A 72,089-nucleotide genomic window follows, 5' to 3' on the forward strand; every position below is an offset into this window, starting at 1 on the left:
CCCACTGAATCAAACAGAAAGCTATGAGTCCTTTCCAATATAAATAAATGAATAAGTGAAGTGAAAGTTCAACGGGGAATACACAGTATGTCACGCATTGTGATGGTTGATGCCTCTTCTGGTCATTGGTGCTTGTTCTGATGGCTGATGCCTTGTTCTGACAGTTGGCACCTATTCTGATGGTTGGTGCCTATTGTGATATTGGGTGCCTATTCTGATGACTTGTGCCCCTTTTAATGGGTTTTTTTTAATAACCTGTTCACCAGACCAAAACTATGGAAAACATGGTCCTTTAAAATTTAATTCTGAATATAAAATATTTGGGGAATATAATATTCTTGCACCTGTGTAGATGCATATGCTATTGAGGGAATACAACAATCAGAAATGATATTTTTGTAGATAACCATTACAAGTTTTAACTGTTTTCAACACCAGTATATATCTGACCAAAGAGAACGGTTTCATAAATAATGGATTTTTTAAATTAAAATTTAAAAAAATAAAACAAAATGTAAATAAATAAAGTAAACCTTATGCTGGAAGCAGACACTCTCAAAAAACGCCAACAGGCCTCCTTTGGCTTGTGTGTTCCTCCACCTGACAGCTGGCTCCGTTTCTGGATGTGGAATAATCCTCTTTGATTACTGTAGCTGTCTAGTTTATCTGTTGTTGCAGAAAGGATCAGACGTAAGGCACAGTATACGCCTCCAGCGCTCATTTGTCTGAATTCAACTTTTAATAAGTTTGGAACAGGAAAGCCACATTTCCTTTCTAAAGTGCTTCAGAGCATGTGGCAGTGGTTACCCCTTACATAAGACAGCCTGTTTATATTTATTTTTAAACATTGGTGCTCCCCAAGCATTTCTTTATCTTCTACTTATTTGTGAAGTGGATGTATTCCAGAAGACATTATGGGATGAAAAAAAAGCCTCATGGTCCATTCATTTATTCATGCACTTATTTACTAAAAAATAATTACCAGGCTCCTACCATAGGCCAGGCGCTCTTGTAGACCTTGAGGATGCAGAGGTGAGCGATATCCTCACTGTTTTTTGTGGCAGTTGAACATCCATCCAAGAAGTTTCCTGGAATGCGTGCGAAAAGAAGCATCACTCCTACCCGCTTCCAGATATCCCCGCTTTACCGCAATGTGGAGAGGAGACGTGTCCCCAGGAGCTGGAGGTGAGCGATGGGGCCTAGCCAGGAGCCAGGGCTGCTGCCAGGGCGGGCCTTCCCCAGTCCGGACACACGGCGGGGCGGGGCGGGGCACGGAGGGGCCAGGTGGTGCACTCCGCTCCCGGCCCGCCCTCCTCCCGGCCCCCAGGGGGAGCTCGCGCCAAGGCATAGGAGCAGGCAGCGCGTGGGCGACGCGTGCGCTGCGTGGCCCGCGGATCTTCAGAAGGTGGAAAGTCTTTGCGGAGGCTTGGTGCCTCGCCGCCCGCTCGGGCCCCGCTTCCTCCCTCCAGCTCCCCATACTCTCCGCCGCCCCCGCCCCCCTCCCCTAGAGACTTAGGGCCGAGCGGACCCACCCCCGACGCCTGGAGTGGAGCCGGGTCCCCGCGGAGCCCGAACTCCCGGCTTGGCGTCTCTTCTCTCTGCCGCCGCTGCGCTGCCCCGGAGCCCGAGGGGAGGGCGGCGCGACCCTCGACCTCGCCCACGGCCGCACCGCCGCCGCACTCGGGCTGGACCCCGCCAGCCGAAGCCCAGTCCGCCCTCGGGGCCCCGCGCCTGGTAAGTAGGGGCGGACCCAGTACCGCGTCCCCGGGCTGCTGCTGGAGACCAACTTTTGAGTCCCACGTGTTCGCGTTCGCTCGGAGCCGCCCCTGCTGCTTAGGAAGAGCTAGCTGCGGGCAGCGTCTTGGTCCAGGGGAACTTTGGTGCGCCGTCTAGCTCCTGCCTTCCACCCGGTTCACCGGGGCCGGCGGGAGCGGGGAGAGGTCCAAGCTGCGCCTCCTGAGGGGAATGGGGAGGGGGAGGCGCAGAGTCTCAGCGTCCCAGCTGCAGTCGCAGCGCCCCACCTCCTGAGCGAGGGGATGTGCGGTGTCCCAGGGCTGGAGCCGCTGCAGTGGGACTCAGCCTCCTAACCATCCCCCCACTCTTACAGTAGGTTCCAGTATTTAATGGAGTCTTGGGCTCTCGGGTTTACAACTCATCCACGGGCTCGAAACTCATCCATTGGCTGGTAGGTCCCTTGAAGAGCTCAAAGATCTTGGTTTGTATTTTCCTTGAGGAGGAACCTGGACCCTGCCCCAAGGCTGCACATTGTTTCTGGATTGCCTCTCCCTTGTTTGCGCATCCCCCCGCCTCCCTTCCCTGATTTGCAAAGGTTTGAACCTGCTGTTTGGAACTCAGGGAAGGTCTTGGAGGCTGAATGACGCCTATTTCCTACAAACCAGAAACGGGGGACACAGAAAGGCTTTTGTGTCCAGGAGGGCCCCACAGAGTCCTTGTTTTCAGGCTCATCCCTGAGAGAAGTACTGTTAGGAAGATGTGTTCCTCCCTCCCCTTGAAGGACGCGGGTGGACCTTAAGGCTCTAGTTCCCCCCACCCCTTGCTCCCGCCTTCCAGGTCCTTGGGGGTGCATGGAGGAGGGGGTGCAGGAGGGGCGAGGGCTGCAGGGGGGTCGGTGGTTGGCAGTGAGGGAGGCATTGCATGCGCGCCAGTGCGTGTCCCGCCCCGACCCCTCGGAGCCCAGGATCCCTGATTCCCTAATGGGCTGCCCAGGAAGCCAGTGGGCTGCGTCATGTGCTGCCTTGTCACAAGTAAGAGGTGATGGCCTCCCGCTGCACCAGGAGTGCCCAGGCTTTTGCCCAGACGTCCCCCAGAGCTCCAAGCCCTGGGTCATGAGGCGTAGCTTTGTGGGAGCCGGCGTCCCTGGACCAGGGGCACTCAAAGGAGATGGTGGGTGCTGACCAGTGAAGCAAACTGGCCTTGGAGGTGGTTCACGCACATCTTTCTGTAGGTGAATCAGGCAGCCTGGAACTAGGTGCTGGGTGCCCTGTAAGTGAAGCTGAATCCGGCCTCTGTACCCCGACACCGAATTAAATGTTGGAGACAAAGTTTTGGGTGAAGTACAAAAGAATAGCTTTATTGCTTTGCCAGGCAAAGGGGCCCAGAGCTGCCTAATGCCCTCAAAAACTGTGCGTCCCAACAGGGAGGGGGTAGTGAAGAGTTTTATAGTAATGGTTCGAAGAGGACGTGATCAGCTTGTGGACATTTTTCTGATTGGGTTGGTGGTGAGGTAAGTGGGAGTCAGCATCATCAACCTTCTGGTTGCACCTGGTGGCCTGAGGTCTACGTGCTTGTGGGCAGCTTACAGTTAACTTCTCCCACGTGGTTGGGGTTTCAGTATCTGCAAAACAGCTCATAGGTTTTGTTTTGCGTGCCCCTTGAGGGGGAACCAGGACCCTCCCCCAAGGCTGCACTATTGTTTCTTTTGGCAGTTCCTCCCTAGTCTCCGCATCCCCCTCCCTTCCCTAATTAGCAACTGTTTGAACCTGCTGGTTGGAACTCGGGGAAAGTAATGGAGGCTGAATGAAGCCTATTATCTGTAATCAAGAAATGGCGGTGTTGACTTAAAAAAAAACAAACAACAAAGCACAACATAAGCGTTGCGAGTTAAGTTTTATTTGGGGCAAAATGAGTACTGCAGCCCAGTAGACAGCGTTTCGGTGAACTCTGAGAAACTGCTCCGAGGAGGCGAGGAGCGGAGCCAGGTTATGTAGAAGTTTTATAACAAAGGGCAGGTAGTCAGAACGTCAGAAGATTATTGTTTTTTGTTGTTTTTTTTTTAAAGAATTTTGGTAGGAACTTTAAAAATTTATTTATTTATTTATGCTGTGTTGGGTCTTCGTTTCTGTGTGAGGGCTTTCTATAGTTGCAGCGAGCGGGGGCCACTCTTCATCGCGGTGCGCGAGCCTCTCACGGTCGCGGCCTCTGTTGTTGCGGAGAACAGGCTCCAGACGCGCAGGCTCAGCATTTGTAGCTCACGGCCCCAATTGCTCCGCGGCATGTGGGATCTTCCCAGACCAGGGCTCGAACCCATGTCCCCTGCATTGGCAGGCAGATTCTCAACCACTGCGCCACCAGGGAAGCCCCAAAAGATTATTGTTAATTAAAGAAAACCAGGTATCACAAGTTAAGGAATTTAGGGCTTTTCTATGTATGGGAAGGTGCAAGAGTCTGGGCTCACTGAAATCATTCCTTTGATATGCACCTCAGCCATCTGGCTCTAGTATCCTGTGTTTTCAGATCCTGAGTTTCCTCAGGGTTCACCATAGGGAGTGGCTGCAGTCTGTTAGCTGCTAGAGGGCAGGTATTCTTTTCAGCCCTGAGTTCCCTCAGGGCTCACTGGCTCACGTTGGAGGGCTGCAATCGTTGATGACTATGACAGCCTTTGTTTACTGATAAGGCAGGAAATATTCCATTTATAAATATTCCATTACATTTATAAATATTCCATTTATCAGTCCCTCCTCTTGGTCGGAAATTAGACCAATGTTTGGGAGACATTTCATGACCAAATTTTGTCCCACAGCGCTGGGAGGTTCAGCCCAGATCAGGTGAAAATTCTTGTTGACATGCCACTCCAGGTGTTAATTTTCAGATTAGGCCCTGTTTAATCATCAGATTAAAGATTTTCTGGATCCTTTGTCTTATTTATCTATTATGATCCTGGAAATGTTTTCCCTTGTTGAATCTTCCCATATCTAGAGTTGCACTATTACAATTACAATCACTGATCGCATACAGAACTATATATTTGATCAACTCTTTCAAGCCGCCTAGTCACCATTATTTTTGTTGGAGGCTCAGTCACACATTTGGTAATATAGAAAACAATAATCTTGTAAAACAGGCAAAATACAAATAATATAGCTAATAATGTTAATAGAGTTATGAGTAAATATTTAAGCCAAGAGCATCCCACGCCAAACCAGTTTTCTAAGAGGTCGTCAGGGTTTGGGAATGGGTCACGTAAGGCAGAAATCTGATTTTTCATGTGGTTCATTAAACATGTTGTATTAGAGGATTCATCAGGTATGAAAACACAGCATTCAGTTTGAATGATGGCACAGGTGCCTCCCTGAGACGCTGTAAGGATGTCAGGAGCCGTGCAGTTTTGTAACACTGCTTTTCTCATCGTAGAGACCTCAGAATTCAGTAGGCTAATAGCCTGGTTACTATCACTGAGTACTGTAAGAGACAAGGATCATATAAAATAGGATATAAGTAATGCAGCTAGTAATATTGACAAAGTCATAGTGCAGCAGGGAGACACAATTATAAACAATTTGGAAACAAAGAACAAATTAAAACAATGCTTAGTATAACTAGTTGTAATCCAGTTGCAATAAACCATCAAGTCCATAGGAGAGCCAGCTGGAAAAGCCAAATTCTGGCAGGATCAGGTAGAGCGAAAAAGATAAATGTTTTATCTTTGTTTACAAGGGTATACTTTATCAACTCATAGGTCATAGCATAAGAGAAAAGGTTTTTCTGAAAAACCAAGATTAAAGCTAGTATATTTCCCAGTGTCATAAAGTTATAAATCATATTCATCAGTTCATTCAGTCCCATGTAATTGATTCCTGTTGATCTGGATGAAGTAATCAGGTTTTCCATCATTTGTTACATAGTTCAGTGGTATTATCTAAAGGCCATCAGAAACTTATGTTTGTTAAAAAAAAAAAAAAAAGTTATTTTTATGAGTCTTCTTGAAAATCTTCATTCTGTAAAAGCATCAGGACAAAACTTAAAATAACATGGTTAAAGATTTGAGTGCAATGCAATTAGTAGGAAACTTGGATATTTCCATGACATATACCATTTTAGAATAATTAGAATTATGACTGATAACATTGTATCAGGGCATATCAGATGTTAGGAATTCCATATAAATTTTGGAGTATCTATATTAATGACATTTATCCATACACTGTAACCTAAGGTTCGTCTCCAATCACTTGACAATGTTTCTGAAGTAATTAAACATACCAAATAAATTTAGTTTAACATTCCTCTCTAAAGGTTCTGAAGAACCTTAGGGGCAGGGCAGGAATAAAGATGCAGACATAGAGAATGGACTTGAGGACACGTGAGAGGGAAGGGTAAGCTGGGACGAAGTGAGAGAGTGGCATGGACTTATGTATACTACCAAATGTAAAATAGATAGCTAATGGGAAGCAGCCACATAACACAGGGAGATCAGCGGTGCTTTGTGCTTTGTGACCACCTAGAGGGGTGGGATAGGGAGGGTGGGAGGGAGACGCAAGAGGGAGGAGATATGGGGATATATGTATATATATAGCTGATTCACTTTGTTATAAAGCAGAAACTAACACACCATTGTAAAGCAATTATACTCCAATAAAGATTAAAAGAAAAAAATTCCTCTCTAAGATGTCTCAGAGATGTTCCTTCAAAGCATCCCAGAGTCAGCTGGAGGCTAAAAAAGAGCTTTAGTTGGATTTTAATATTTGGGAAGTTTGTTAAAAATATCGAAAAGGTTTTAAAACACAACAGGTCATTGTGAAACAATACTTACTCATTTAACCAAAGTCACAAAAAGATTAGTTAAGGGCACAGAAACTCACACGATCTGTTAACAAAAAGGGGCACTCTAAGAAACTTTGTTCAAATTCCAGTCTTGTACCAGTTTACTTAACAAAATCTATTTACTTAGTTAACTTCAATCTAAATTTAGTTAATCCTGACCATGCATAAAACTTTTTTCCCTCAGGGTTTCTTTTCCACAGCCTTTCTTTATCTGTATTCATATCAGCCTGTCCCTTATTTTTTCTGTCCAAATAAACCAACCAGCCCTAAGATATACTTTCTTCCTTTTCCCTCAATAAAATTTAATTCCATTCCTCATATCTTCTTTACTGGAAACACACATTCTAGTTTCCTACTGTACACTGAAATATTTCTGTATTATTCCTATCAGTTTTTTTTTTAATTTTATTTATTTAATTATTTTATTTTATTTTTGGCTGCATTGGGTCTTTGTTGCTGCACGCGAGCTTTCTCTAATGGAGAGCAGGGGCTACTCTTCGTTGCAGTGCGCAGGCTTCTCATTGCGGTGGCTTCTCTTGTTGTGGAGCACCGGCTCTAGGCGCGGGCTTCAGTAGTTGTGACACGTGGGCTCAGTAGTTGTGGCACGTGGGCTCAGTAGTTGTGGCTTGCGGGCTCTAGAACGCAGGCTCAGTAGTTGTGGCGCACGGGCTTAGCTGCTCTGCGGCATGTGGGATCTTCCTGGACCAGGGCTCGAACCCGTGTCCCCTGCATTGGCAGGCGGATTCTTAACCACTGTGCCACCAGGGAAGCCCTCCTATCAGTTTTAATTACATGTTTAAATTAGAATCCTCAACTCTTAAAAACCTTAATTTCTAGTGAAAGTTAAGAAGTAAGCAGTTATGAACTGTCTTTTACATTAGCATTCTGTAGATTGGTGAGCATAAATACCAGTGATAATTTCTAAAAACATTTGTTTTCTTAGAGAGGACATCTCAGGGTGACAGCAAACATTTTCATTAATAGTCCTAAATACCTTTAGTTTCTCTACTTAGTAATTGATGTCTCAGTATCTTTTTTTTTTTATTTTGGAAATTAGCTATTCAGTAAACTTCCGTAACTTAAATTAGCACAACTCTATAACTTTAAGTTATCAAATATCTGAAGGGATAATTTTAAGTAGACATATCTAAAATATATTTTTAAAGAGTTTACCCCAAAGCTTTTATTTACATTTAAAGTGTTATGAAACTGTTTTTCTTGCAACAGATATGGTAAGGTCTTATTTGACTTGTATTAAACCTAGGTACAATAAAGTATTACGCTTAATGTTGATGACTCTAACGGCATGTCTATATTAATTAGATCCACAAACAAACTTTAATACCAGATATCAACTTAATATTGAATATTTCCCGGTTCACGTGAACCTGAAAGTCATTTTGGCCGGTTTCTTTATTTGTAAGCGCTTTTTTAAAAATTAAATAGAGCTCTTTATTTATAAGTTCAATTTTGATAATGCTTTCCAGAGGTAGAGATAATCTCATATGTATAATGTGTACACAGACATAAACAGGCAAAACTAGAGGTCTCATGGCTTCATTTAAAAGAAAAAAAACTTAGTTATGAATTAGGTATTACAATATAAACTTACTAGTTTACAAAGGACAGTTGGAATACATTAAAGTTGCTTGCTTATATGACTAAGGCTTTACTATTTGTAAAGTTTGGCTGAGGGAGCATTCCCAGCGGTTTGAATTTTATAACTGCCACTTTGTCATTTTTTTTTTTTTTTCCTTTATTTCAGGTCTTGTCTGAGTGAGCTAATTAGGCTCAGTCTCAGGTCCTTGTGGCCTGTATTTACATTTCTGGTTTGTAGAGATTTGCAAGAGAAAGACAGTTGCTTTTAGTTTTCCAAAGAACAGGTCTGTCACCTAAATGATACTAAAAGATTTTATCAGTGACAAGATTTCTAATGAAACTGAAAATTATTTTACGAATTCTATGTTCTAGAACTTTAATTTATCATGCCTTCAAAGGTTTGTATAAGGCATTCAGCAAAGACCTTCTTTCTGAGTTTACAGGTTAAACCCAGAGCAAAATCACTATTTTTATTTTTCTTAGCCCTTGAATGTTAGTTCCCAGTTTTACCTACTTGTATGGTTCAGGTAACCCTGTTGGTGTCTTTTAGTATGTTCAATTAATATTTCCTGAGGGGCAGATTTATATGCGTTGTCTTATAATGCCATGTAGGGGAAGTATTTCCCAGTGAAACATGACTATTCCACAATATAATTAAACAAAAGAGTTGTAGCCATCTTATATAAAGCCCATTTAAATATACCAATTTTATATGCTTTCATCTCAATTCCATCAACTTTATACCTTTAACTTTACTTTTCATTAAGAGCCAATCAACAAGCTTACAGGAGAAGTTCTAGAAGTTTTTATTTTTGTTCCCTGTCCATTTAATCCTTTTTTATGTAAAAGGCTTCTGGGATCCCCAGAGTGAGGTTGAGGCAAGAACTTAGACCCTTTGGCCTAACTGTTGTCCCAAGTAATTGCTGGGCAGGTATCTCAGCGTAAAAAAAATTTTTTTTAGCCCGTTAAATATATTTTAAAGCTGAGGTAAAGAGAACAGACATGTTTGGCTTTTAATGTTGGGGACCAGTAGGGGGTCCCTTTTGGCCCATTTAACCTTAGGTAGTGTAATGTCGAAAACCTTGTGTTTAAATCACATCAGTGTCCATTTTATTTATCCCATTTTAAATAACCATCTAAAGATTTCTTTATTCATTTGAGATAATTCCTTTAAAATTTCTACCTTGTTGGAAATAGTATCTAGACTTTCCTTATAGGATTTTTACTGTTAACATTAATTATTCTGATGATTCTATTAGCATCTGTGAGACCCACTGAGGGAAGGCAAAGACCACAAACGAAGCTTCCCACACCAGTTTTTCTTACTTGTTTTAAACTAAAGAAGTTCTTAGGTAATCATTAGATATATTTCTTTTTTCCACCTTTAATGTGATTTTTGTTTTTATAGGTACCAATAAAACAGCTGTTTATAATGAGAGCACCCTAGATTGACCAATTTGTTAGTTTCTCCAATTTTAAAAGGATCCATCATTTGGCCATTTATAAAGTATATGTATTTATAGTGATTCAAACCATTAAGACGCAAGAGGCTTCCCCATAAGAGAGTAGGGGAGGATGTAACCTAAGTAAAATCCAGAAAGTTTACTCTCAAAAACAGTATGGCAGAGGTCAAGTTTTCAAAACACAGACATACAGGGAAAGTCCTAGGAAGATCAGGTAGAACATTTACATCTCAAAGACACGGGAAGAGAAATGCAGGTTTTCCCCTAGAAGGCCTTTGTTTAAAGTCAGAATTCTGAAAAGATATTTTTATCCAGCCAGCTTTTTAACCTTAATTTAACTTAACTGCGTATGCAATAAAAGAGCCTCCTCATTTTTAGGGTGTGATTTCCTTTAACTTCCAATTAAGTAAATATTGATTGATATAGAGGCTCATAGGTCTGGATGGTTAACTCAAATTTCTTAGCAAATCCCAATGGATCCCGACTCAGATTGGAAAATTCCTTAGCCAAGGCTCTAAGTTCTGCCAAGGTCCAGTGTGTATACATAAGCACCCAGGATGGTTCACCCCTCCCTGTAATAGGTTTCTCCTATGGGACCACTGCATGGTACAAGGACTCTGCATCCACCACTCCCATAAGTTTCTCAGTCGACTGAGAAAGCCGTAACCAGCCGGGAGGAGTCTTGTCCCTTTTTTTCAGAGCAGCGCTCTCATGTAATATCTTTACTTTTACCCTGACAAATTCTATTAAGGCAGCCATTGAGGAAAAGCATCAGATCAGCCTCTCACCTAACCACTCAGCCAAGACCGCTCAGTCTCCTACAACTGAGCAAACCCTGGTATCTTTCAACCGGGTCCGTCCCCGCGCCCCCCCGCCCCCCGCCCCAGTATCTTTCAGCTGGGCGGGGGCAGGTACCTGCTATACACCACCAAATAAAACTCAGATTCATCAAACAACACGGGAGATCCAAGAGCCAGGAGAGACTTACCCAAATTCGTCTGGACTCTCCGAGGAGGCAGATGGGCACAAGGGGCCGCTACTGGTACCAAGGCTCCGTTTCCTCTTAGAGTTCAGGCGAAGGAGAGAAGTCCACTCTGGGTCCCTTATTCGTGGTCGCCATAACTCTCGACTTAAAAAAAATGCACACCATGAGAGTTGGGAGTTAAGTTTTATTTGGGGCAAAATGAGGACTGCAGCCCAGCAGACAGCGTTTCAGTGAACTCTGAGAAACTGCTCCGAGGAGGCGAGGAGGGGAGCCAGGTTATATAGAAGTTTTATAACAAAGGGCAGGTAGTCAGAACGTCAGAAGATTATTGTTAACTAAAGAAAACCAGGTATCTCAAGGAATTTAGCGCTTTTCTATGTATGGGAAGATGGAAGAGTCTGGGCTCACTGAAATCATTCCTTTGATATGCACCTCAGCCATCTGGGGCCAGTATCCTGTGTTTTCACATCCTGAGTTTCCTCAGGGCTCACCGTAGGGAGTGGCTGCTGTCTCTTGGCTGCTAGATGGCTAGTATTCTTTTCAGCCCTGGGTTCCCTTAGGGCTCACTGGCTCACGTTGGAGGGCTGCAGTCATCGATGTCTATGACATCATCCTTTGTTTACTAATATGGCAGGAAATATTCCATTTATAAATATTCCAGTACATTTATAAATATTCCATTTATCAGTGGACACAGAAAGGCTTTTGTGCCCAGGAGCCCCAGAGGGTCCTGCTCGGTGTCATAAGGTCCCAGAGAGATTTTGGAAATAGAAAGGGAACAAGTATAAACATGGAAGACCCAGAAGGTCAAGGATAAGACGTCCTCCATCCTTTTCTTTCCCCTTTTTTCCACTCTCCCTCCTTCTTCCTTCTACCCCTTTGTCCGTCTTTCCATCCATCTTTCTTTCCATCCTTTCTTCCATTCTTCTCTACTCCTTCCTTTCTCCCTCCATCCTTCCCTCTTTTACTTTCCCCTCCTCACTTTCTTCCATTTGTCATTTTCTCTAAGTTTTCCTCCCTCCCTCCCTTCCTTCCATTCAACAGACATGTTTAGGTGTCTTCTGGGTGCTGTTGGTACTTAGTTTGCACGGAATTTTGTTGCCCTTTCTGTCAGGACAGGTCCACCCTTGTGCTACCAGGGAACACTTTTGTACTGTGTTACCTTCCCCTCCTCTTTCTTTCCTTTATCAATTAGCATAAATGGAACAGCTGCCTTAGAGAAAAAAGCTAAAATGATCATGGAGTTCACTTTCAGGAAGGAAGGTTAAAATCAAGTTTAGAAATCGAGGTATGAATATGTGAAAAGCTGAATAATAGTGGAATAATTACATGATGTCACAAAACAAGGATGTGAGATGCCAGAAGGCAGCATGAGCTGTTTGTTATTGTTAGAGTGAAATGAGACACCGGCTGAGTTTAGAGAATGGAGCAGTTATTGTGGGGTGGATGGGTTTGGGAAAGCCTTATAGAGAAGGAGCGTAAACTGGGGTTCCAAATAGGATTTTCATATTTGGAAAAGAGGGAAAATTTCAGTCCAGGAAAGGGGAATGACGTGGGTAAAAGCTCAGCAGTTTTGGTCTTTTGTGTTGTTGTTGTTGTTGTTGTTTGTCGCCTACATTTTCCAAGGGAAAGTTCCAGTCCAGGGAACCTCTTTCTTTCCCAGGGCTCCTTTGCCGCCACTTCCTCTTCAGTTCTGTGTCTTTCCCCACATTTTAAATTCACCTGTTGATGGGCTCAGGGGAAGCACCCCGTTTCTCTCAGTCCCTGCCTTGATCAGCAGACTGGTCACTTTTTGCTGCACATCAAGAGCTTCTTGGAGGGGACATCTAAACTGAAGAGAGGGTGTTGAAATGTTATGCCCAGCTTGGTGGTTGAAATTCCAACTGTAATTTTTATCAGCTCTGGGTGAGCCAGAGCATGCTCTGACATGCTGGAGATCTCAGAGGGCCTGAAGTCAAAGATTTCAGTTGGAATTCCTAGCGTGGCTGGCCCAGTGTGATTGAGTCCAATCCAGGGAATGCTCATTTTTCTTGCACACTGTATGTACATTTAACAGTTGTTCTTGGATGTTTTCGTAGTAGATGTGTGTTATATGCTGAAGCCAATCCATATTATTTGGTTCTGACATCCTCAATCCATGAAGGAATAGTTGATTTTCAGATGCCTGCAGAACCTTGATCCTAGCCAGGTGTCTGGGTCTTTCCTGGCAGTGACTTGAGTGAAATCTGACCGATATACTGTGGTGACAGCCAGGCTGTGGAAGTTGAAGATTCTACGTTTATTCCCTCTGAGGCTGGCATTTCTCTGCGATTGTTCCATTGTATCCGTTCCAAGGCTAGAGAGATATAAGGTGGCCAGGGTCCCCCTAGGCTTGTGGCCTTTTGATATTTGCCCTTAAGTAAAAGAAAAAATCCCTTTACCAAATACTTGCTGGTTGCTCAGAATAAAAATTTTCTCATGGGTACATTACAATTGATTATTAAAAAGTTCACATTCAGGCATCCTATATGTTGTTTGTGTGTGTGTGTGTGTGTTTGTAGGCAGAACAAGGAATTCCTGTTCCTTCCAAGGACAGTGTAGTGATTCTCAGGGTCTATTTGATCTTTCCTTCCCTTCCTTCATCAGGTGAAATCTGGTTAAAAGGGTTACCTTGGAGCAGAAAGGAAGGGGAAGGATGGTCCTGGTGGTAAAGCCTCACTGAAAGCTGTCCTAGAATGATATTTTAGGACAAAAAAACAGTTTTGAAAGTTTCAATTCAACTCTACGTGTTATAAATAAAGGCAAACCTAGGTCCAGAGATGTCAAGTGATTTGGGGCAAAGTGATGCAGCAGCTTAAAGATAAACCAGGATCTGAGTACAGGTTCTCTGACTCTTGGAAATAATTACATGTACAGAATCTTTGCACCCTGTTATCAAAGTATGTTAGACAAAGAAAGCGATGATAAGTAAATTAAATGTTTGATCAGCAGAATAAATGAAACAGCTTTGTTCCACACTTCATTGGGAGTGATTTAACAGAATTTTTAAGAAAAATTTTAAAAGTGGAGGATAAAATATATTTCAAGAGTACAGAGGTCTTTTACAAAGATATATAGGGTCTGTTTGAAAAATATTCTCATAAAAAAGCAATCAGACTTAATTGCCCACGACATTCTCATAACATGATATAAGGACTTTGGAGGTGTAGAATGCTGAGCTAATTAAAAGCTATCCAGTTGCTCTAAAACTATTAAATAGCTGTTTTGTGAAAGAGGAAGGCAAGTACACAGTACATCAAAAGACAGTAGAAGTGCAGTCTTCCCCGTATACCATGGGATGCAATGAAAACTGTAATTGGACTACATTTCCTACTCCCAAACGCCAGTGTTAGAGAAGAAAAATAGAGATTAAAATAGCTTCTGAATCAAAAACATTTTAAGAAACAAAGAAAGAAAAAGGAAAGAGAAATCAAAATAATCTGGGTATTGAGAAAGGAAAAACCAAGTGGTCTAATGAACAAAGCTATCATGCCTAGCCCCAGCTTGATAGTGCCTCTTCCCTCTCCTCCTTGTCAGCTGCCCCTCGTCTTCACCTCAATCACTGAGCAATTAGGAAGGCCTGGCCCCTGCATTCCCAGAGTCAGGATCTTGAGGAGATTGGGGGGTGGGGGGATGGGGGCTGCCCTGGGGCTATCTTCTCTACCCTGGCCCCTTAGGGAAGGCTCTGGGAGGGTCAGAGAGAGCACTGATGCCAGCTGTAGGCACATCTCCAGCGCCTCCCAGCTCAGGCGGTTGAAGAAAGGCCTTTACGAGCTGCAGAGGCGCCTTCTTGCAGCTCCTCCAGTAGCAGCCGCCCTCTTAGAGCCGGGCTCCGGTGCAGAGCCCTCAAGACAGTCCTGTGTTCCCCACCCAGGAGAATGCGCAGAGTGAGCTCACTGGCAATCCTGCACAGTTTGGCTTTGCTTCAACCCAGACCTCCTCCTTTGTTCCCCATCTCTCCAAGTCACTACTGTCATCCACCCCAAAAGTTTACTGATCACCTGTATTGGTTGCATTATGAGAAGCAGTATAGATAGAAGTTAAGAGCACTGTCTCTGGAGCTGGGATCCCTGGGTCCAAATCTGGACTCCACACTTGTAGCTGCATGATTTGGGCCAAGTTACTCAATCTCTTTATCCCCAGTTCTATTATCTATCGATATGGAATAATAATGATAAAGGGTCCCAAGGCATGAGTTGTGAGGTTGTTAAATGAGAAGGGCCTTAAAGCACTTTGGTAGTGCCTGGCACAGAATAATTGCTCCTTAAATGTTAGCAATGATTATTACTTTAACCTCTAGGGACACAGGGAAAGGGTGTCATACCGTCCCTGCCCTGGAGGGATTATGCTGTAATCTGGGAAGCTGAACATTTTTCAGTCATGAAGAAGGAAGTTGGTCTTGTGTCTTGTGCATCCAGCAAAGGATCAGTTGTTATGTCTGAGGATGGATCGCCATCCCTCCCCGCACCGTCTAGCATGGATGGGACAGAGGCTTCTTGCTTCCCAACAAGAGCTAAGCCCTCCAGTCATGTTAGTTTCTTCCGTATCTCAGACTTCTGAGAAGTCCTGAGTTTCATTCACTCTTTTTCAAAAAAAAAAAAAAAAAGCAAGCTCCTGGTTACACAGGCATAACTACATGTAATTGCCTGAAGAAATATCAATAGAATAGACATGCATTCTTAAATATGCTACTGCCCTCGAGGCCACCTTTTTGGTTGTGTCCCTTTGGAAATGCAGTCTGGGAAAATGCAGAGGAGAGACCAGTCTGATTTGCGGAATTTTGTATGAGTTTATCAAGCTCATAATGCCCAGACACATGCATCTCTTAGAATGAAGCTTCCGTGCTCTGGGTAAGTCCCTCCTCTTACTGTGTGGTGCCAGTCTTTTCAGTTTAATCCTCTTCCAAACTCAGTGACACTCAAGGGTAGGACGGGAGGAAGGATTTCGCACCATTGCCATCTTGGCTACGAACTTCTGTTCATCCAGGAGCATCACCTCTTGGTGGCTTTCACAGCTCATGTCAGTGAGCTGGGGCTCAGGTTCTGCCCACTTCATACCTAACACCACCTTGAGCAGAGGTTGGCAAACTGTGGCCAAGGAACCCAATCTAGCCTGCCACCGGTCTTTATAAATAAAACTTTATTGGGACACAGCCACACCCATGAATTGATATATTGCCTACAGCTGCTTTTGTGTTACGAAGGCAGAGTTGAGTAGTATTAATATACATGGCCCCTGTCTTCCAGGCGTATGACACTAGGACTGCCTGGGAGGAAGACTTCAGGTTGTGTGGTCAGAAGGAGAGAGTGTCAAGGAGAAGTGGTATTTTTTAAAATAAAAATCAGAAAGTCAGTGTATTAATGGATGTACATGAGAAATGGAAGCATGGGTGGTCTTGCAGCTGTGGTAACCCAAAGCCTCCATCCCCTCCACAAGGACAGTCCTCTCCCCAAAGATAGGAAAGTCCTGGTCAACCAACATTTCTAAAGCACCTACTATGTGCCTATCACAGGGTTCGGTGCTTTATATGTGTCACCTCCCCCCTGCTGAAAGGGTACCACGAAAACAAGGCAATGGGGGAAGATTAAAGGGGCTAAAAATTCCACCCAGAGGGGCTCTAACTTCACAGAAAATCCCATGTGCTAATAATTAAACCTCTTAAATCACAGCTGAGAATACTTTTGCCACTAATGGAGTACTTATGTGAAAATAACTATAGTACATTGTGTTTATTCTTTTTTTGAATTTTTAAATTTTATTTTTTTATACAGCAGGTTCTTATTAGTCATCCATTTTATACACATCAGTTTATACATGTCAATCCCAATCTCCCATCACACCACCACCACCATCACCCACTGTTGCTTTCCCCCCTTGGTGTCCATACGTTTGTTCTCTATATCTGTGTCTCAATTTCTGCCCTGCAAACTGGTTCATCCGTACCATTTTTCTAGGTTCCACATATATGCGTTAATATGCGATATTTGTTTTTCTCTTTCTGACTTACTTCACTCTGTATGACAGTCTCTAGATTCATTCACGTCTCTACAAATTACCCAATTTTGTTCCTTTCTATGGCTGAGTAATATTCCATTGTATATATGTACCACATCTTCTTTATCCATTCGTCTGTTGATGGGCATTTAGGTTGCTTCCATGACCTGGCTATTGTAAATAGTGCTGCAATGAACATTAGGGTGCATGTGTCTTTTTGAATTACGGTTTTCTCTGGGTATATGCCCAGTAGTGGGATTGCTGGGTCATATGGTAATTCTAGTTTTAGTTTTTTAAGGAACCTCCATACTGTTCTCCATAGTGGCTGTATGAGTTTACATTCCCACCAACAGTGCAAGAGGGTTCCCTTTTCTCCACACCCTCTCCAGCATTTGTTGTTTGTACATTTGCTGATGATACCCATTCTAACTGGTGTGAGGTGATACCTCATTGTAGTTTTGATTTGCATTTCTCTAATAGTGATGTTGAGCAGCTTTTCATGTGCTTCTTGGCTATCTGTATGTCCTCTTTGGAGAAATGTCTATTTAGGTTTTCTGCCCATTTTTGGATTGGGTTGTTTGTTTGTTTTTTAATATTGAGCTGCATGAGCTGTTTATATATTTTGGAGATTAATCCTTTGCCCGTTGATTCATTTGCAAATATTTTCTCCCATTCTGAGGGTTGTCTTTGCCTCTTGTTTGTAGTTTCCTTTGCTTTGCAAAAGCTTTTAAGTTTCATTAGGTCCCATTTGTTTATTTTTGTTTTTATTTTTTTTATTTTTATTTTTTTTAAATTTTTAAATTTATTATTTATTTATTATTTTTATTTTTGGCTGTGTTGGGTCTTCGTTTCTGTGCGAGGGCTTTCTCCAGTTGCGGCGAGTGGGGGCCACTCTTCATCGCGGTGCGTGGGCTTCTCACTATCGCGGCCTCTCTTGTTGCGGAGCAGAGGCTCCAGACGCTCAGGCTCAGTAGTTGTGGCTCACGGGCCCAGTTGCTCCGCGGCATGTGGGATCTTCCCAGACCAGGGCTCGAACCCATGTCCCCTGCGTTGGCAGGCAGATTCTCAACCAGTGCGCCACCAGGGAAGCCCCCTGTTTTTATTTCTATTCCTCTAGGAGGTGGATCACAAAAGATCTTGCTGTGATTTATGTCAAAGAGTGTTCTTATGTTTTCCTCTAAGAGTTTTATAGTGTCTGGTCTTACATTTAGGTCTGTAATCCATTTTGAGTTTATTTTTGTGTATGGTGTTAGGGAGTGTTCTAATTTCATTCTTTTACATGTAGCTGTCCAGTTTTCCCAGCACCACTTCTTGAAGAGACTGTCTTTCCTCCACTGTGTATCCTTGCCTCCTTTGTCATAGATTAGTTGACTGTAGGTGTGTGGGTTTATCTCTGGGCTTTCTATCCTGTTCCATTGATCTATATTTCTGTTTTTGTGCCAGTACCATGTTGTCTTGATTACTGTAGCTTTGTAGTATAGTCTGAAGTCAGGGAGTCTGATTCCTCCATCTCCGTTTTTTTCCCTCAAGACTGCTTTGGCTATTCGGGGTCTTTTGTGTCTCCATACAAATTTTAAGATTTTTTGTTCTAGTTCAGTAAAAAATGCCGTTGGTAATTTGATAGGGATTGCATTGAATGTGTAGATTGCTCTGGGTAGTATAGTCATTTTCACAGTATTGATTCTTCCAATCCAAGAACATGGTATATTTCTCCACCTGTTGGTATCATCTTTAATTTCTTTCATCAGTGTCGTATAGTTTTCTGCATACAGGTCTTTTGTCTCCCTAGGTAGGTTTATTCCTAGGTATTTTATTCTTTTTGTTGCAGTGCTAAATGGGAGTGTTTCCTTAATTTCTCTTTCAGATTTATCATCATTAGTGTATAGGAATGCAAGAGATTTCTGTGCATTAATTTTGTATCCTGCAACTTTACCTAATTCATGGAATAGCTCTAGTTTTCTGGTGGCATCTTTAGGATTCTCTATGTATAGTATCATGTCATCTGCAAACAGTGACAGTTTTACTTCTTCTTTTCCAGTTTGTATTCCTTTTATTTCTTTTTCTTCTCTGACTGCCGTGGCTAGGACTTTCAAAACTATGTTGAATAATAGTGGTGAGAGTGGACCTCCTTGTCTTCTTCCTGATCTTAGAGGAAATGCTTTCAGTTTTTCACCATTGAGAATGATGTTTGCTGTGGGTTTGTCATATATGGCCTTTATTATGTTGAGGTAGGTTCCTCTATGCCCACTTTCTGGAGAGTTTTTATCATAAATCGGTGTTGAATTTTGTCAGAAGCTTTTTCTGCATCTATTGAGATGATCATATGGTTTGTATTCTTCAATTTGTTAATATGGTGTATCACATTGATTGATTTGCATATATTGAAGAATCCTTGCACCACTGGGATAAATCCCACTTGATCGTGGTGTATGATCCTTTTAATGTGTTGTTGGATTCTGTTTGCTAGTATTTTGTTGAGGATTTTTGCATCTATATTCATCAGTGATATTGGTCTGTAATTTTCTTTTTTTGTAGTGTCTTTGTCTGGTTTTGGTATCAGGGTGCTGGTGGCTTCATAGAATGAGTTTGGGAGTGTTCCTTCCTCTGCAGTTTTTTGGAAGAGTTTGAGAAGGATGGGTGTTAGCTCTTCTCTAAATGTTTGATAGAATTCACCTGTGAAACCATCTGGTCCTGGACTTCTGTTTGTTGGAAGATTTTAAATCATAGTTTCAATTTCATTACTTGTGATTTGTCTGTTCATATTTTCTATTTCTTCCTGGTTCAGTCTTGGAAGGTTATACCTTTCTAAGAATTTGTCCATTTCTTCCAGGTTGTCTATTTTATTGGCATAGAGTTGTTTGTAGTAGTCTCTTAGGATGCTTTGTATTTCTGCAGTGTCTGTTATAACGTCTCCTTTTTCATTTCTAATATTGTTGATTTGAGTCCTCTCCCTCTTGATGAATCTGGCTAATGGTTTATCAATTTTGTTTATCTTCTCAAAGAAGCAGCTTTTAGTTTTATTCATCTTTGCTATTGTTTTCTTTGTTTCTATTTCATTTATTTCCACTCTGATCTTTATGATTTCTTCTGCTAACTTCGGGTTTTGTTTGTTCTTCTTTCTCTAGTTCCTTTAGGTGCAAGGTTAGATTGTTTATTTGAGATTTTTCTTGTTTCTTGAGGTAGGCTTGTATAGCTATAAACTTCCCTCTTAAAACTGCTTTTGCTGCATCCCATAGGTGTTGGATTGTCGTGTTTTCATTGTCATTTGTCTCTAGGTATCTTTTGATTTCCTCTGATTTCTTCAGTGATCTCTTGGTTATTTAGTAACGTATTGTTTAGCCTCCACGTGCTTGTGTATTTTACGTTTTTTTTTCCCTGTAATTGATTTCTAATCTCATAGAGTTGTGGTCAGAAAAGATGCTTGATATGATTTCAGTTTTCTTAAATTTACTGAGGTTTGATTTGTGACCCAAGATGTGACCTATCCTGGAGAATGTTCCGTGCACACTTGAGAAAAAAAGTGTAATCTGCTGTTTTTGGATGGAATGTCCTATGAATATCAATTAAATCTATCTGGTCTATTGTGTCATTTAAAGCTTGTGTTTCCTTATTAATTTTCTGTTCGGATGATCTGACCATTGGTGTAAGTGAGGTGTTAAAGTCCCACACTTTTATTGTGTTACTGTCGATTTCCTCTTTTATAGCTGTTAGCAGTTGCCTTATGTATTGAGGTGCTCCTATGTTGGGTGCATATGTATTTATAATTGTTTTATCTTCTTCTTGGATTGATCCCTTGATCATTATGTGTAGTGTCCTTCCTTGTCTGTTGTAACGTTCTTTATTTTCAAGTCTATTTTATCTGATATGAGTATTGCTACTCCAGCTTTCTCTTGATTTCCATTTGCATGGAATATGTTTTTCCATCCCCTCACTTTCAGTCTGAATGTGTCCCTTGGTCTGAAGTGGGTCTCTTATGGACAGCATATATATGGGTCTTGTTTTTGTATCCATTCAGCAAGCCTGTGTCTTTTGGTTGGGGCATTTAATCCATTCACGTTTAAGGTTATTATTGATATGTATGTTCCTATTACCATTTTCTTAATTGTTTTGGGTTTGTTTTTGTAGGTCCTTTTCTTCTCTTGTGCTTCCCACTTAGAGAAGTTCCTCTAGCATTTGTTGTAGAGCTGGTTTGGTGGTGGTGAATTCTCTTAGCTTTTGCTTGTCTGTAAAGCTTTTGATTTCTCCATCGAATCTGAATGACATCCTTGCCGGGTAGAGTAATCTTGGTTGTAGGTTCTTCCCTTTCATCACTTTAAATATGTCATGCCACTCCCTTCTGGCTTGTAGAGTTTCTGCTGAGAAATCAGCTGTTAACCTTATGGGAGTTCCCTTGTATGTTATTTGTTGCTTTTCCCTGCTGCTTTCATTAATTTTTCTTTGTCTTTAATTTTTGCCAATTTGATTACTATGTGTCTCGCCGTGTTTCTCCTTGGGTTTATCCTGTATGGGACTCTCTGCGCTTCCTGGACTTGGGTGGCTATTTCCTTTCCCATGTTAGGGAAGTTTTCAACTATAATCTCTTGACATATTTTCTCTGGTCCTTTCTCTCTCTCTTCTCCTTCCTGGACCCCTATAATGCGAATGTTGTTGCGTTTAATGTTGTCCCAGAGGTCTCTTAGGCAGTCTTCATTTCTTGTCATTCTTTTTTCTTTCTTTTTTTTTTTTTTTAATTATCTATTTATTTATTTATGGCTGTGTTGGGTCTTCGTTTCTGTACGAGGGCTTCCTCTAGTTGCGGCAAGTGGGGGCCACTCTTCATCGCGGTGCGCGGGCCTTTCACTATCGTGGCCTCTCTTGTTGCGGAGCACAGGCTCCAGACGCGCATGCTCAGTAGTTGTGGCTCACGGGCCTAGTTGCTCCGCGGCATGTGGGATCTTCCCAGACCAGGGCTCGAACCCGTGTCCCCTGCATTGGCAGGCAGATTCTCAACCACTGCACCACCAGGGAAGCCCAGCATTCTTTTTTCTTTATTCTGTTCTGTGGCAGTGAATTCCACCATTCTGTCTCCCAGGTCACTTATCTGTTCTTCTGCCTCAGTTATTCTACTATTGATTCCTTCTAGTCTATTTTTCATTTCAGTTATTGTATTGTTCATCTCTGTTGGTTTCTTCTTTAATTCTTCTAGGTCTTTGTTAAACATTTCTTGAAGATCTTTGCCTCCATTCTTTTTCTGAGGTCCTGGATCATCTTTGCTATCATTATTCTGAATTCTTTTTCTGGGAGGTTGCCTATCGCCACTTCATTTAGTTGTTTTTCTGGGGTTTTATCTTGTTCCTTCATCTGGTGCATAGCCCTCTGCCTTTTCATCTTGTCTGTCTTTCTGTGAATGTGGTTTTTGTTCCACAGGCTGCAGGATTGTAGTTCTTCTTGCTTCTGCTGTCTGCTCTCTGGTGGATGAGGCTATCTAAGAGGCTTGTGCAAGTTTCCTGATGGGAGGGACTGGTGGTGGGCAGAGCTGGCTGTTGCTTTGGTGGGCAGAGCTCAGTAAAACTTTAATCCGCTTGTCTGCTGATGGGTGGGGCTGGGTTCCTTCCCTGTTGCTTGTTTGGCCTGAGGTGACCCAGCACTGGAGCCTACAGGCTCTTTGGTGGGGCTAATGGTGGACTCTGGGAAGGCTCATGCCAAGCAGTACTTCCCAGAACTTCTGCTGCCAGTGTCCTTGTCCCCACGGTGAGCCACAGCCACCCCCCGCATCTGCAGGAGACCCTCCAACACTAGCAGGTAGGTCTTGTTTAGTCTCCTATGAGGTCACTGCTCCTTCCCCTGGGTCCCAATGCACACACTACTTTGTGTGTGCTCTCCAAGAGTGGCCTCTCTGTTTCCCCCAGTCCTGTTGAAGTCCTGCAATCAAATCCCACTAGCCTTCAAAGTCTGATTCTCTAGGAATTCCTCCTCCCGTTGCCAGACCCAGGTTGGGAAGCCTGATGTGGGGCTCAGAACGTTCACTGCAGTGGGTGGACTTCTGTGGTATAAGTGTTCTCCAGTTTGTGAGTCACCCACCCAGCAGTTACAGGATTTGATTTGATTGTGATTGCGCCCCTCCTACCGTCTCATTGTGGCTTCTCCTTTGTCTTTGGATGTGGGGTATCTTTTTTGGTGAGTTCCAGTGTCTTCCAGTCGATGATTGTTCAGCAGTTTGTTGTGATTCCGGTGTTCTTGCAAGTGGGAGTCCATTGTGTTTATCCTTATCACAGCTCTGAGATTTCTACTTTCATATGAGCTTTTGTACCTAGCTCATGAGTGGGAAGTTTAGGAGCTGAGATTTTAGTTTAGGTCTGTCTGACTCCACCATATAAGACTTAAGTGCCCTCGAGTTTCTCTCTACATATGTCAGGTTCCTTCACTCAGAGTTGGCCTTTCCTGGATCCCAGGAACTGCAGAAGCACATGCTTACATGACAAGAGAATAAGGGAAAAGACTGATGGGTCTGGCTTAGGTCACATGCCCACCTCTTGAACCAACCACTGGAACTAGGGGATAATGCTTATGGTTGGCCATCTGGGGTCATTGTTTTAATAGTGTCTCTTTTTTCTGTATTTTATGATGCTTTGACATCTTGGGGCCCTGCATACTGAGGAGGAACTGCTCCTCCCAGGGCTAGCTAATTCCTAGAGATAGCAACCAACTTGCCTGTGAGCCTGCCTTTGATATGCAGACCAACCCATCCAGAGCCTATACCCCCAGCCACCTCCTTTCCTGTACTCACACACACCAAGCCAATACTCCCCCTGCCCTGTATCACCCCAGAGCCAGGTTTCAGACAATTAGAGACCATCCCTATCTCCCAGAGCCTCCTAAGTTACTCAGACTATTCAATCTTTTTTTTTTTTAATTTATTATTTATTTTTGGCTGCATTCGGTCTTTGTTGCTACGCACAGCAAGCGGGGGCTACTCCTCATTGCGGTGCACGGGCTTCTCATCATGGTGGCTTCTCTTGTTGCCAAGCATGGGCTCTAGGCATGCGGGCTTCAGTAGTTGCAGCATGTGGGCTCAGTAGTTGCGGCTCACGGGCTCTCGAGTGCAGGCTCAGTAGTTGTGGTGCACGGGCTTAGTTGCTCCGCGGCATGTGGGATCTTCCCGGACCAGGGATCAAACCCGTGTCCCCTGCATTGGTAGGCGGATTCTTAATGACTGCGCCACCAGGGAAGTCCCAGACTATTCAACCTTAAACGTGCTTAACTGCTTACCTTACTTCACACATTCCTTCCCACAAAAACCACAATAAAGACTTTTGCGTGTGCTTTCCCCTCACTCCTCCTGTCTCCTGACTGACCCTAGTGCTTCTCCATGTGACCCCCTTGTGTGGCAGGACATACCTCCTGTCCCTTGGGGAGCTGTGAGTGATAAACTCTTCTTTCAAAGGCAGTTGTTTCTTGTCATCTTACCTACCTGTACAGACCAAATCCTAGTACATTCCTAATAGTCCTGTGACCATAGAAGCAAGAGAAAGGAAGATATAGATGAACCAGTTCAACTGTCCATCTCTGTAAGGTGACTGTGCATAAATCTGTTTTGATCTAAGAGTTCGGCACTCAGAGGCCTTGGTTGTTGAACTCATCTTCTTGGTATACAGATAGTAGGAAGGTATCCCAAGTATCAGGCAAAGCATCACCATAAGGAAGTCAGGAGCAGGAACTATTCAGAGGGCCCAGTAAGCATCAGCCCTGAGACAAATCTGCTGATAGATGTGTGCCTCCTGGAAGTGGTACCTGGAAACACAACCACAGGGTTTTGTGGGTCAGTCTCTGAGACGCTGCCCTGAGTGTCAGATGGAGTCTGAGAAGTGAGGGTCAAAAATCCGCTAGTGGCTGTCCTGGTAAAAGGATCCAGATTGTGAGCTCCATAACTGCAAGTACCATGCCTGTTTTTCTCATCCCTGTATCCATAGCATCCAGTGCATGGTAAGGGCTCAATAAATCTTTGTTGAATAAATGAATAGATGAATGTCACCAAGACTCAAGCAGCAGAATCATAATGAAGCAGAAATTGAGACTAGAAATCAGTAAGGCGTGTGAGAACACAGGTGCTGGGAGTTGGTCAGAAAGCAGGGAATGTGCTGACTTCCAGCCTAGAGGTCAAAAGGATGGGCTGTGCAGTCAGACTACCATCACTTGAGCCTCACCCCGACTAGGTAGGTGATCTTAGCCTCAGTTTCCTTATCTATAAAATGGGCATGATAATAATAGCATCACCTTCACAGGCTTGTTCTAAGAATTAAATTAGGTAATGAATGTTAAGTGCCTGGCGTACAGTTAGTGCTCAATAAATGTTAATCCCTGTTGTTCATGGCATGGGAGGAATATGACTAGCTGGCTGTAAAGACCTTCTCAGGTCATTGTGATCTTGAAGCTGCACATCTAAATTACTATGGTGTTAGGAACGTTACCAGAACTGGGACTTAGACATGGGCAGAAAGACCGAAGCCAAGTGTGAGACTTTATTCTTTTCAAACCAGTGGTGACCTTTGAAAACATAGTGTTAGTCCCACCCCAGAGGCAGAGGCTGATTAAAATCATGCATAAACCAAAAGAGAGGGTAGCAGGGGATGGATGGTTGCAGCCCTCACAGGCCTATCTGGATTCAGCATTGCTTTCTTTCTCCCCTTTCATGGAACAAAATCAGCTGACCGCTCTTTTTCCCACAGATCTTTCTCTGCCCTTCCCTCTAGGTCAGCACCCAAAGTCTAGGCCTCTGATCTATAACAGCACAGATCATACTGTTTCTAGTACAGTTTCCTCTCTTCCTCCTGTGCAGATCCACAAGATGCATTCTTTCTTGGACCACACCATGGGTGGCTGCCAAATCCAGCTTACAGTGAATTGTTTTCATGTTTGTTCTTATATAATCAGGGAGCAAGGTCGGGGAGTGGTGCTGGATGTGGGGCATGAGGAGACAAAAGTCTTTAAAGACCCTGGGTCAGCTTTGCTCAAGTCTCACCGCTGAAATATGGTACAGTAACATGTTTTTAAAAATGAATTCATACTTCTGTTTTCCCCAGTGAATATGGTTTTCCACATCATATCAGGAAATTCATGCCATTCGACCTCAGGTGGTTTGGGGAACCAGCCTAGTGCTTTCCGTTCTTTCAGTAACTGCATGAGACATGAGCAGTGGGAGGGTTGCCAGATCCCATCACCTGGTGAGAAGGATGGGAAGGAAGTGAACCGTGCTAGGATGTCCCACTGCACCACTGCAGACATCTTGGTTGTGTTCATGTGGCCAGAACACAAGCATCCATGTCATGCCCAATGGTCAGTGCCAAGAGTAAGCCATCCAGGAAGGCGGGTGGGATCTGAACATGGCGGCGGTGGTAGCTGCTATGGCACTGAAGGACCAGGGGGCAAGAAATGCCCGTGTCCTCCAGGTTTGAAAACCTTTTCTCAGATTTCCTTCACGTGCCTCACGTGAGCCCTACTGCAGTCCTTCACGTCCTGTGTCTGAGGAGGTAACAGTGAAGCTCACTCTTCTGGCACCAGGGTGATGAGCCCTCAGTGATGTGGAAGTGACTTTCAAAGGGATTCTGTCAGGAGCCACAGCTAACAAGGCTTCCCAGAACAGGACCCAGGCACTGCAAAGCCACAGCTCCACGGAGTGCAAGCAGGAGCCTAGGCCCCATCCCCTGCGCTGGAATACATTCCCAGAAAGAGCGGCAAGAACCCCATGAAAGCTGTGGGACTAGCCTGGGCCATCAGCTTCCCCTGTGGTATCCTCCTCTTTATCCTCACCAAGTGGGACGTGGACAAGGACCGTTTGAAGCAGATGAAGTCTCGGCAGAACATGTGGTCGTCCAGCAGCCATGAGGAACACTGCAGCCCTCCCCTGGACTGTACTGACTGTGCCCTCCAGACTGGCAGGTCCTTTCGGGTTGGTCACAATTCTGCTCCTTGCCTCTGAAGCCCACCAGAGGGCGCATGAAGCCCAGGTTGCTGCCAGCCCCGTCCTTCACTTCCCAAGAAACCAGCCATAGGCAAATAAAGTTATTGAGTGTTTGAGTGGAAAGGGGGGGGTGGTGAAAAAAGAATAAGCCATCCAAATGGTTCATCAGGCAATGAAAAGGTAAATTCCAAAAGATTGGATAACCAGTCTTTCAAGATGGGGAAATAGAATGAGATGGTGGATTGAGTATCATCTCCTACATGGAATCTGAGCCCATGGGATTTACGCACTCCTAATACGTATTTGGGTGGGTGGACTGGATCTTTCTAAAGTGCCTGGGTAGGTCAAGCTTGTGAGTCCATCTGCCCTGGAACCGTTTGCTTTCAGTGGCTTCATGTTCAGAATCCTCCTAGGTTTTGACAGACATGACCTCCAGAAAGAGAATACCCAGATGGCAAGAGAGAGATCTGCTAAAACCTATGGGAAAGCAACATGGATGTAAACAAGAGGAATGCAATTTGTGCAGCATTTGTTCCTCATCTTACAGAAGTGTACTTGTGAAACTCAGCCCTGCTTATCAGCTTCCTGGACTGGCTCAGTCATGTGAGGAAGGCAAGGAAAATGGGTTTAACTTTTTTGTCTCGGTCTGAGCCCAAGAGAGTAGACAGGACCATTGTATTACTGGGACTAGGGATAGTGGTACCCAAAGGACTAGAGGGGGATGGGATAAGGCATCTCCCGAGATAGAGGCAGGTCCTCTACTGTAACCTCAGAGGGGTCTACCTATGTCCTGCGTTTTTGCCCCTGAATACTTACAGGAGTTAATTATAGATTTCGGTCATCTCTTTAAAGTCTAAGGTTCTTTAAAGACACACCCACCCAGCCCTCCCATATATACACTGGCACGTTTAGAAGGTAGCAAACATGTGCATTGTGGGCACACACACACCTAACTCCAGCTGTCCTGGGCAAATGGAGGTGGAGGAGCCAGCAGTGTCACAGAGGAGATAGTGTCCTACAATCTTAGGCAACTATTATAGGTTTTCAAAGGAAAGCTCTATTGATTTGGGTCTGTGTTATAGTCTAGAGATCCCATGGTTTTGAACAACTCTTTATTCAACCTTCATGTTCAAATCCTCCTAGGTTTGGGCAGAGAGACTCCAAGGGCTTACTCTGCCCTTGGAGTTGGGCTGCAAAGAATCAGTCCAAGTAAAAACTGGAAGTTTGACCCCACAGGGTTCCCAGCTCCACACCCTGACTCATGGAGGGGAGGGGAGGTCGTCTGGCCTGCCTGAAACAGGAGGATTGCCCTCCTGGCTTTGTTCTCCCCACCACCTTCCCAGCCCCAGCTTCTCAGCCCTCCAGGGTCCAATGATGGACCTGTAGGAGGTCTGGAGTGAGTCTGGAGCAAGGCATGAGAAGAGGGGGAGCACATACAGATAAATGCCGAGGAGGAGCCGCCAGACCATCAGCAGTGCCTGCAACAAAGCCCTTCCTCCTGGAGGGCTTCAGGCCCGGGTCGCAGGAGACGGTTGCTAGGTGTTCTGTTTTGAGCTTTCTACTAAAGAAAACATACCAGCCACTTCATTGTCATTTCCCTCTAAAATAAAGTCAACTTTCTCATTATTAATTTCTTATTACTCAAGCAGTACCATCTACTGTAAATGATAAGCTGTAATGTAAGCTATTAATAACAATTAACATGTCTTATTTAACTTAGCCTCTAAGTATTTATTATCTGCCCAATAATTTTATTGAACCCATCTGGCAAAATGAAGGGAAAGTGGCAGAGGGATGAGAAATGAGAGGAGGGCTTCCTGGCGTGCAGACGGGCAGAGCAGAGGGAGGGAGGAACGAGGATGCGTTGCAGTCACCCAACCCCTGAGCGCTCCAGAGTCAAAATCTCCCGCTGGCACAGGATGACCTGAGATTTCTGAGCAGGCCCAGGAGCTTCAGCCAGGATGAGCCTCCGTCTCCCTGGAGACAGACCTTCAGGAGACAGACCTTCAGGAGCCAGCAGTGGAATATAGTTCTGCACGTTTCCTCACCCTTCTCAGCCCCTCCCCTGTGCCCCAGGAGGCCTTCCTCTTTGGGGTCAGCAGCCAGAGGTCAAACAATTGGAGGAGAATGAAGTTGGGGCGCTTCTTCCCAACTCTCTGCTTGCCAGGCTGCTGTTTGGCAGCGACCACATTCCTCTACAGAAGGACACAGTTCCCATCGGGTGTCCTGCTCCGCAGACACTACTCTCACTCGGTTCTGCTAACTGCCCCTCTCGACCCTTTCTAGTCAGCCTCCTTTAACCTTTTTTGAATTGTCCTTTTATTAACTTCTCCTCAGTCAACCCTTTTGAGTGGACCATTTGCTTCCTGTCAAGACTGACTAGTACACACTACAAACGAGTGAAGAAAAAGCTTTTGCACCTTCCACAGGTGCCTGGGGCTCCTTGATATTCTTAAGAATATCAAGAGTAGAGCATCTTTCCCTTCGGGTCCCAGGCTGATGTATATAAGGTGTTCAAAATACTTCTGTTGAATGATGATGGACCAAAGCCTAAATCTTCTAAAAGAGATAAGGTTTAGGGAAAAGAAGAAATTGGACTGATAAATGTGATACTAGATTTTTGCTTTAAAAAGCACCCCTATGAACTTAAATATTTATGCATCCATATATTCTAATGAAAAATACGTTTCCTTACTTGGGTTAATGTGACTATACAGGATATATTTAGGGGATTGTTGGGGAAATGATTGGGATTGAGAACTTGAAGGGCTTTGAATTTTGAGGTAATTTGGTGGATAAGGGAACATTCAGGGGAGTCTTGGGCAAGACCCTGGAGCAATCAGGCACATGCTTTAGGGAAGTAACTCTGGGGGCATTTGGTGAAAGGCATCGGTGGTGGTGAAAAGACTCTGAAAGAAGAGATTAAAGCCCACTGCAACCATCCTGGTGACAGGTAATAAGAGGTAACATGTAGGGGCAGCAGTGGAAAGAGTCAATTAGCCTTGACTTATGATACATGAGGAGACGGAAAGCACGGGAGAATAATGAGCCCAGGATAACTCAAATCTCTGGTGCCTAAAGACAAAGCATGGCAGTCCTGTTCACAGAAATATGGAAATCAAGAGGAGCTGCCAGACAACAGGATGAACTTCCTCCTGGATGTAGCAGAGGTACTTTCAGGTATCCCGGTGGAGATGGCATTTATAAATACGGATCTCAGTTTCAGGAGAGAGGTAGAAGCTGCACATACATGGATCTGGATGAGATGGCCAAAGAGAAAAATACAGAAAGGGGACCTGGTGACAGAAAATTGTAGAAGACCTCCATTGGCAGCCGAGGAAAGAGGGGCAAACAATAAGAGAAGAGATGCCAGAGGAAAAGGTCCTGGAGGAGGCAGTAACTCAGATGATCAGGAGGAAATGTTACAAGGTCAAGGACAATATCCCATATGCTAAAGAGAAGACACAAGATGAAGAATGAAAACCAGTGACTGGGCCGTGTGATGAGTAGGCATAAATCATCTGCAGAAGAGCAACTTCAGCAGAATGAGATGGGAGACCTAGGAGTTGGGGTGTAACAGACGGCGAGGAGGTGAACACAGTGGGCATAACTACTCGTTCAAGAAGGCCAACAGTGAAGGAAAAGCAAGAGGTGGAAAGTAGGTGGCAACCTGAGGATGAGAAGAGGGGAGTTTTAGGCTATCAAATAAGCAGCGAAGACCCTGAGGAGGGAAGGAGATAAAGGATGCTAAAAGGACCCCTGTCAATGATTCTTCCTCTTTTTTGGTCACATGGACCACTTGACATCTGATACAAGATCTATATCCCTCACTGGAAAGTGCATACACCCAATTGCGCACACAATTTCGGGAGGTCCAAGGTGCCCCGAGAACAACCTTTGTTCCTCGTGTGAATCCTTGAATCGTAAGCACTCTGGGGCAACATCACGTTGTGGTCTTGGAGGAGCTGGGCAGAGGTGAAGCAGAGACTTCAGGGAGAGAGATGGGGTTCCATGTGTTTGGCACATGGCACAGCAGCTAAAAAGAAAGCCAGATACTGGAATTTCACATACAAAATACACAAGTATAGACAGCATAGACCAGACAGACTCCATAAGGTATTTGGAAAGAAAATGGTAGCAGAATTAAATGTTTTCTTTCCAGATGCAAAAAAATGTTCACTGTAAAATGGATTTTCACAGAGACAGGTTGTAAGCAACATAAATGTCCAACAGTAAGGTAATGGCTACGTAAATTGCAGTGCACTCATTTAAGTGGACTATGATAAAGCCATTTGAAGTGATAATTATAATGATTGGTAATAACATGATATGTTTATGACATAGTGTTAAGTGGAGAAAAAAAGAATATAAAGCAGTTACCCTGTGATTACAGCTATGTTATTTATATATATAACTATATTTTATGTATACATTTTTAAAATATTTTGTTTATATATATGCATACAACTTACCAGGCTAGTAGAATCCTGAGTCATCATTTTTTTCTTATTATATTCAAATGGCCCTTTTTATTATTTGTATTTAAAATTAAAGATGGTATTGCTTTCTTTTGTCTCTGATTTTACTGGCTATAATTTAATAATATAATAAGTTGAATGTGGCTTCTCCCAGATTAACCTTCAAGCCTAAGAAAAGACCACCTGTTAAAGTTCTCTCACATAATCTTTTCTGACCCTAACACATTTAGGACATCCTATGCCCATGCTGTGTCTCAGTTTAAGTTTTAAATCCTGATTTTATATCCCAGATTAAACACTGATGGACTCTGGTGTAGACCTCTGAGAAACAAGGATGAGTCCTGGGTTGAAGAAGAGAATGCTTTGCCCTTACCAGGAAATGAACTAGGCGACCTCCAGGGTCTTTTCCACCTTGCCTAGGGTCCTATTTCTTTGCCTGCTGTGGAGTTTTGAGGAAACAGGAAAGACCTAGAATTAGACCTATTATTTAAGAAGTGGTCCAGACTAAACAGCATCTCAACCTACAAGGCATGTTGTATAGGTCCAAATTGTATACAGGTCTTTAAAAGCTGTCCTGTAGCAGGTGATATCACAAAGGTTGATGGCAGAGAGATCAGGCAGCTAACCAGAGATGGGTTCACAGCAGCTTTCCTCAGAAAACTTCCGGGAGGTTCTCAAATGGCCTGTTTGTCACAGGCAGGGAAGGGATGCGAGGCGTGGGCTCATTTCACGTAAGAAGCTAAAAATGTCCAAGGAAGGATACTTATCGATAGCATCCAGCCTTTTCTGGAAGCAGCTCCCCATACTGGGGATCTGGTGACATGGAGGGAGCAAGCATTTTGCTTTCTTACTTTACAAAGTTTTGCAAAACTGTTCCAAGGCTCTGCTTAATGAAGAGCAAGGCCTCCTGGCCAGAAGGGGAGGCAAAGGAGGCCTGTTCCAGGGCTGCCTGCTGGGCAGATTGGAGCACACATCAGACCACAGGTTTTCCTAAATACTTCGTAGCAGAAGATGAAAACAGTGGCTCTGCAAGCCTACCCCATTCAGGAAGCCAGGAGTCGGAAGCCTCCTCCACAAACTGGCATTTTTCAGTCATTGTTTGCTTTTATTTTCAATTTAATCTCATCTTTCATGGCCTCCCTGTTGCTTCTTAAGATAAACCTAACCTTTTGCTCTATTCGCTTTGCACTAATGCTAACTTAAAGAACACAGAGAATTCTTGGTAGAAGGCCACCTCCTGAAGACAGAGATTTTATCTCCAGCCTCATTTGGGAGACTTCAGAAACCATCACTTGCCAGGAAAAAAAAATAATCTTTTAGCTGCCATGTACTTGAGGCTGTCCATTTGCTGTCTAGTCAAATGAAAAAATATTTTTATAAGCAATGGGAACTAGAGAAAACAGTGAATGATAAGGATCATTGGTTTATTTCCTTTTTCATCAGATAATTTTTAAGTTCATACCCTTCGCCAAAGTTATATCAGCGTCTCCTGAGTCGGAATAGGCTCTGTGGTCACAGACCACAGGGGCCATCCCCACAGGAAGAGTGGAAACCCCAGAGGCCTGCCTGCAGAAGAAAAGCACAGCCTCCATCAGGCATGTTTGTATGTCGCTGTGCCACCACCAGGAACAGGCAGCTCAAGTTGTCACACTATGTAATTTCCTCCATCCCCAAGGAGATCTGGCCGCTCCCTTTCCCTACCTGGCATCCAACTTCACAGACAGTCACCAGATCCTATTTATTTTCTGTCCTTAATATCTTCAATCACAATCCTCTTCTCACCATCATCTCTGCCCAGCCCTAGTTTGTTAAGCATAAGGGAATTATTCCAAGCCTGAGGATGAAGAGTTGATAGAAATGAAATGATGTACCAGGACAAGAGTGAAGAAAGGCACCTAGGATGCAAAATTTAAGGAGGCATCACTCTCAGGATTGAGCAAGTGTAGGGTCAGCTCAGATGAGTGCCTTCCTGAGTTTATGCCCTAGTCACCTCTCTTTCTTGTCTTACCCTAATCCCAGCCCTATGATTTTTTTCTTTAATTTTAGTATAAATTATTTCCAGAATCTATTAACACTCATCCAGATGTTACATCCACTTCTCCCCATACCACAGGTACTCATCCAGGTGATACACCTGGGCTCAGATGCTGCCACTTGGTGCCTGCATGCTTGGAGATCTTGCCCCTGCCTGGGGAGGATAAAATATTCAATTATGTTTCTTGAGCTGCCATTTTTCTTTATGGAAGTTTTTCCCTCTGCTCTTTATATTATCTGATTTCATTCTCTGGTTTTAAATCAAGACACCAGCATATTTTTGTCATCACAGGATACCCTTGACAATCAGGTAATCAACACATAGGACAGGGTGTCAGCTGCAGTATTAAGAAGCACAGGTAGGGGGGGAAGCTCCACGATGAGAGCCATCATAAACAGAAGTGAGGGGAGCCACAGGTACTCGTTATTAATAATTAAGTATCAACACCTGCCAATGATTTGCAGTGCTTGCAATGATAATAATAAATCAGAGCAGAATCAAGGTTCTTTCCATAATAACATCCTTGCATTCTCTAGAATTCTCTAGAGTTCTAAAATGCTTTCCTCAGTAGGAGAGAAAGAGGTGGCTTTACTTCTAGCCTTCCCAGCACTATTTTTACCTTTTAAACACTATGCACACATGTGTGAGGTGCCATGATCTCTTAAGTGTCTCTCCTTAGGACAAAAAGGCAGAGAATGGTGGGTGTGTATTAGAGCTTGGTAAATCCAGGAGGCCCTGAGATGTTTGCTTTCTCCAAACCACTGTCTCTCAAGTACCTCTCACGTGTTCTCCTTGGAGGAGTTTTCCAGGATTGTCTGCATGTATCCAGACCTCTGTCTGGTTGGGCCCTCATGGGTGGATCCTGGAGTGCTTTACACCTCCTTTTTGTTCACAAAATGCATGTAGGTTCCCCACCCTACTCCCGCCCCCCCTGCCCCCACTACTAGCTTTTCACACAGTTCATGACTAGGGTTTTACTAGGTTAACTTTCATTTAAATGGTGATGATGTTAAAAAATCAGAAGAAATCCTCCTTCCCGTTTGAGCACCCCCCAGGCTTAAGCATTTTGTAGTTGCTGTTGTTAAGTGTTGGATGAGTCAACCATGATTTAGATCATGATGATGTTGGAGGTCAAAAAATTTAAGAAGTTCAAGGATAATGACGACGTGGTGGCAAAACAGAGGTTTCTCTCCACTTGCCACTGACAATGCCCTAGATTCATGCATCTTCTCTGGTGTGGGCAGGAATTTTCACATGAGTGGAGCCTTACACAGAAGCAGAGCCTTTCTGTGTCTGGCAGAAATTTTATTATAACCACTTCAGCACATCTGTCTGCAGCCGGCCACTCATTAAAGTAACACTGGCTTTGTTATACAGAACGCATCTTTAACACAGAGTTTAGTTTTAAGGGGGCCTGCCTAGGCTTCGGAGATGGAATCGTCCAGCTGGGAGAGCACAGAAGACTTTTCTTAGTGAATTATGATATTCCACCATTGCCCTTGGTGCCTGGTGATGTCATGGATCAGCGGTGGCTGGGCTTTCTGACCTGTACGTCAATCTCAAGTTCCGTTTTGGACACAGAGAAGAGAGGGCATCGGGGGAGAGGGAGAGTGGAGACTACAGAAATGGCCTCAACCAAATTAATAACTAGTTTTTAAAGCTAATGAGGTTCTTCTCTAACTCTGCTTATCGGCAGGGTGTGTAATATGCTGCTTTTCCCCCCTCAGGCCGTGTCTCTCTCACGGCAGATGTCAATTCTTACGAGATGCATTCACTTTAAATTCACTCATTTGCCTCTCTTCTCTTCTAGGTAGCTATAGATTCCACTGCCTCCACCGGGGACCCCAGTAACAGCTGTTCCCTGCGCTATATCCAGCCCTGCCTGCCCAGCGAGTACCTGAAGGCCTTGGTGGCCGTGGGGGAGATTTGCCAGGACTATGGCAGGTATGAGACTCCCCATCTTTGTGGGTTCCCGTGGCCCCTGGCTGACTCTGGGCAGAAGAATGGAAATTAAGTCATGCTGAGGCTCATGAGGGGACAGAATAAAGCCTGGCCCCAAATGTGTTATTCTCTCCATACCTAGAGAAACTGAGTTCATGCCAAGCTCACACTGGGCACCAAAAAATCCTTTCTCAGCTTTCTTCTCTTACTTGGCTGGCAGGACCACAGGATAGCGATTTTGGTTTCAGTATGTACCTTGCTACGCAAAGTCTGGTCCGTGGACTGGCAACATAACATCACCTAGGAACTTAGAACATCAAGCCCCGCTTGAGCATCTGAATCAGCATCTGCATTGTAACGAGATTCCCAGATGATTTGTGTGAACTTTGGAGTTTGAGAAGCACCAGTTTATTAGGTACTTTCTATCTGATCCTCACATTAACCCTTCTGTAGTGGGTGTTGTTTAACAGAAGAGGAAAACTGTGCAGGGAGCTGAAGTGAGCTGTGCCCTGTCCCACAGCCAGGGGCAGGATTTAAACCCAGAGCCAGCTCACTGCACAGCGTAAGCTCGTAATCATGGGGTTTCACTGACCTCAAAAGCTATTGGTAACTTCAGCAGAGGGTCTGTGTCTGCCCGTGTGCATGTGAGTGTGTGCCCACGCCAGTGTGTGTGTGTGTGTGTAGAAGACACGATTTTGAGATCAGATCAGTACTTATTTTTACTGGGTGGTAAATATTGACCTTTCCCACCAAGAGAATTCCCTATAATAAATGATTTACATAAATCACCTTAAACTGAATTTATTCTGCCTTTCCAGTATTTCCAGATTGAGGTGAAGTTGTTGACATGTTTGATCAAGAAGGCTCTTTGAGGTAGAACTAGTGTAAGTATATATATGGGAAAATCTCAGTTGACTGCCTGGTGTGATAGTAAAACAGGACTAGTTAGTCATGAGCAGCAATTAATTGGCCTGTTAAACCAGGAAAATGAAGAAAGTGACCCTGTCCTCCAGTTTCAGATTTCATGGAATGGCCTGATTTCTGTCCTTCCTAGTCTCACAACTGGTGATAACTGTATTAAAAACCTGATGCCCAGGCACCGTAGCAAGTGACACACCTAGTGACCAGAAGGTACAGAGAAACCAACAGGACAGGTAACAGAGTTTCCGTCAGTGTCCTTCCCGCTGACGAGTCTCTGCATTTAGCTTGGTCATCGCCAGTAACTCAAATGCGTGTGAGGCCAGTTGGGGATGAATGAGCATGTCCAGTCAAACCAGACAGCTTTAAATGCTAGGCCTCTGCCAGCACTTCCCCTCTTACACATTTGGAATGGAGGGCACTAATGGCACTTTAAATTACCTTGTTGAAGTGATACTTATACTTAACCTTGAGATATTGTCTGTGAAGACAACTTGAATCTCAGCTCTGATTTCTTCAGGCCTCAATTCAGGGAGGATTCTTAGAGAGGCTCATGTCATACGGAGATTTCTTACCAAGGAGGGAAAAGACAAACAGATTGCATCCCCACTGTCAGAAAGTCCTCCAAGTGTTCCCAAGAAACCAACACAGTAATTCTCTCCCTTCTCTCTATCACACACAATTTATTGAGGGCACTGTCCTTTTCCTGGTGTATGTCCTTGGCGGCTTTGTCATAAACTGACCACATATGTGTGGATTTCTTTCCCAGGCTCTATTCTATTCCTGTGGCCCATGCCTCTTTTTATGCTATTTCTACACTGTTTGGTTACTGTAGCTTTGTGATATGGTTTCAAGTCAGTGAGTGAGTTTCCTCCAGCTGCTGTTCTCCTTTCTCAGGGTCCCCTTGGCTGTTCAGGGTCCTTTGTAGTTCCATACAAATGTCAGGATTGTTTGTTCAGCTTCTGTGAAAAATTCCATTGGAATTTTGGTAGGATGTGCATTAAATGTGTATGCTGTTTTGGGTAGAATGAACATTTTAGCACTACTAAGTCTTTCCATCCATAAGCACAGGATATCTTTCCATTTCTTTGCATCTTCAATTTCTTCATTGATGTTGTAAGGTTTTCAGTGTGCAGCTGTTTCACGTCTTGGGTTAAATTCATTCCTAGGTATTTGGTTCTTTTGTTGTTATTGGAAATGGGATTGTTTTCTTAATTTCTGTCTCTGATGGTTCATTATTAGTGTATAGAAACACAAGTGTTTTTAGTGTATTGATTTTGTATCCTGCAGCTTTACTGAATTCATTTATTGGTTCTGACAGTTTTTTGGTGATTTAATACAGGAAACTGGAATTAGAAATCCCACTGTTTCTACCACATCCAGCTCAGCTACAACACCCAAGATAGGGTGGCTACTATTATAATCTTCCCACACTGCCCCTTAAAAACATATGAAATTTTACAGTGGCTAATTACATCATCACTTTGGGTGAGCAGGATCTGGGTAGGGCTTGGCCTCTATACAAAGATTGTTGTCTTCTCTACATTTCTGTCCTTTTATTGACACAGTTGCTTTGAAAAGTAGTTTATTTTACAGTAATTTCAAATGTATAGAAAATTTTCCATAGCATTACAAAGTACTCACATTTGCCACTTCACACAAAACACTTCAGTGTGTTTTACCCAAAACATGGATACACTCCCAGGGAACAAGCACTTTTAACCACCAAATGAGGAGGATTATAATTTCTTATAATAATCTGATCCATAGGTCCACTTCAACTTTCACCACCTGCCCCAACTCTATGGAAATATCTTTTTCATTGTGACCCAGTTTTCTTTTTTTTTTCTGAAACCTTGACTGTGACTTTCCCTCATGTTCAAAACCTTGATGGCTTTAAAGCACAGGATGAGTATGATATCTGTATGGCTTCTTTCACTTAGGGTGTTGTCAGCATTCCTCCATGTTGTAGCATGTATCAGTACTTCATTTTTTCCACTGCGAATAAAAACACATAACATTTACCATTTAAGCCATTTGATGTGTACAGTTCTGTGGCACTCACTGCATCTACATCGTTATAAAAATATCCTCACCACTCATCTCCTGAACTTTTTCATTTTCCCCAAGTGAAACTGTATCCATTGAACACTGACTCCTCTCAGCTCCTGCAACCACATTCCTTCTGTCTTTGAATTTGACTCCCCTAGATACCTTATGTAAGTGGAACCATAGAATTTGTTCTTCCGTGACTGACTTATTTCATTTAGTATAGTAAGTTCAAGGTTCATCCACATAGTAGCATGTGTCAGAATTTCCTTAGTTTTCAAGGCTAAATAATATTCCTTTGTGTATATACCACATTCTGTTTATCCATTTATCCATCAATGGACACCTGGGTTGCTTCCACCTTTTATTATTGTGAATGATGCTGCTATGAATATGAATGTACAAATACCTGTTCCAGTCCCTGCTTTCAAATATTTTGAGTAAATGCCCCAAAGTGGAATTGATGGATCATATGTTAACTCGGAGTGTAACTTTTTAAGGAGCTGCCATATTATTTTCACAGTGGCTGCACCATTTTACTCTATTCATTTATATGGCAGAATAATATGGTAGTTTATGGATGTACCACATTTTGTTTATTCATCTATTGATGGACATTTTAATTGTTTCTACCTTTTGGCTATTATGAACAGTGCTGCTATGAATATTTGTGTACAAGTTTTTGTTTGAACACTTGTTTTCAATTCTTTGGTGTCTGTACCTAGGAGTGTAGTTGTTGAACCCTATCGTAATAATTGGGTTGGCCAAAAAGTTTGTTCGGCTCTTTCCGTAAGATGGCTCTAAGTAGCCCTTAGTTGTCTTTAACTTCATTCAAAACAATTTTGTGAGATTCTTTGTGATGGCTGTCATATCAGCGTGCATTTAGCAAAAGACTTAATCAAAGTTGGTGAATTTTTGTATAGCCATTTTAATATTGAAGATGAAAAAAGGCGACATTTTTGGCATATTATGCTTTATTATTTCAAGAAAGGTAAAAATGCAACCGAAATGCAAAAAAAGGTTTGTGCAGTGTATGGATTTGTGCTGTGACTGATTGAACGTGTCAAAAGTGGTTTGCAAAGTTTCATGCTGAAGATTTCTCGCTGGACGATGCTCCATGGTCGGGTAGACCAGTTGAAGTTGATAGTAATCAAATGGAGAAATTAATTGAGAACAATCAACATTATACCACATGGGAGATAGCCAACACACTCAAAATATCCAAATCAAGCACTGAAAATCATTTGCACCAGCTTGATTTTATTAATTGCTTTGATGTTTGGGTTCCACATAAGTTAAGTGAATTTCCGCATGCGATTCTCTACTTAAATGCAATGAAAACGTTCCATTTTGAACAGATAGTGACAGGTGATGAAAAGTGAATACTGTACAATAATGTGGAATGGAAGAGATTGTGGGGCAAGCAAAATGAACCACCACCAACCACACCAAAGGCCGGTCGTCATCCAAAGAAGGTGATGTTGTGTATATGGTGGGATTGGAAGGGAGTCCTCGATTATGAGCTCCTTCCGGAAAACCAAATGATTAATTCCAACAAGTACTGCTCCCAGTTAGACCAACTGAAAGCAGCACTGGACGAAAAGTGTCCGGAATTAGTCAATAGAAAATGTATAATCTTCCATCAAGATAATGCAAGACCTCATGTTTCTTTGATGACCAGGCAAAAACTGTTACAGCTTGGCTGGGAAGTTCTGATTCATCTGCCATATTCACCAGACATTGCACCTTCAGATTTCCATTTATTTTGGTCTTTACAAAATTCTCTTGATGGAAAAAATTTCAGTTCCGTGGAAGACTGTAAAAGGCACCAGGAACAGTTCTTTGCTCAAAAAGATAAAAAGTTTTGGGAAGATAGAATTATGAGGTTGCCTGAAAAAGGGCAGAAGCTAGTGAAACGAAAGGGTAAATATGTTGTTCAATAAAGTTCTTGGTGAAAATGAAAAATGTGTCTTTTATTTTTACTTAAAAACCGAAGGCACTTTTTGGCCAACCCAGTACATTTATCTTTTTGAAGAAATGTCAAAGTATTGTTCACGTAGGCTGCACCATTTTACATTTCCACAATGTTTAAAAGTTCCATTTGCTCTACATTGTTGCCAATATTCATTATTTTTAATTTTTCTTGACTATAACAATTGTGTGTTTGAAGGGGTATTGCATTATGGTACGAATTTGCATTTCCATCATGACTACTGATGTTTGACATCTTTTCATGTCCTGTTGACCATTTGCATGTCTTGTCTGGAGAAGAGTCTGATCAGGTCCTTTGTGCATTTTAAAAATTGAGTTCTTTGTGTTTCTGTTGATGAGTTTCTTGATATGTTCTGGATAACAGACTCTTAGTAGATAGATATATCATGTGCAAATATTTTCTTCCATTCTGTGGACTGTCTTACTTTCTGGATAGCAGTTTTGATGTGATAAAATTATTAACTTTGAGGAAACCCAGTGTATCTATATTTTATTCATTGCTTAAGCTTTGATGTCAGATTGAAGAAACCACTGCTAAATGCAAGGTCATGAGGATTTATTCCCTTGGTTTATTTGAGAGATTATAGAGTCATCCCTTGGCATCCACTTTGCTAGGGTTAAGGTCTGTGCTTAGAGTCAGTGTCAGGCTTTAGGGTGATGGTTAAAGGGTCAGGGTCAGGGATTAGAGTTGAGGTGTCAGGATCGAGGGTCTAGGATCCAAGGTTAGGATTGTTAGGTTTAGGGTAACAGGGTAAAGGGTTAGGGTTATAGGTTAGGATGTTAGGGTTAGGGTGAGGGTTAGAGTTAGGTTAAAGGATAACCTGTTCTCACCCTCCTTGTCCCTCTCCATCTCTCTGAAGCCTCCAGGATGGACAGAATTCTCCCAAGGTCACACATGAGTCAGGTAGGTGAGCTGTATCATTGTTTGTCTTCCCCTCAGTCCTGGGCTCTTGGGAGACGAATGAAATGTCTGTACTGTCTCTGTTTCAAATCGACCTCAATCTCAGTCAGGGGCTGTGGAGGCCATCAGAAGTCATGTAGGGTTTCTCTCTTCCCTCCCTCCTGCCTGAGAGGGGTGGTGCCAGCCCCACTCTGCCTGGGCAGTCCCAGGCTCCAGCACAGCTCTGACACGAGGGCACTCTGAAGACGTGCAGATTTACACAGGACTGGGTGCAGTGACCGGCTGACCCTCAGGTGCTGCCTTCTTGAGGGCAGCTGGGGCCCTTCTGGGACTTCATGAATCCTTTGTCCCATCTGAGCGGGCATCAGTAGAAAATCAGGTCTCAGACAGGATAACCCTTGACCTCTGACCATCCAGGCAGGCATCTGTGGTTCTCCAGCTCAGCCCAGCCTGGGCTCTGTCAAGCCCCTGTGGCCAGTTACTGAGCTGCACCTGCCGCTGGGCAATTGAACAACCACCTGGGCAGCATAGACAGCCCCTTGGCATGTTTATGTTCCCAACATCCATGTGGTTGAGAAAAGGGCCCTCTCCCTCACAGCCTCTTAGCCTGCCGAGAGAGGTAATAACCCTCCAAATGTTGAATGTGGCCCTGGCCACAAAAACCATACAAAAGACCGTGGCCCTGCAGTCCTTTGGCCTTCCAGTTGTTACAAACTTTTGACATTCATACTCGTTAAGAATCAAAGCTATGGGAGCAGCTGGGCCTCCCAAGAGGCAGTTTCACAGGGGCTGCATGTTATTAGAGAGTCATATACACACCCATGTGGCCTTTGGAAAGCCTGCTGATTATGAATTCCATGGTATTGAATAATCCTTGAGCCTCCCAGTACTTCATTGAGCAATAATTTCTTTACCACCCTAGCATTTGGTACCTGCTCTTTGTAAAGGCAGGAGAAGAGACTGGAAAAGTGAGCAGTATTGTTCTTCGAGGATGGGTGATTAATGTGGCCGGGGGCAGGCATATGCATCCTGGGCAACCACCTCCCGGGAACAAGAACGAGGTCCGCGTGCCTTCTGAGAGCACACAGGCTATTCTGGGCCAGTCTCTGTGATGCAAGGACCCGGTGACCAAGGCAGGATCCTTGTGTTTACCATCATCATCAACCTTGCTTTTCAGCAAATGGAAGAACTTTTTGCTGTCATGGGAGGATAGCGGGAGCAGCGGATGGGTGGCTACAGCCCCTGACCCTAAGTGAATCCCTTACTACTTTCTGCTTCCGATTCTGTGCCATGCAGTGGACTGTCAGTGATATGGAATCTGCCGCTTTTGCTGAGCCAGCATCTGTCCTCATGTCCAACTGCAGCACCTCAGCTTTCCTTTTGGAACTACATCTCACCTGCTTCCAGTCCAAACAGTTTCAGGGGGCTGACCTTATATTCCACTCACCTAGAAGATGGGTATATGATCCACATCTAGCCAATCCCATTTTTCATCCTCTGCTTGCTGTGATCGGTTCAAGGATGAGAATGTGACCCAAGCCAGGCCAAAGGCATTCAAAGTCATGAGTTTTCATAGAACCCTAGGGAAGGAGAAACCCTTCCTGGTAGAATGGGTGTTGTGTGGGTGTCATCTTGGAGTTGCTGGTGGCCCTGGATGCAGGGAGAGAGACTGTGCCCGTGAATGGGACCACCCCAAGGCATTCAGCAGGACTGATGTTCGGAGAGGGACCAGGTCATACTACAAGAACGTGAGCCATTGGACCTGACACTTCCAAACCCACTCTTTAACTTGTCTCTTGTATTAATTTATTTCTATCATTTAAAATAATGTTAATTTATTTTACTTGAGTTAGTACGTCTAGTCCCTTGTAATCCAAAAAGTCCTGACTCATCAGGATCAGTGATTCCTGAGACTCCTTCTGGCATGGTGTCCTCATTGGATGGGGCATGTCTGGGGAAGATGAAGACACTGAGTGGGGTCAGATCTAAGGGGAGCTGCCAAACAACTCTATCCCTGTTCTTCTATGCCCCAGGAGAGGAAAACCCCAGAACGAGAGGAGAACTAGCAGGGAGAAAGGGTCATAGCATGGTTAATTGGTCTGCTTGTATTTTCCATATTTTACGGTTCATTTTGTTTGTATAGTGTTAGGAAATCACTGTTTTATCCTAGATTTATAGTTTGATGCAATAGCTTGTTGTATTTGACCTTTAATTTCACCTTTCATTCGTTTTCTACAGAATTGTCACAGTTAATGAACAAATATGGATACCTTACTACAAACTAAAATCCATATTTTATTCGGGTTCCCTTCGTTCTCCCTTTTTTCTGTCCTAGGATCCCATCCAGGGTATCACATGGCATTGAGTCATCATGTCACTTTAGGATCTTTCTGGCTTTGACATTTTCTCACACTATCCTTCTCTCAGTGACCTAGGTAGTGTTGAGGAGGACTAGTCAGGTATTTTGTAGACTGTCCTGCACTGGGATTTACTTGACGTTTTTCTTGTGATTAGAATGGGGTCATGGGTTTTAAGGAAGCGTATCACAGAGGTAAAGTGCTTTCTCATTACCTTATATCATAGGAACATACATCAAAGCAACACTGTTCATGTTAACTTTGCCCTCCTGGCTGAGGTAGTTTTTGTCATATCTTCCGCACTGTGAAGTTACTTTTTCCCCAAGTCCATACTTTGCGTATTCTTCAGGATGAAGTCACTATGCGGCACTCACACTTCAGGAGAGGGGAGTTAGCCCCACCTCCTTAATGAATGGCTGAATATCTACATCAGCTATTTGGAATACTTAAACGTAGGAGATTTCTATTCAACAGTACTCATTAAAAAACAACAAAACACTATCTAATCATTTCTTTTTACCAGTGTGGACACCCCACCCAGAAAGTTATTTTAAGCTTTTGGTCATAATCCAGCAGTGCAGTATTTGGCTGCTCAATTCATTCCTGCTTTGGCTATTGAGAGCTCTTTCTATTGGCTCCTGCTTTCCTCTGACATAATTCCATCTTGTGGGTTTCTTTTTATCTTTGTACACATCTTTTTATGTGCTTGTTGACCATCTTTGTTTCTTGTCTGGAGAAAGGTGTGCTCAAGTCCTTTTCCATTTTAAAATTTGGGTTGTCTTTTTGTGGAAGATTTGTAAAAGTTCTTGATGTATTCTGAAGGACAGACTCCTGTCAGATATATCATGTGCACATATTTTCTTCCGTTCTGTGGGTTGTGTTTTCACTTTCTGATAGCACCTTTTGATGCACAAAATTTTTTAAAGTTGAGGAAATGTAATCTGTCCATTATTACACGAGTATTGTAACCATCTGCCTTTGCTTATCTGTAACTTCCCACTCCAATGGTAAGAAACCTGGCTTCCAACATTTGTCATTCATTGAATTTATTGCTTGCTCCATTCCAGCTTAGTACAGATATAGTAGTTTCAGTATTGTTAGCTACTAACGCCATGGAAAGAACTTACAGAGTCCAGTATTTACGTATGGCACAGTTTGCCTTTGTTCCACAGATTCCATTCTTTTCCATAGTTAACTAGGTCAAGTACCTTTTGCCCCACCACTAACAGTGAGTTTTTTTCATACATTCCTAAATCAGATTATTTGTCACATTCTCTATTCCACCCTATGACATTCCCATATCGTAAATAACTATATTTGAATATATCATGATTTACTTGTTGGGTCGTAAAAATCCATGGTTTTAGACTAATGCCACAGGAGGAGGTAAGCATTTCCCTTCTGTCTTCCGGCTTAGGTGTCACACTTAGAACAGTGTCTACCCCGAGATTCTGCATATATTTACTAAAAGGGCTTCGTTTTATACCTCTCATCTTTAATCCATCTGGATTTCCCTTTCAAATAACAAAAATGCTATTTCAAATTTAAAAAAAATAAAAATTCACTAGTCCCCTCTTAAAATATGTAGGCAGACACAAAAAGTCACCTTTTGTATAGTTTCATTTATAAGAAACATCCAGAATAGGTAAAGAAACAGGTAAAGGAAGAGGATTAGGGGTTGTGAGAGGCTGGGGAAGGGAAGAATGGGGAGTGTGTGCTTTGGATACAGGGTTTTATTTGGGGGGAATTAAATAGTCTGAAACTATTCAGTGGTGATATTTGCACAGCGTTGTGAATACTTAATTGCACAATTTAAAATAGAAAAAGTTTAAATTTTATCATTTCACACGTAAAACATAAAGGATGGGATGCCATAAATGTGGGGAAAAAAATAAAATTACAAAACACACAAACACAAATGACTACAGGGGAAGGAAAGTAAATTTTGGGTGGGGGAGTGGGTTGATGGTGTAGATCAGGAGTTGACAGCAGTGGTGGTTGCAGAGCCAGCTCTGCCTGGGTGTGTGGTGGTTTCTGAAATGGCTTTGGGTCTCCTGCAAGAGCTGGTGCATGCTCTCCCTGCAGGGGTGGTGAATTTTGACCTGGCTCTGGGTCTCCAGCTGGAGCTGTGAGAGAAGAAAAGATTACCCGTATGCCTGCCTTTCCATGTCCTTTTCCAAGGACAGAAATCTTCCCAGAGACTTCCAGAGAAGTCCCAGCCCAGGAACTTCTCAGACTGCAGTCCACCAGATGGGTGGTCTGGGGCCAGTCTTTGCTCCTGGCCCAACACCAGCCTCTGGGTACTCCTTCCTGTGTGGCCCAGAACTCACCCCTCTCACACACTCACATGCACCCACCCCCGGCCTTCTCACCTTTGGTCTCTGCCTTGGTGGGCTCCAGGTCCTCCAGCTGACTCAGGGGAAGGTTGACATAGAGTTCCAGGTCAGAGCTGGATGTGCTGAGCTGCACGTAAGCCCAGGATGGGATGCTGGAGAATGGCTTGGGTGGTATGCGGGCAGGAGGCCTTTCCCATTCACCTCTGGGTCCTGGTTCTGGAGAACCCTCCGTGGACACTCACCAGGAGGCTGCGTTGGCCCTCTTTGGCAGTGTGGTGCAGTGGCCCCTCACTTGGGGAGATGGATTAAGTATCACCATCAAGCTCCTCGTGGCTCTGTGGGGTGGGGCTCTGCAATGACAGTGACCAGCAGCCAGCCTGGCCTGGATGTATCAGAGCCCTGCCAGGCCTTTATCTTATTGCTGTTTCTTCTGCCCACTAGACCTTCTGCTTCCAGATCAGGCACAGACCTGTGTCTGCTCAGATATCCACCTGGGAGGAAAGGGATGCCTCTAGAGGGCTTGGGATAAACCTCAGGCAAAAGGGCGCTGCCCCAGCTCTCCACATCCCACACAGCCAGCTTTGACCTGGGGTGTGGATATGACCGGCCCACCAGGCTTCTGACCTGCTCTTGCTTGAAGTAGACCCACTCCACATAAACCCCCTATGTCCACACATACAAGGAGGGGACATAGGGTTACCTGGGTGGAATCAGAGTGGTGGCCTGGTGTAATTCCTGCATCATATGGTAGTGCTTTTAATTTTTTGAGGAACCTCCATACTGTTTTCCATAGTGGCTGTACCAATGAACATTCCCAACAAAATGCATGAGGGTTCCCTTTTCTCCACATCTTTGCCAGTACTTGTTATTTGTTGTCTTTTGGATGATAGCCATTCTTTCAGGTGTGAGGTGATAATCTCATTGTGGTTTGGGTGTGCATTTCCGTGATGATAAGTGATATTGTTTATCCTTTCATGTGTCTGTTGGCCATCTGTATATATTCTTTGGAAAAATGCTTGATCTTCTGCCAATTTTTTAATTGGTTTTTGTTTTTTGGAGGTTGAGTTGTGTGAGTTTTTGGTCTATTTTGGATATGAACCCCTTACCAGATATATTGTTTGCAAATATTTTCTCACATTCAGTAAGCTGCCTTTTCATTTTGTGGATGGTTTCCTTTGCCGTTGGAAAGCTTTTCAGTTGGATGGAGTCCCATTGGCTTTTGCTTTTGTTTCCCTTGCTTAAGGAGACAGATCCCAAAAATATTGCTAAGTCTGATGTCAGAGAGCATAATGCATATGTTTTCTTCTAGGAGTCTTATGGCTTCAGGTCTTACATTGAAGTATTTGATTCATTTTGAGGTTTTTATAGATGGTATGAGAAAGGATTCCAGTTTGATTCTCGTGCATGTAGCTGTCCAGTTTTCCCAACACTGTTATTGAAGAGGCTATCTTTTCCCCATTGTATATTCTCACCTCCTCTGTCATAGATGAACTGACCATAAAGTGTGGGTTTATTTCTGTGCTCTCAGTTCTGTTCCATGGATCTCTGTGTGTTTCTTTGGTGCCAATACCATATTGTTCTGATGATTCTAGGTTTGTAGTATAGTTTGAAATCAGGGAGCGTAATATGTCCAGGTTTGTGCTTCTCTTAAGGTTGTATTGACTTTTCAGGTTCTTTTGTGTTTCCATACACATTTAAGAATTCTTTGTTTTAGTTCTCCAAATGATCCCATTGGTATTTTGATAGGATAGGAATGGTATTGAATCTTTAGATTGCTGTGAGGTGTGGAATCATTTTAACAATACGAATTGTTCAAATCCATTAGCACAGCATATTTTTCCATTTGTTTGTGTGGTCTTCAATTTCTTTCATCAAGGTCTTCCAGTTTTCTGAGTACAGGTCTTTTACCACCTGGTTTAGATGTAACCCTTAGGCATTTTATTTTTGTTAATGTTATTGCCAGTGGAGTTGTTTTCTTAATTTCTCATTCTGATAGTTTGTTGTGAGTGTATAGAAATGCAACCGATTTCTGTAGATTAATTTTCTATCCTGCAACTTAACTGAATTTTCCAATGGGTCCTATCTGTTTTGGGGTGTCTTCTTCAGGCTCTTCTACAGAGTATCATGTCATCTACAAACAGTGACAGTTTTACTTTTTCCTCTGCCATTAGATTCCTTTTATTTCTTTTTCTCATCTAATTAGTATGGCTAGGACTTCCTAGACCTTCGAACGAAAGTGGCGAGAGTGTTCAGGGTTAGAGTTAGGTTTAAGCGTAACTGGCCCTCTTTCCCTTCCTCCCTCTCCATCTCTCTGAGGCCTCCAGGAAGGACAGGACTAGTCTAGGGTCACACATGACTTAAGGACTTGAGCTGGACCATTGTTTCTCTGCCCCTGGTCATGGGCATGGTTTTGTGTACCATCTGTGTAATTCTTTGATCAGGTGTTTATTCAGAGCTTTCCCTATTTTTAATGGGGTTGTTTGTGTTAGAGTTCTTTGTATATTTTGAAACAAATCCTTTGTTAGATATGTGTTTACAAATATTTTTCCCAGTCTGTGGCTTGTCTTCTGATTTTCTGAATAAGGCCTTTCACAGAGTAGAAATCTTTAATTTTACGAAGTCCATGATGTTCCTTGTTTTTCTTTGTAGATTGCCTTTTTGTGTTTTTTGTTAAAACTTGGAGCTCATGATCTATGTGACCAAACCCAAGCTCCTGTCAGTTTTCTTCTGTGTTTTCTTCTATAATTTTGAATAGTTTTGTATTTAAAATTTTTCTATTAATAATTTTGAGTGAATTTTGTGTAAGTTGTTAAGTTTGCATCTACATTCATTTCATTCCATGCGGTTTCCAATTAATTGTTCCTTAACTATTTTTAAGAAAGTTGTGGGGTGTTATCTCCATTTCAGTTTGAATTTCCAGTTTAATGGATTCAGCAGTTCTGCCTGCAGGGAGCACTGTCACCAGTGAACTGTGAGTGAGGCGCGGCCTGCTGTTCTGGGACTGTCCACAGGGGGGCCAAGCCCGCCTCGCTGACCCACGGGGCATGCGCATTCCACCTGGTACTTGGCTCTGCGCGGCTGAAAGGAATTCTGTTTCCTCAGGCACCGCTTGGGCCTGGGATGCCTCGGGTCAGCGTCTCTGCCAACAGCAGCTCAGTCTCCTTAGGGCTCGCTGGCTTTTGGCTTCAGAACAACACAGGACTGCGTCCATGCAGACCGGAGCTGGGTTTCCTGGCGACCGGGGAGGAAAAGGTGAGAGAACAATGAGGAGAAGCTTCCTGTGTGTGACTGACTTCTGAGGTGCGGTCCATCTTCATACGACCCAGGAAGGGCTTCATGTTGAAAACTGGGTTTTCGTCAGTTTTGTGGGCAGTGTAACCGGCATGACTTACGTGGTGTCCATTTTTCCCAGCACTGCTTATTGTGGGGACTGTCCTTCCCCTTGGTGTGTCCTTGTCCCGTTTGTCATAAATTAACAGACCCCATCTGCGTGGGTTTAATTCTGGGCCCTCTGTTCTGTTCCTGTTGCCCACGTGCCTGTTTTGTGCCAGGTCCACACTTTTGGTGACTGTGGCTTCGTACTGTAGTGTGACGTCAAGGAGCGAGATGCCTCCGGCCTGTTCTCCTTTCTGAGGATCGCTTTGGCTAATTGGGGTCCTCTGTGGTTCCATACAAATATTAGGATGATTTGCTCTGTTTCTGTAAAAAGTACCATTGGAATTTGGTAGGGATTGCATTCACTATGTACATTGCTTTGGGTAGAATGGAAATCTTAACGTTAATTCTTCTATTCCATGAGAACAGGATATCTTTCCATTTATTTGTGTCTTTTTCAATTTCTTCATCAATGTCTTGAAGTTTTCCAAGTGCATGTCTTTCACGTCCTTGGTTAAATTTATTCATAAATTTAAATGAATAGGAGTCTGGTGGAGGGACGGGAGCCCCGTGCCCCATCCCCCATTCTCCCCACCTCCTCGACCCCTGCGGGCCACTGGCTGGTGGGGAAGGCGCCCTGACACCCGCGGCTCACTGCGCCTTCTCTCCGCGCCAGGTCGCCAGGCCCCAGGCACTGAAGGGTGTGGACCCCGGACGTCGCTGGGACAGCCCCTCCCCGCTGCTTGCGGCGCTGCCGCTGCTGCCTCCGCCGCTGCTCCTTGGACTCGGGTTCGCGTGTGCCTCACTTCATCCCAGTCCCCGGCGAGCAGTGTTGGGTTTATGTCTTTATATTTGACGAAAACGAGCTGTTGCGCAGCCACTGGTACCTGTATTGGGGAAACATAGCATACAAGCAAGAAGCTTACAGCCTCAGTGGCGAAAAATTTTTCATGTCAGAGACGGAGAACTCTTGCAGTCGTTTATGTCATCCCTTCTTCTCTAGACAGAGGATACCAAAAAGTTGCAATCAAAGATCTCTTCATCTTATTAATAAAGCCGGTAATAAGCCAAAATGTCTGTCATCGTCAACCATAGCGTGTCAGACCAGTTCTATCGCTACAAGATGCCCCGTCTGATTGCTAAGGTTGAGGGCAAAGGAAATGGAATCAAGACAGTTATAGTCAACATGGTTGACATAGCCAAAGTGCTTAATCGGCCTCCAATGTATCCCACCAAATATTTTGGTTGTGAACTGGGAGCACAGACCCAGTTTGATGTTAAGAATGACCGTTACATTGTCAGTGGATCTCATGAGGTGAATAAGCTGCAAGACATGTTGGATGGATTCATTAAAAAATTTGTTCTCTGTCCTGAGTGTGAGAATCCTGAAACAGATCTGCACGTCAATCCAAAGAAACAAACAATAGGTAATTCTTGTAAAACCTGTGGCTATCGAGGCATGCTTGACACACATCATAAACTCTGCACATTCATTCTCAAAAACCCACTTGAGAATAGTGACAGTGGTACAGGAAAGAAAGAGAAGGAAAAGAAAAATAGAAAGGGCAAAGACAAGGAAAATGGCTCCGTGTCCAGCAGTGAGACACCACCCCCCCCACCCCATCAATGAAATCAGTCCTCCGCATGCTGTGGAAGAAGAGGAAGATGATGATTGGGGGGAGGATACAACAGAGGAAGCTCAAAGGCGAAGAATGGATGAAATCAGTGACCATGTGAAAGTTTTAACCCTCAGTGATGATTTGGAAAGGACTGCTGAAGAGCGTGTCAATATCCTGTTTGATTTTGTTAAGAAAAAGAAAGAAGAGGGTGTTATCGACTCATCTGACAAATTGTAGCTGAAGCAGAAAGACTGGATGTAAAAGCCATGGGCCCTCTTGTTTTGACTGAAGTTCTTTTTAATGAGAAAATCAGAACAAATTAAGAAATACAGGCACCATTTCTTACGATTTTGTCACAACAACAAAAAAGCTCAACGGTACCTTTTTCATGGCTTGGAGTGTGTGGTAGCAATGCATCAAGCTCAGCTCAGCTCCAAGATTCCACATATCTTGAAGGAGATGTATGATGCAGACCTTTTGGAGGAAGAAGTCATCATTAGCTGGTCAGAAAAGGCCTCTAAGAAATATGTCTCAAAAGAACTTGCCAAAGAGATTCATGTCAAAGCGGAACCTTTCATAAAATGGTTGAAGGAAGTAGAGGAAGAATCTTCCAATGGTGAAGATGATGATGAAGATGAGAATATTGAGGTGGTGTATTCAAAGACTGCCATTGTACCGAAAGTTGAAGCTCTAAAGTCTGACAACAAGGACGATGACATTGATATTGATGCCATTTAAAGGGGTGGGTGCAGCCCAGCTTAACAGTGTAATGCTGAGAATCTTTCTGCATCATCAGCCAAAAGTGCAACATGTATGTGGCAAAAGCTAAAATGGCTTAACGTCATGCTACACTTTCTACTAAAAATGTATTGCTGTGAGTGGTCTGTATTTAAACCCAACAGGACATCTAGGGAGTCCATACACATATCAGTGAGCAGATGCAGTTTGCTTATTTACAGCATGTTTCTTTTTGAAAATTTAGTGGTGGACACATTCGAATCACATTTATACAGTTATAAAAATAAAGATTTGATTTTGGTCGTTCTTCAGATTTTTGGCTCTGAATGATTTAAGTAAGCTGAAATAATTGGCTCCTTTAAAAAATGTTGCACCATCATTTAATCTGATAGGATTATTGGAGCCTGTTAGATATTGTTAGGTGCTGAGACTATAAAGAGGTCTCAGCAGAACGTGAACATAAACTTATCAATACCTTAATCATTAAGAAATGTACTACTTTTAAAGTCTTATTTCTAGTCCCTCAGATTGGCATGTGGTAATGTACATTCTTCCCATGCCAAGGTGGACTGATAATCAAATGACAGTGCAACACCTTTATCTTACTGAGATGTTAAAATGACCTGAGTGTTCTATAAATAATTTTAAGAACAGGTTTTGAAACTTGAATTGTTTTTTTTCATTTCTTCTATACTTGCCCCAAATTGTAGTCTTTGAAGTCATGTGCATTGCACGTTGGATGAGCCAGGGGAATTATTACATTAACATATAAACATTTTATTATGTGTATGTAGCTCTTGCTTTATACTGAGAGAAAACTGAAACTTTGGGGATTCAAAAATCCTACTGTTTCTACCACATCCAGGTCATCCACAACACGGAGGAAAGTGGCTCCTAATATAATCTTCCCACAGTGCCTCTAAATTACTTGTGGACTTTGGGTGAACTGGATCTGGGTAAGGCTGGCTACTATATGAAGTTTGATGTTTTCTCTGCTTTTCCGGCATGGTATTGACATGGTGTTTTGAAAAGTAATTTACTTTCCAGTAATTTTGAACATACAGACAACTGTGCATACATAAAAACAAGTCTTGTATCTTGATTAAATATATTCCTAAATATTAATGTTGACATTTAAAATGGAATTGTTTTCATAATTTTTTTCAGATTATTTATTGCTAGTGTATACATATAGATAGATTTTCATGAATTGGTACATTTCTCTTTTTTTGAATTTTATTTCTTTTTTTATACAGCAGGTTCTTATTAGTCATCCATTCTACACACATCAGTGTATACATGTCAATCCCAATCTCCCAATTCATCACACCACCACCCCCACCCGCTGCTGCTTTCCCCCCCCCCGGTGTCCATACGTTTGTTCTCTACATCTGTGTCTCAATTTCTGCCCTGCAAACCGGTTCATCTGTACCATTTTTCTAGGTTACACATATATGCGTTAATATGCGATATTTGTTTTTCTCTTTCTGACTTCATTCTTTATGACAGTCTCTGGATTCATCCATGTCTCTACAAGTGACCCAATTTTGCTCCTTTTTATGGCTGAGTAATATTCCATTGTATATATGTACCACATCTTCTTTATCCATTCGTCTGTCGATGGGCATTTAGGTTGCTTCCATGACCTGGCTATTGTAAAATACTGCTGCAGTGAACATTGGGGTGCATGTGTCTTTTTGAATTATGGTTTTGTCTGGGTATATGCCCAGTAGTGGGATTGCTGGGTCATATGGTAATTCTATTTTTAGTTTTTTAAGGAACCTCCATGCTGTTCTCCATAGTGGCTGTATCAATTTACATTGCCACCAACAGTGCAAGAGGGTTCCCTTTTCTCCACACCCTCTCCAGCATTTGTTATTTGTAGATTTTCTGATGATGCCCATTCAAACTGGTGTGAGGTGATACCTCATTGTAGGTTTGATTTGCATTTCTCTAATAATTAGTGATGTTGAGCAGCTTTTCATGTGCTTCTTGGCCATCTGTATGTTCTCTTTGGAGAAATGTCTATTTAGGTCTTCTGCCCATTTTAGATTGGGATGTTTGTTTTTTTTAATATTGAGCTGCATGAGCTGTTTATATATTTTGTAGATTAATCCTTTGTCCGATGATTCATTTGCAAATATTTTTTCCCATTCTGAGGGTTGTCTTTTCGTCTTGTTTGTAGTTTCCTTTGCTTTGCAAAAGCTTTTAAGTTTCATTAGGTCCCATTTGTTTATTTTTGTTTTTATTTCTATTACTCTGGGAGGTGGATCAAAGAATATCTTGCTGTGATTTATGTCAAAGAGTGTTCTTCCTATGTTTTCCTCTAAGAGTTTTATAGTGTCTGGTCTTACATTTAGGTCTCTAATCCATTTTGAGTTTATTTTTGTGTATGGTGATAGGGAGTATTCTAATTTCATTCTTTTACATGTAGCTGTCCAGTTTTCCCAGCACCACTTATTGAAGAGACTGTCTTTTCTCCATTGTATATCCTTGCCTCCTTTGTCATAGATTAGTTGACCATATGTGCGTGGGTTTATCTCTGGGCTTTCTATCCTGTTCCATTGATCTATATTTCTGTTTTTGTGCCAGTACCATATTGTCTTGACTACTGTAGCTTTGTAGTATAGTCTGAAGTCAGGGAGTCTGATTCCTCCAGCTCTGTTTTTTTCCCTCAAGACTGCTTTGGCTATTTGGGGTCTTTTGTGTCTCCATACAAATTTTAAGATTTTTTGTTCTATTTCAGTAAAAAATGCCATTGGTAATTTGATAGGGATTGCATTGAATCTGTAGACTGCTTTGTGTAGTATAGTCATTTTCACAATATTGATTCTTCCAATCCAAGAACATGGTATATCTCTCCATCTGTTTGCATCATCTTTAATTTCTTTCATCACTGTCTTACAGTTTTCTGCATACAGGTCTTTTGTCTCCCTAGGTAGGTTTATTCCTAGGTATTTTATTCTTTTTGTTGCAGTGGTAAATGGGAGTGTTTGATAGAATTCATCTTAATTTCTCTTTCAGATTTTTCATCATTAGTGTATAGGAATGCAAGAGATTTCTGTGCATTAATTTTGTATCCTGCAACTTTACCAAATTCATTGATTAGCTCTAGTAGTTTTCTGGTGGCATCTTTAGGATTCTCTATGTACAGCATCATGTCATCTGCAAACAGTGACAGTTTTACTTCTTCTTTTCCAATTTGTATTCCTTTTATTTCTTTTTCTTCTCTGATTGCCGTGGCTAGGACTTCCAAAACTATGTTGAATAATAGTGGTGAGAGTGGACATCTTTGTCTTGTTCCTCATCTTAGAGGAAATGCTTTCAGTTTTTCACCGTTAAGAACGATGTTTGCTGTGGGTTTGTCATATATGGCCTTTATTATGTTGAGGTAGGTTCCCTCTGTGCCCACTTTCTGGAGAGTTTTTATCATAAATGGGTGTTGAATTTTGTCAAAAGCTCTTTCTGCATCTATTGAGATGATCATATGGTTTTTCTTCTTAATTTGTTAGTATAGTGTATCACATTGATTGATTTGCATATATTGAAAAATCCTTGCATCCCTGGGATAAATCCCACTTGATCATGGTGTATGATCCTTCTAATGTGTTGTTGGATTCTGTTTGCTAGTATTTTGTTGAGGATTTTTGCATCTATATTCACCAGTGATATTGGTCTGTAATTTTCTTTTTTTGTAGTATCTTTGTCTGGTTTTGGAATCAGGGTGATGGTGGCCTCATAGAATGAGTTTGGGAGTGTTCCTTCCTCTGCAATTTCTTGGGAAGAGTTTGAGAAGGATGGGTGTTAGCGCTTCTCTAAATGTTTGATAGAATTCACATGTGAAGCCATCTGGTCCTGGACTTTTGTTTGTTGGAAGATTTTTTTTTTTTTAAATGATATTCTTGTCTGCTTACATTCTTTTTATGTATGTATGTATGTATGTATGTATGTATGTATGTATGTATGTATGGCTGTGTTGGGTCTTCGTTTCTGTGCGAGGGCTTTCTCTAGTTGTGGCAAGCGGGGGCCACTCTTCATCGCGGTGCGTGGGCCTCTCACTATCGCGGCCTCTCGTTGCCGCGCACAGGCTCCAGACGCGCAGGCTCAGTAATTGTGGCTCACGGGCCGAGTTGCTCCGCAGCATGTGGGATCTTCCCAGACCAGGGCTCGAACCCGCATTCTCTGCATTGGCAGGCAGATTCTCAACCACTGCGCCACCAGGGAAGCCCTGTTTGTTGGAAGATTTTTAATCACAGTTTCAATTTCGTTACTTGTGATTTGTCTGTTCATATTTTCTATTTCTTCCGGGTTCAGTCTTGGAAGGTTATACCTTTCTAAGAATTTGTCCGTTTCTTCCAGGTTGTCCATTTTTTTGGCATAGAGTTGCGTGTAGTAGTCTCTTAGGATGCTTTGTATTTCTGCAGTGTCTATTGTAACTTCTCCTTTTTCATTTCTAATTTTACTGATTTGAGTCCTCTCCCTCTTTTTCTTGATGAGTCTGGCTAATGGTTTATCAATTTTGTTTATCTTCTCAAAGAACCAGCTTTCAGTTTTATTGATCTTTGCTATTGTTTTCTTTGTTTCTATTTCATTTATTTCTGCTCTGATCTTTATGATTTCTTTCCTTCTGCTAACTTTGGGTTTTGTTTGCTCTTCCTTCTCTAGTTCCTTTAGGTGTAAGTGTAGGTTGTTTATTTGATATTTTTCTTGTTTCTTAAGGTAGGCTTGCTTGTATTGCTATAAACTTCCATCTTAGAACTGCTTTTGCTGCATCCCATAGGTTTTGGATTGTCGTGTTTTCATTATCATTTGTCTCTAGGTATCTGTTGATTTCCTCTTTGATTTCTTCAGTGATCTCTCGGTCATTTAGTAACGTATTGTTTAGTCTCCATGTGTTTGGGTTTTTTATGGTTTTTTCCCTGTAATTGATTTGTAATCTCATAGCATTGTGGTCAGAAAAGATGCTTGATATGATTCCAATTTTCTTAAATTTACTGAGGCTTGATTCGTGACCCAAGATGTGATCTATCCTGGAGAATGTTCCGTGCGCACTTGAGAAGAACGTGTAATCAGCTGTTTTTGGATGGAATGTCCTGTAATTATCAATTAAATCTATCTGGTCTATTGTGTCATTTAAAGCTTGTGTTTCCTTATTAATTTTCTGTTTGGATGATCTGTCCATTGGTGTAAGTGAGGTGTTAAAGTTCCCCAGTATTATTGTGTTACTGTCGATTTCCTCTTTTATAGCTGTTAGCAGTTGCCTTATGTATTGAGTTGGTCCTACGTTGGGTGCATATATATTTATAATTGTTATATCTTCTTGGATTGATCCCTTGATCATTATGTAGTGTCCTTCCTTGTCTCTTGTAACATTCTTTATTTTAAAGTCTATTTTGTCTGATATGAGAATTGCTACTCCAGCTTTCTTTTGATTTCCATTTGCATGGAATATCTTTTTCCATCCCCTCACTTTCAGTCTGTATGTGTCCCTAGGTCTGAAGTGGGTCTCTTGTAGACAGCATATATATGGGTCTTGTTTTTGCAAGCCTGTGTCTTTTGGTTGGAGCATTTGATCCACTTACGTTTAAGGTCATTATCCATATGTATGTTCCTATTACCATTTTCTTAATTGTTATGGGTTTGTTTTTCTAGGTCCTTTTCATCTCTTGTGTTCCCAACTTAGAGAAGTTCCTTTAGCGTTTGTTGTAGAACTGGTTTGGTGGTGGTGAATTATCTTAGCTTTTGCTTGCCTGTAAAGCTTTTGATTTCTCCATCGAATCTGAATGATATCCTTGCCAGGTAGAGTAATCTTTGTTGTAGGTTCTTCCCTTTCATCACTTTACATATGTCATGCCACTCCCTTCTGGCTTGTAGCATTTCTGCTAAGAAATCAGCTGTTAACCTTATGGGAGTTCCCTTGTATGTTGCCGTTTTTCCCTTGTTGATTTCAATAATTTTTCTTTGTCTTTAATTTTTGTCAATTTGATTACTATGTGTCTCGGCATGTTTCTCCTTGGGTTTATCCTGCCTGGGACTCTGCACTTCCTGGACTTGATTAACTATTTCCTTTCCCATGTTAGGGAAGTTTTCAACTATAATCTCTTCAAATATTTTCTCTGGTCCTTTCTCTCTCTCTTCTCCTTCTGGGACCCCTATAATGCGAATGTTGTTGCATTTAATGTTGTCCCAGAGGTCTCTTAGGCTGTCTTCATTTCTTTTCATTCTTTTTTCTTTATTCTGTTCTGCAGCAGTGAATTCCACCATTCTGTCTTCCAGGTCACTTATCCGTTCTTCTGCCTCAGTTATTCTGCTATTGATTCCTTCTAGTGTAATTTTCATTTCAGTTACTGTGTTGTTCATCTCTGTTCTTTAATTCTTCTAGATCTTTGTTAAACACTTCTTGCATCTTCTCGATCTTTGCCTCCATTCCTTTTCCAAGGTCCTGGACCATCTTCACTATCATTATTCTGAATTCTTTTTCTGGAAGGTTGCCTATCTCCACTTCATTTAGTTGTTTTTCTGGGGTTTTATCTTGTTCCTTCATCTGGTACATAGTCTTCTGCCTTTTCATCTTGTCTATCTTTCTGTGAATGTGGTTTTTGGTCCACAGGCTGCAGGATTGTAGTTCTTGCTTCTGCTGTCTGCCCTCTGGTGGATGAGGCTATCTAAGGGGCTTGTGCAAGTTTCCTGATGGGAGGGACTGGTGGTAGGTAGAGCTGAGTGTTGCTCTGGTGGGCAGAGCTCAGTATAACTTTAATCTGCTTGTCTGCTGATGGGTGGGGCTGGGTTCCCTCTCTGTTGGTTGTCTGGCCTGAGGTGACCCAACACTGGAGCCTACCCGGGGTCTTTGGTGGGGCTGATGGCGGACTCTGGGAGGGCTCACAACAAGGAGTACTTCCCAGAACTTTTGCTGCCAGTGTTCTTGTCCTCACGGTGAGCCACAGCCACCCCCCGCCTCTGCAGGAGACCCTCCAACACTAGCAGGTAGGTCTGGTTCAGTCTCCTACGGGGTCACTCCTCCTTCCCCTGGGTCCTGATGAGCACACTACTTTGTGTGTACCCTCCAAGAGTGGAGTCTTTGTTTCCCCCAGTCCTGTCGAAGCCCTGCAATCAAATCCCAGTAGCCTTCAAAGTCTGATTCTCTAGGAATTCCTCCCGTTGCCAGACCCCCAGGTTGGGAAGCCTGACGTGGGGTTCAGAACCTTCACTCCAGTGGGTGGACTTCTGTGGTATAAGTGTTCTCCAGTTTGTGAGTCACCCACCCAGCAGTTACGGGATTTGATTTTATTGTGATTGCCCCCCTCCTATCGTCTCATTGTGGTTTCTCTTTTGTCTTTGGATGTGGGGTATCTTTTCTGGTGAGTTCCAGTGTCTTCCTGTTGATGATTGTTCAGCAGTTAGTTGTGATTCCGCTGCTCTCGCAAGAGGAAGTGAGAGCACATCCTTCTACTCTGCCATCTTGAACCAATCCTAGATTGCTAGTTCTTACAGATCTTGGGATTTGTTAGCCTCTGCAGTTGCATGAGCCAGTCAGCCAATTCCTTATAATGAATCAATCTCACGTAAGTCCTGTTAGCTGTTTTCCTTCAGTTTTGGTCAGTAATCCTTTTCTTGGCTAGTTTGCTGATGTTTTTCATCTAAGATATGCCACAAGATTGATGGCTTCAAACCTTCAACTTCAGCTTTCCTTCTCTTGCAAGTTAGGATTGGGCTTAGGTCAACTCCCAACCAAGCTTCTTTTTTTATTGCTACCATTTAAAGGTTAGTTCTAATCCAGGAGCCTGTCAATTTGATCATGAATTGGATCATTTTTGAGGGGAGTGGTTTGGTTCCAATGGGTCGTGGAGCTCCCTAAAGTCGGCCACGTCAGACTCTGAGCCTGATATTTTTCCTATAATTTTGCTGAATTAGTTGACTAGCTCAAATAATTTTTTATTGATAAAGGAAGTTTTATATATAAGATGATGTGGTCTGTGTTCTGTGCATAGACACAGTTTTAATTTTTCCATTGACACATGGGTGCCTCTTACTTGTTTCCTCAAGATTGGGTAGAACCTGTAGTACACTATTAAGTAACAGTGGTGAAGGCCAGCTTCCTGGCCTTGTTCCTGATTTCAAGAATAAATCTTTAACTTGAGCATGATGTTTCCTGTGGCTTTGTATACTACTCTTTTCCACATTGAAGAAATTTCCTTTTATTCCTACTTTCTTGAGTGTTTGTATCATGAAATAGCACTGGATTTTGACTATAGCTTTTTCTGTAATAACTGATATGATTATGTGTTTTTACTTCACACCTTTATTGTGGTTTAATACATTGCTTAGTTTTAGTGTTGAACAACCTGACATTTCTGGTGTAGAGACATTTGCTTGTGGCATCATCCGTTTAATGTTCAGTTGGTTTCATGTTGCTCTTATTTTGTGGAGGATTATTACATTCCTATTTATAAGGTATACTGATGTCGTTTTCTTTTTTATGATGTATTTGTGTGATTTTTATTCATTTGGCTTGGTGTTAGTGGTTTGGAGGGTTAGCATTAGGGCTGAGACTGGTCTGGGGGCTGGGGTGGGTTATGGTTTATGTTTGCCATTGTGATCTAACTTTTATGGTTATGACTTATTTATGCATATGGTTAATTAATATGCATTATGGTTTGATTATGGTTATGGTTTTATTGGTTAAGGTTTATGCTTTTGGTCTCAGAGTCTTTGGTCTTAGGGTTCTGTGTTAGAGTATGGGTGTTAGGGTATGGGTTAGAATTAGGGTACAGGTAGGATATGGGTATGAATATGGGTTAGGGTAAGGTACAGGTTTAGGGTATAGGCTAGAGCTAAGGTTAGGTCAGGGATTAAGGTCAGGGTCAGAGTTTAGGGTTAGGATCAGTGTCAGGATTAGGGGTCAAGGTTGAGCTAGGCCATTGTTTTTCTCCTTCTCCTGTCCTGGGCTCTGATAGAAGATGAATGACATGTCTGCTCTGGCCATTCACTGTTCCAAATTGAACTCAACCTTAGTCAAGTGTTCTTAGGGTCTCAGAGGTCATGCAGGGTTTCCCTCCACGCTCCCACCTGGGAAGGGTGATGCAAGCCCCACTCTGTCAGGGCAGCCCCATGTCCAGCAGAGCCCTGACATGCAGGGTACTCAGTAGACGTGTGGACTTTTTTTTTTTTTTTTGGCTGTGTTGGGTCTTTGTTGCTGCACACGGGCTTTCTGTAGTTGCAGCAAGCGGGAGCTACTCTTCGTTGCAGTGTGCGGGCTTCTCATTGTGGTGGCTTCTCTTGTTGCGGAGCATGGGCTCTAGGCATGTGGGCTTCAGTAGTTGTGGCATGCAGGCTCAGTAGTTGTGGCATGTGGGCTCTGTAGTTGCAGCACGTGGGCTCTAGAACACAGGCTCGGTAGTTGTGGCGCACGGGCTCAGTTGCTCCGCGGCATGTGGGATCTTCCCAGACCAGGGCTTGAACCCATGTCCCCTGCATTGGCAGGCAGATTCCCAACCACCAGGGAAGCCCCAACATGTGTGGATTTTATACAGGACTGGGTGCATTGAGCTGCCAGCGCCGAGGTGCTGCCTTCTTGAGGGCTGGTGGGGCCCTCCTGGGACTGGATGTATCCTTTGTTCCATCTGCATGGGAGTAGAAACAGGTCTCAGAACAGCCCTTGGCCTCTGAGCATCCAGGCAGACATCCATGGTCTTGCAGCTCAGGTCAGCCCTGGCCCCTCAAGCCCCTGTGGCCAATACTGATTGTGCTGCTGGGTAATTGAACAACTACCTGGGCAGCCTAGACAGTTCCTTAGGATGTTTCAGTTCCCAACATCCATGTCATTGAGACAAATGTCTCTTCCCTTACAGCCTCTTAGCCTGCCAAGACAAGTAATAACCCTCCAGATGTTGAGTGTGGCCCTCCCTGGTCATGACAGTAATGCACAGACTGTGGCCCTGCAATTCTTTGACCTTCTGGTTGTAACAAAGATTGACATTCATATTCATTGAGAATCAAAGGTATGGAAGCATCTGGGCCTCCTAACAGGCAGTTTTATGTTGTGGCCATATGGCCTTGGGGAGATATGTGCATCCCTGCCCCATACCCTGTGGTCTCTGGAAAGCCACCAACTGTGTTATCATGGTATAAAATAATCCATGAGACTCCCTCTGTTTCATTGAATAAGAATTTATCTGCAACTCTAGTATTTGGTCTCAGCTCTTCGTAGAGAGGAGACTGGAAAATGAGCAAATTTGTTCCTTGTGGGTGAGTGAGTAATGTGGCCAAGGGGTAGGCGTGGCTCTCACCTCCCAGGGCCAGGAATGAGGTCTGTGTGCCTTCTGAGGGCACACAGGCTATTCTTGGCCAGTCTTTAAAATGTGAGGACCCAATGCCCAAGCCAGGAACCCTGAGTTTACCACCAGCAACAAAGTTGCTTTTTCAGCAAGTGGAAGAGCTTCTTGCCAAACTGGGAGGACAGCACTGGATGAGTGGCCACAGCCCCTGACCCTAAGTGAATCCCTTCCTTCCTTGGGCTTCAGATACACAGCTATGCAGTAGGCTGTCAGTAATGTGGTATCTGCTGCTTTCCCCAACCCAGCATCTATTCTCAACATCTCAGCTTTTGGGAATTACATCTTACCTGCTTCCAATCCACACATTTGCAGAGGATTGATCCCATGTTCCACCCCCTCGAAGATGGGCATATGATCCACCTCTAGCCAATCCCATGTTCCATCCTCTTGGTGCTCTGGTGGCTTCAAGCATGAGACCATGACCCAAGCCAGAGCAAAGGTATTTAAAGCCATGACTTTTCATGGAACCTAAAGAAGGAGAGACCCTTCCCAGTAGGATGGACATGAGTGGGTGCTAGCCTGGAGTTGCTGAAGGCCCCTGATGCAGAGAGAGAGACTGTGCCTGTGGATGGGGCCACCACAAAGTCACTTAGTAGGACAAAGGGACCAGGTCACTGTGAGAATGTGAGCTTGTCTCACCAAGCTCAAAACCACTCCTATAACTGCCTTTTGCAAGTATATTATTTTCTTTCTATCAATCATTAAATATATTAAATTTATTAACTTATTTTCTATCAGTGTGTCCAGTCCCTTGGAATCAAAAAATTCCTTGCTGACACATCAGAACCAGTAATCCCTGAGACTCCCTTTGGCGGGGGGGAGGGGGGGTGGGTCATGGTGGGCAGAGGTGGAAACACTGGGTGGGGTCAGATCTTAGGGGAGCTGCTGGGCATCTTTGTTCTTGTTCCTTCACTGTCCAGAAGAGGAAAACCCCAGAGTAATGAGAGGAGAACCAGCAGAGGAAAGAGGTCCCTGGGTGGCTAATTGGTCTGTTCGTATTTGCCTTATTTTAGGGGCATTTTGTTAGTGTTTTTATTACAAAATCATCCATTTTCTCTACATTTCCAGTTTGATACAATAGGTTTCTCTTATTTGACTTTTAATTTTTCCTTTCTTCTAGCTTCCTACAGAATTGTCACAATGAATGAACACATATTGATACCTTTTTATATATTAACTGAAGTCCATATTTTATTCTGGTTCCCTGTGTTTTTCCTTTTTCTGTCCCAGATCCCATCCAGGGCACCACATGACATGTAGTCATCATGTCTGTCTAGGTTCTTCTGGCCTTTGACAGTTTCTCAGACTCTCCTTGTTTCTCTTTGTGGAGGAGGACTGGTCAGGTATTTTGTAGACTGTCCCATGTTGGGATTTACGTGGTGTTTTTCTGTCATGATTAGACTGGGTTTATGGGTTTTGAGGGAGCAGATCACAGAGGTCAAGTGCGTTCTCATCATTTTATGTCAAAGGAACAGGCTCTCAAGGCAACTTATCACCATTCATGTTAACTTTGGTCACGTGGCTGAGGTCCTGTTTGTCAGTTTTCCCTGCTGTGAAGTTATTTTTCCCATGTCCATACTGTGTGTCTTATTTAGGAAGAACCCACACTTCAGAAGAGGGTTAGGGTTACCCTCCTTGATGGATGGGTGGCTGCGTGTCTACATCAGTTATTTGGAATTCTTCTGCATAGGACATTTCTATTCAACCCAGTTCACAAAAAGTGTTTGTAGTCATTTATTTTACTAGTGTGGACACCTGAATAGTTATTTTATACTTGTGGTTATAATTCAGCAGTACAGTATAGTATTTGGGTGCTTAGTTCATTCTTGCTTTGACTGTTGAGAGCTTTTTCCATTGTCTCATGGAATTATGTCAAATGAAAACATCTTGTGAGTCGTCCGTCCCCCCCACCCCCTGCCGGTACTTCTTTACTTTGATACTTTAAGATTATCCTGGCTCATATATTTACTGAGTCCTAGTAGAAGCCATTTCTTCAAAGAGTCCTGATTCCTTTAATTAGAGGATGGTATTAACAACTTATATTTGAAAGCTAAATGTACTCAGCTGGTAATGCACTGAAACATATGCATGTATTCCAACCTGTGCATATACACCTAATTATAGAGATTTCTACGTGGAACTGTCTGTATCCATGTTAAACTAAAGATGAATTTATATAGATGTCATCACCCTGATCCATTATTACATGGATATTGTAACCTTCTCCCTTTGCTTATCTGTAACTTCCTATTCCAATGGTGAGAAACCTGGCTTCCACCATCTGTCACTTTTTGAATTCATTGCTTGTTCCATTCCAGATTACAGATGCAGTGGCTTCAACATTCTTAGCTCCTGCCTGCAGGGAACTTTGAGTCCACTGTTTAGGTACAGTACATCTTGTGTTTAGTCTAGAGATTCCATTTACTTCCAGAATTACTAAGGTCAGCACCTTTTGTCCCACTACCAACAGTGAGGTTTTCTCATACATTACTAAATCAGTTTTTGTTAAATTCTGTAATGCATCCTGTGGTACTCCCATATGCTAAATAACTAAAATTGAATATATTATGATTTATTTGTTGGGCTGTAAAAATTTATGGGTTTAGACAAATGCATAGTGGCAGGTATTCATCACTAAAGTATTGTATGGAATATTTCAATCCCCCACCCATAACCTGTTTACCATCTCTGTTTTACCTGTTTCAGAATGTCATAAATGGGGTCATACAGTGTGTAGCACTTCAGACTGGATTCTTATACTTAGCAATATACATGTAAGGTTCATCCATGTTTTTTGCATGGGTTGATGGTTCACTCCTTTGTATTTCTGAATGCTACACCATTGCATGTCTATGGAAGGAAAAATAATTTTCCCTCTACCCTTCTTTGTTCTTCATTGAGGTCCCCCCCTTACCCCCCATAAAAAATTTAAGGCAGATGAACTGGAGAAAAATAATCAGAAGTTTAATAACATATATACCTCCTATATGCAAGGGAGATAACGCCCTGAAATGGTCCAAGCCCATCACCTTAAATACCATCTTCATCTAAAGACAAAAGAAAGGAAGGGTATGGGTGTTGTTGTGCAGATTTAAGTAGTAGCTTTCTCCATTGATAGAGTTTTTTGAGATTTAGTCATCCTTCCATTCCTGGTAATGGAGAGGGAGATAACCTTTCAAATGGAGATTTCCCTTATAAATATAAATTTCCCTCACAAAAGGGCAATCTTGACTTGGTTTTCAGAGATTCTCATGTTGTCTTCTTTAAAGAAAACAGAAAATAATCAGCTCAAAATAATCCTTATGCCAACAGGCATATTGGGGTGGCATATTCTGCTCCCCTTGAAATGGAGGTACCCCAATTTGCTTATACATTCTTCTACTGAAGAACATCCTGGTTTCTTTCCGTTTATAGCCATTATGAGTAGAAGTGCTGTGCTTAATTACATCCTTGTTTGTGTTTGGACATAGTTCTGAAAAGCAGTTGTCTAAATACTGGAGGCAGGATGTTGGATCCTCAGGTGAGTCTTATTTAGCTTTGGAAAAAACTTCCAAAATATCTTTTAAAGTAGCTGTATATGCATTTCACCAGCAGTAAAGGAGAGTTCCTGTTCACCTCTCATCAATCAGTAGTGTCATTTTTTTTGGAGTTTATTAATTCTAATAGGTGTGCAGTGCTATCTCATTGTTTTCATTTGTAATTCCCTAATGGTATATGATGTTGGGCATATTCTTGTATGCTTATTTACTATCTGTATAGTCTTCTTTGGCCAGGTATCTGTTCTAATCTTTACCCATTTTTAAGGAGGTTTGTTCTAGAGTTCTTAGTGTAATTTGAGTACAAATCTTTTATCAGATATGTATTTTGCAAATATTTTTCTTTGTGGCTTGTCTTTTGGTTTTCTGAATAAGATATTTCATAGAGTTTGTTTTAAATTTTTAAAGTCCATGTTCAAAATTTTATTTCTTTTGTGGATAGGCTTTGAGGTTTTGTGTTAAAATCCATCACCAAATCCAAGGTAATGTAGATTTGCTTCTGTGTTTTCATCTACAGTTTTTATAGTTTTGCATTTTAAATTTGTCTGTGGACAATTTTGAGTGAATTTTGGTGCAGGCTGTAAAGTTTGTGTCTACATTCTTTTGATTGCATATGGTTTCCAATTAATTATTCTGTAACTCTTTTTGGAGAAGTCATGGGATATTTGGCTCCATTTCAGTTTGAATTTCCGAATTTAGTGGTTTCTGCAGGCTTGCCAGCTGGGAGCATGGGCTCCACTGAACTGAGAGGTTGTGGCCTGCACATCCCAGTTGGCCAGCAGGAGGTGGTACGCCCACCTTGCTGATCCTTGAGGTGCATATGTACTCCACTGATGAACTTAGCTCGTGAAGGAACTTGGCTTCTCACGCTGCTGACTGAAGTTCGGTCTCTTCAGGATCGGCCATGGTTTCAGCTTTGGGACAACACTCGGTTGAGTCCATGCAGGCAGGAACCAGATGTCTTCAGGAACTGCCAGGAGGCACCACCATGGGAGTAAAAGGTGAGGAAAAGGCAGGGAGAAACCTGTGTGTGGTTTACTGCTAAGGGGGGGTCCATTTGCAGAGGACCCAGCAGAGGAAGGGCTTGATGTGGAAAACTGTGGATATTAGTTTTGTGTGTGGTGTTGACAGTGTCTGGTGTTCTTTGATGTTTGGTGTAGAGTTTTCTTGGAACCATTTATTGAGGGGACTGTCCTTTCCCTGTTTTGTGTTCTTGGCTCCTTTGTTATGAATTAACTGATGACGTACAAATGGGTTTATTTCTGTGCTCTTTATTCTGTTCCTCTGGCCCATGCACCTGTTTTTGTGCCAGAGCTACACTGTTTTGGTTACTATAGCTTCGTACGGTAGTATGAAGTCAGGGAGGGAGATGCTTCCAGCTGTGTTCTTCTTTCTTAGGATCACTAAGGCTATTCAGGGTTCTTTGTTGTTCCATACAAGTTGGTAGGATTGTTTGTTCTGTTCCCATGAAAAATGCAGTTTGAATACTGGAGGAATTACATTGAATGTACACTGCTTTTTTTGCTGAATTAAGTCATATGGACCCCTCCCTTGGGATCCATACAACAACTAGGTAGTTGTCTAAATATAGCCGCTCCTCTACTAGTGAGTGAGATTGAACAATTGGCTGTCTGGTTGAACTGGTTCCCCAAAAGGGGACTGGACAAGAAGCCCTCCAGAGGCCACCACATGGTAAGAACATCTCTTTGTTTTCTGTGTGTGTTGTAAGTCCTAGTCTCTGTTCTTGAGATTGAAGCTTCAGTCTCTGTTCTATGTTGTTTGTCCTAATGCTCTTGAAAACCCTTGCTGCAAATGTGGGCACAGGTTGAGCATTTTTAAAGGCCACTAGGGCACTCACCACTGCAAGACTTCCATGAAAGGATAAGTCCGTCACAGAATAGGGTAGATGAGCTCTAGGCATCCTGCTGACTGAAGCAAATGTAAGTAGGCAACTGTAAAATGCTCACAGAACCCCTGCTGCATTCCCACCTTCAGGATGTAGTCAAAAACCCAAGAGCACATCCTTTGTGTTGGTCTGTTGTATCCCAATTTGCCATCCCAGGGCAGGGTACATATCTCTGTTGGACAGGTCTCTCCCCACTATCCTCCACTGCAGATCCCTAGGGATCCCTTCTCAGACACGAACTCTTGTTTCTGCCAAGATTTCAGGAAAATCACTGCCTGCTGGGAAAAGAAGAAAAGGACCCCCAAATCGTCCAGAGTCCTTGCTTGGGTCCTTGTAGCTGAGCAAATAGAGAACTGGACACATGCCAAATGGGCATTTGGCCTCCCTGCCCAATTTAGTCTGAGGAATATTCCACACTCCTTTCCCCACTTGGGTGGGTGTCCAAACCCTCCTGAACGTCTTATTCTCTGGGGAAGAAAAGGCACTGATTATATAACTAATGCAAAGGAGGAAGCTGGTAAGACCAATCAAAATAATGCAGGGCACACTCTATACCAGACTTGAATCCAGGCCATTCCTGACATGGACTCTGGGGGTGGAACCATTAAGTGGAAAACGGTCAGCAGCACCTCACATATTTCAGGGACTTGATACTTAAGGGCATTCAGTAGGCTGTGAATAAACCCATAAATTAGAATAGGGTTCAAGGAGTCATCCAAGGACTGAAGGAAAAACCCCTCGGATGTCCTGAAATGCCTAAGGGAGTGCCTTTGCACGTACACGAATGTGAACCTGGAGTTGGGGGAAGGGCAGGCCAGTCTTAAGTTCCGTTTCACTTCCCAGAGTGCCCCAGACATTAGGAGAAAATTATAGAAGTTGGAGATAGGGGCCCACTTCCCGGGGGTGGAGTCAGCATTTCAGATGTTCAACAACTGGCATCTAGAGGCAGATGCCAAGGAAGATAGATGAGCACAACAAACTGCCAGTAATCTGCCTTCAGTGATTCAGGGACTGTCAACCTCGGGGCCCCCTCAAAGGGACCCTGTGACATTGATGAGTTGACCCAGGTTTCGAAGGCTATGACCACAGTGGAGGGAAGGGCTCAAAGCCAATCAGTGTGCAGAATGCCTGGAGGAGGGCCACCAGAAGGGGGAGGCCCCAAACATCCCAGAAGGAAGCTAAGGGGACCTCCGTGTCCTGGCCCATCCTTGCCGGTCGCAAACATAAAAGAGGAGGTGGAGTGAAGATGGCAGACTAGGAGGGCACGGAATTGGTGTCTCTGCACAATTAGGGCACTGGTGGGGGACCACGGACACTTAAGGGGATGGGAGGAACCCCCAGCGACTGGTTAGGATTTGTGGGGAGAAGTGGGGGGGAGCAGGACCAGCACCCCTGAGAGGCAGCTGGGAAGGGCTCCCACGCCCTGAGGGGGAAGAGGGGGCACTGTTGGGAGGGCAGAGGATCAGAAGGGAGCAGGGCCAGCATTTCCCCTACCCACTTGGGCCCCAGGGAGCCTGCTGAGAGCCCAGGCCTGACCATCTGCCCACCAAGGCCCCCTTCAGCCATGTAGGTCCTGAGGGAGGGAAGGGGGAGCAAAAGTAAAGACCAGACTGATGGGACAGGTGCCCCTGAGGGGCAGCTGGGGAAGGGGAGGAGTTTCCACACCCAGTGGGGCCCACCCACATTAGGGGTTCAGCAGTGACAGGGGAGACCCTCAGGAAAGCAGAGGAATGGAAGGGAGCAATGAGTGCTTCCGCTGCCCACTTGGGCACCAGGGAGCCTGTTGGGCTCCCAGGACTTATGCTCCACCCTCAGAGTCTCCTTCCTGCTTTGCAAAGCCTAAGCCCCGCCCCTACACCCTAACTCTACACACAGCACCCTGAGACCCCCTCCAACCCTGCTGGGCCTAAACCCTGCCCACACACCCCTTTACCTCCAGAACTCCACACTGGGAGGCACCCCTCAGGCTGTGCTGCCTTTCCCTGCTGTGCAGGTCCTAAGCCTAGGTCCCACCCCCAAGGCTTTTTCCAGCTTCAAGGACCTGAGCCTAGGCCCTGCTGCCCCCCCCCCTAAAGCCCACTGCTGCCTAAGCTCTGCCCTCCACAGCCAAGGCCTTGTCTAGCCTTTTTAAAATTTCTTTTCTTTTTTTCTTTCAGTTTGTGGTTATTTTACCTTCTTGTTGATTCATTTATATTTTTATTTTTTTCTAATTGCATTTTAATCTTTATACTTTGTTATTCTGCTCCTTTAGGCTTGTCCCCCCCCCTTTTTTTTCTTTCTTTTTTTATGTTGTGGTTCTGTTCTGCCTTGTTGTAGTTGTTTCAATTATAATTTTTATTTTTCCTAATATATTTTTTATCTTTCTATTTTTTATTCTTTGTTATTGTACTGCACCTTTTTCTTTTCTTTTGCTGTGCCGTGCAGCTTGTGAGATCTTGGTTCCCAGGCCGGAAGTCGGGCCTGAGCTGCTGTGGTAGGAGCACAGAGTCCAAACTGCTTGACTAACAGAGAACCTCAGACCCCAAGGAATATTAATCAGAGTGAGGTCTCCCAGAGGTCCTCATCTCAGCACCAAGACCCAGCTCTACCCAACTGCCTGCAAACTCCAGTGCTGGAAGCCTCAGGCCGAACAAACAGTAAGACAGGAACACAGTCTCACCCATCCAAAAAAGAGACAACAAACAACTGTGTTACAGATGAAGGAGCAAGGTAACCTACCTGAAAAAGAATTCAGAGTAATGATAGTAAAGATGATCCAAAATCTCGGAAATAGAATGGAGGCACAGATCAAGGTCTTTAACAAAGACCTAGAAGAACTAAAGAACAAACATAAACAACACAATAACTGAAATAAAAATATGCTAGAAGGAGTCTATAGAAGAATAACTGAGGCAGAAGAACGAATAAGTAAGCTGGAACATAGAATGGTTGAAATAACTGCCAAGGAGCAGAACAGAAAAGAATTGAGGGCAGTCTCAGAGACCCCTGGGACAACACTAAACGCAGCAACATTCGAATAATAGGGGTCCCAGAAGAAGAAGAGAAAGGGTCTGAGAAAATATTTGAAGATTGTAGTCAAAACCTTCCATAACATGGAAAAGGAAATAGCCACCCAAGTCCAGGACACATAGAGAGTCCCATACAGGACAAACCCTAGGAGAAACACACCAAGACACATATTAATCAAACTAACAAAAATTAAATTCAAAGAAAAAATATTAAAAGCAGCAAGGGAAAAGAAAAAAAATAACATACAAGGGAATTCCCATAAGGTTATCAGCTGATTTCTCAGCAGAAACTCTGCAGGCCAGAAGGGAGTGGCAGGATGTATTTAAAGCAATGAAAGGGAAAAACCTACAACCAAGATTGCTACCCAGCAAGGCTCTCATCCAGATTCCACAGAGAAATCAAAGCTTTACAGACAAGCAAAAGCTATGAGAATTCATCACCACCAAACCAGCTTTACAACAAATGCTAAAGGATCATCTCTAGGCAGGAAACACAAAAGAAGAAAAAGACCCACAAAAATCCAAAACAATGAAGAAAATGGTAATACGAACATACTTATCAATAATTACCTTAAATGTAAATGGATTAAATGCTCTAACCAAAAGACACAGACTGGCTGAATGGATACAAAAACAGGACCCATATATATGCTGTCTACAAGAAACCCACCTCACACTAGGGACACATGCAGACTGAAAGTTGAGGGGATGGAAAAAGATATTCCATGCAAATGGAAATCACAAGAAAGCTGGAGTAGCAGTACTCATATCAGATAAAATAGATTTTAAAATAAAGACTGTTACAAAAGATAAGGAAGGACACTACATAATGCTCAAGGGATCAATCCAAGAGGAAAATAAAGCGATTATAAATATTTATGCATCCAACATAGGAGCACCTCAATACATAAGGCAAATGCTTACAGCCATAAAAGGGGAAATTGACAGTACCACAATAATAGCGGGGGACTTTAACACCCCACTTATACCAATGGACAGATCATCCATACAGAAAATAAGGAAACACAAGCTTTAAATGACACAACAGACCAGATAGATTTGATATTTATAGGACATTCCACCCAAAAGTGGAAATACACTTTTCTCAAGTGCACACAGAATGTTCTCCAGGATAGATCACATCTTGGGTCACAAATCAAGCCTTGGTAAATTTAAGAAAACTGAAATTGTATCAAGTATATTTTCCAACCACAACACTATGAGATTAGAAATCAATTACAGGAAAAAAACTAAAAAACACAGACACATGGAGGCTAAACAGTGCACACTGCTAAATAACCAAGAGATCACTGAAGAAATCAAAGAGGAAATAAAAAATACATAGATGCTGAATTGGGCGACTGGGATTGACATGTATACACTGATGTGTATAAAACTGATTAATAAGAACCTGCAGTATAAAAAAACTAATACTAAACTTTCTTTGGGTTATTTGTATGGAAATATGTTAATATAAATGTTTCAGATGTTACATGAAATTTCTAAAAATCTTATGTTCTGGTATAATGTTATAAGTCATAATTCTAGTTATTATTTAAAATGTATATCTCAGAAATAACTAAATTTCCTTGTCAATTGCATTATTATGAACTTTCATCAAATCTTTAACTGTGGTCATTTTTAAGTCTTTTGTCATTTACAGACAGTTCTGGGTGTACTCTGATGCTTTTGCAAAAATGTTCCTATAAAAGGGTTTCATCTTCAAGGAATTCATGGAAAAGACTCTGACCAAGTACAGGTTTCTGGTAACTGACTATACTGCTGAACTGAATGAATAAGCATTTTCAGAACTCTAATGGAAAACTGATGACATAAAAGTGCTAACAAAAGATCAAGATGAAAAAAAATTACATGGGACTGAGTGAACTGATGAGGATGATTATAATTTTTGTGACTTTCTGTTTGAATAAAAAAAATACATAGAAATAAATGACAAAGTATGAGAACCCAAAACCTATAGGACACAGCAAAAGCAGTTCTAGGAGGGA

At 42.9% G+C, this 72,089-nt stretch overlaps 1 pseudogene; it reads left to right on the forward strand.

The window, feature by feature from the left end:
- The first annotated feature begins 1,384 nt into the window (after positions 1–1,384).
- On the forward strand, positions 1,385–51,555 carry LOC103001474 (eukaryotic translation initiation factor 5-like; annotated as a pseudogene).
- Positions 51,556–72,089: the final 20,534 nt, after the last annotated feature.

The sequence above is a fragment of the Balaenoptera acutorostrata genome, chromosome 16 (assembly GCF_949987535.1).
Source record: "Balaenoptera acutorostrata chromosome 16, mBalAcu1.1, whole genome shotgun sequence".
NCBI classification, from domain to species: Eukaryota; Metazoa; Chordata; class Mammalia; order Artiodactyla; family Balaenopteridae; genus Balaenoptera; species Balaenoptera acutorostrata.